A 60,948-nucleotide genomic window follows, 5' to 3' on the forward strand; every position below is an offset into this window, starting at 1 on the left:
TCTACAACTGAAAACCCAACAACCTCTGGAAAAGAGCAAACTGACAGTTTGGTTTCTTCTTCAAAGTCTGCTACAAAAATAACCCGAGAATCCGAAGTAACAACACAGGCCACAGGACAAAGTGAAGGAGCAGCTGTAACCAACATGCCACATAAGACTACCATGGAAACTGCTTCTTCAGAAACAACATCCCAAACTGAAGAACATCCTACATTACTAACGTTTGCATCTGTGGATTCAGCTTCTTTGCCTAAAGAGGAACTTTCCACCATTCTACAAACCTTAGCTCTGGATCAAAATATGACTACTGTGGAGTCCAAACTGACAAAAGAGCCTGAAAATTTAGGAACACCAAGCTCCATTGCTATCACAAAATCTGCTGACCAAAATCCAAGTCCTTCTTCACATACATCACTCACAAGTCAATCTGTGCCCAGTGCAGATACAAACACATCCATTGTGTCACGTTATGGTTCTGACAGTACAACTTTAGCATCAGAAAAACCAACATTGAATGTAAATGCATTTGATTATTATTCGACACAAAGGCAACCCCAACAGGACACCAAAACCTTTACGCAAAATTCACCAAGAACAGAACAGACCCCTTCTCTCCTACAAGAGTCCCACACAGCATCAGATACCTCTGCTCTGATAGAACCTCAAAATTCCACCATCCATTTAGCAACAAAAGCTATGGATGCTACTTCAGGGCAAAATCCATCTCAAGGGATTACAACAGACAATCAGTTAATTGGGTCAGCTCTAACTGTCACACCAACCCAACTGAAAGCAACTAACTCAAACCAAACATCAGATTCATTGAGTTCCTCCATGGCCGTTGCTTCTACAGAGGTACAAGGAGTTTCAAAAGTCATTACTACCAGTCGTAGTTCATCTACAACTGAAAACCCAACAACCTCTGGAAAAGAGCAAACTAACAGTTTGGTTTCTTCTTCAAAGTCTATTACAAAAGTGACCCGAGAATCCGAAGTAACAACACAGGCCACAGGACAAAGTGAAGGAGCAGCTGTAACCAACATGCCATATAAGACTACCATGGAAACTGCTTCTTCAGAAACAACATCCCAAACTGAAGAACATCCTACATTACTAACGTTTGCATCTGTGGATTCAGCTTCTTTGCCTAAAGAGGAACTTTCCACCATTCTACAAACCTTAGCTCTGGATCAAAATATGACTACTGTGGAGTCCAAACTGACAAAAGAGCCTGAAAATTTAGGAACACCAAGCTCCATTGCTATCACAAAATCTGCTGACCAAAATCCAAGTCCTTCTTCACATGCATCACTCACAAGTCAATCTGTGCCCAGTGCAGATACAAACACATCCATTGTGTCACGTTATGGTTCTGACAGTACAACTTTAGCATCAGAAAAACCAACATTGAATGTAAATGCATTTGATTATTATTCGACACAAAGGCAACCCCAACAGGACACCAAAACCTTTACGCAAAATTCACCAAGAACAGAACAGACCCCTTCTCTCCTACAAGAGTCCCACACAGCATCAGATACCTCTGCTCTGATAGAACCTCAAAATTCCACCATCTATTTAGCTACAAAAGCTATGGATGCTACTTCAGGGAAAAAACCGTCTCAAGGGATTACAACAGACAATCAGTTACTTGGGTCAGCTCTAACTGTCACACCAACCCAACTGAAAGCATCTAACTCAAACCAAACATCGGATTCATCAACTTCCTCCATGGCCGTTGCTTCTACAGAGGTGCAAGGAGTTTCAAAAGTCATTACTACCAGTCGTAGTTCATCTACAACTGAAAACCCAACAACCTCTGGAAAAGAGCAAACTGACAGTTTGGTTTCTTCTTCAAAGTCTGCTACAAAAATAACCCGAGAATCCGAAGTAACAACACAGGCCACAGGACAAAGTGAAGGAGCAGCTGTAACCAACATGCCACATAAGACTACCATGGAAACTGCTTCTTCAGAAACAACATCCCAAACTGAAGAACATCCTACATTACTAACGTTTGCATCTGTGGATTCAGCTTCTTTGCCTAAAGAGGAACTTTCCACCATTCTACAAACCTTAGCTCTGGATCAAAATATGACTACTGTGGAGTCCAAACTGACAAAAGAGCCTGAAAATTTAGGAACACCAAGCTCCATTGCTATCACAAAATCTGCTGACCAAAATCCAAGTCCTTCTTCACATACATCACTCACAAGTCAATCTGTGCCCAGTGCAGATACAAACACATCCATTGTGTCACGTTATGGTTCTGACAGTACAACTTTAGCATCAGAAAAACCAACATTGAATGTAAATGCATTTGATTATTATTCGACACAAAGGCAACCCCAACAGGACACCAAAACCTTTACGCAAAATTCACCAAGAACAGAACAGACCCCTTCTCTCCTACAAGAGTCCAACACAGCATCAGATACCTCTGCTCTGATAGAACCTCAAAATTCCACCATCCATTTAGCAACAAAATCTATGGATGCTACTTCAGGGCAAAATCCATCTCAAGGGATTACAACAGACAATCAGTTACTTGGGTCAGCTCTAACTGTCACACCAACCCAACTGAAAGCAACTAACTCAAACCAAACATCAGATTCATTGAGTTCCTCCATGGCCGTTGCTTCTACAGAGGTACAAGGAGTTTCAAAAGTCATTACTACCAGTCGTAGTTCATCTACAACTGAAAACCCAACAACCTCTGGAAAAGAGCAAACTAACAGTTTGGTTTCTTCTTCAAAGTCTATTACAAAAGTGACCCGAGAATCCGAAGTAACAACACAGGCCACAGGACAAAGTGAAGGAGCAGCTGTAACCAACATGCCATATAAGACTACCATGGAAACTGCTTCTTCAGAAACAACATCCCAAACTGAAGAACATCCTACATTACTAACGTTTGCATCTGTGGATTCAGCTTCTTTGCCTAAAGAGGAACTTTCCACCATTCTACAAACCTTAGCTCTGGATCAAAATATGACTACTGTGGAGTCCAAACTGACAAAAGAGCCTGAAAATTTAGGAACACCAAGCTCCATTGCTATCACAAAATCTGCTGACCAAAATCCAAGTCCTTCTTCACGTGCGTCACTCACAACTCAATCTGTGCTAAACGTAGATACAAACACATCCATCGTGTCACGTTTTGGTTCTGACAGTACAACTTTACCATCAGAAAAACCAACATTGAATGTCAATGCATTTGATTATTATTCGACACAAAGGCAAACCCTACAGGACACCAAAACTTTTACGCAAAATTCACCAAGAACAGAACAGACCCCTTCTCTCCTACAAGAGTCCCACACAGCATCAGATACCTCTGCTCTGATAGAACCTCAAAATTCCACCATCTATTTAGCAACAAAAGCTATGGATGCTACTTCAGGGCAAAATCCGTCTCAAGGGATTACAACAGACAATCAGTTACTTGGGTCAGCTCTAACTGTCACACCAACCCAACTGAAAGCAACTAACTCAAACCAAACATCAGATTCATCAACTTCCTCCATGGCTGTTGCTTTTACAGAGGTGCAAGGAGTTTCAAAAGTCATTACTACCAGTCGTAGTTCATCTACAACTGAAAACCCAACAACCTCAGGAAAAGAGCAAACTAACAGTTTGGTTTCTTCTTCAAAGTCTGCTACAACAACGACCCGAGACTCAGAAGTAACAACACAGGCCACAGGACAAAGTGAAGGAGCAGCTGTAACCAACATGCCACATAAGACTACCATGCAAACTGCTTCTTCAGAAACAACATCCCAAACTGAAGAACATCCTACATTAGTAACATTTTCATCTGTGGATTCAGTTTCTTTGCCTAAAGAGGAACTTTCCACCATTCTACAAACTTTAGTTCTGGATCAAAATATGACTACTGTGGAGTCCAAACTGACAAAAGAGCCTGAAACTTTAGGAACACCAAGCTCCATTGCTATCACAAAATCTGCTGACCAAAATCCAAGTCCTTCTTCACGTACATCACTCACAAGTCAATCTGTGCTCAATGCAGATACAAACACATCCATTGTGTCACGTTTTGGCTCTGACAGTACAACTTTAGCATCAGAAAAACCAACATTGAATGTAAATGCGTTTGATAAACATCATAAACGAAAAATTGAAGGAACAGCTGCAACTAACATGCAAAATATCCTAAATGACACATTTGTACTAAGTGATTTATATATAAGAAACACAAATCTGTCTTTTATAGAATGTTTTGCGATCAGTAAAAAATACTTTAATTTTACAAGCCGTATCATCGCACATGTTACCACAACATCTTATGAAGCTGACCTAAGTTCTATGTCATTTAGCAACACCACAATATTTTTTCAACATCGGCCAAAAATTGCTGTTGTTAAACGCCTTATGTTTGACCATCCAATCATCTCCAAGACCATTATTAAGCCATCAAACAAAACATCTGACAAAGGTTAAAGGATTCTATTGAGATTACCTAAAATTATTTTTTTGTTACCTTTTTTTTACATTTTGATTTTTTTCCTTCCTTCAGTTTTTAGCAGTCCTTTTTACCACTTTTGTATAAAATAAGGCTTAAAAATCCCCATTTTTTCAGTCAAGGGATTGACTAAGAAGAAACAATTAGTTTATTAACACAATTAATTAGAAATGTATCAAGTATATTTCACTAAAATTAACACAAGCTCACATTTTCAAGATGTACTAGCAACACAAAAATGATCGAAATTCATTTTTGTTTCATTACACTCTATTCCTTTTTTTGTTGTTGAAAAAAGTCTAAATTTTACACCGTTCATCTTTTAAATCAATTTTTATTTTACTGTGATGTAAGATGACACCAAAAGCAGACAAATCACACCAACTGGAGTCTCAAGATTTCATTAAATTCCCATTAGAATTTTACTACATTCAATTTTTACTGAAGTCATTTTTTTTTTCATACTACCTGAAATAAAACCAACCAAAAATTAATTCCTATTAAAGTTTCTGGAACTTGGTGTCTCTTTAAGGTGAGTCTTTATTTAGGATTTCAGGAAATACTACTGTTTTTAGTTATGAATATAAGTAAAAGGAAGTTCACATGCTTACACTAAGCCAACAGTTTTTTCATACACTTGCTGTAAATTCAGTTAGGCAATATATGTGGTGAGGTGACACACTATTTTCTAGTCTTTTTCAGCCAAATTAAATTCAGTGCTACAGCTAATCATATGAATGTTGGCAGAAAATGACACCCAGGATCTATGGCCTTTTTTTTAAATAGGAGAGCTTGACAGTTGTAGGAACACAAGCATAGATGCCAGAGTCTACATTCTATTTCTAATCTGATGTTTTTTTTTTGTTTTTTTTAAGTTGTAACAATTGGCAGTGACGTGTATCAGGAATGCCTTAACTTTGAGGAAAATTTAAAACAAAATTGTTTTATTGATGAAATGCTCTGGGGCCTCATTTATAAACGTTGCGTACGCACAAAAGTAGGCGTACGCCACTCTGTACGCAATAATTGATATTTATAAAAAGCAAAATTTGACGGGAAAATGTGCGGTCCTTCACGCAAGCTCTGATCCAGGCGTACGCACAAAAACGGGTGAAATGAGAAATGGTGACACCGTCGGCAGATGGAAGAAACACGTGAAAGTGAAATTGAAAATGACAATACTGCCTCTCATAAAAAACATGATGACTTCACAAAGCAAGTCTTACAATTAACAGCCTACATGAACACCTGTTTGATCGATCAGCAGTGAAACAAACAAAAAAATCAAACGAAAATTACAACAGAAATTCAAATGAACACATTTGCAAAAAGAAAAGTGAAATATGTTCTGCAACATTGGCATGTTGTGCAATGAATGAAATAATGTACAAAACTTATATTCTCGTCAATGTGTCCGTCTGACGGAGCAAATATAGGTGCAATTAGACAGACAGACAGACAGACAGACAGACAGACAGACAGACAGACAGACAGACAGACAGACAGACAGACAGACAGACAGACAGACAGACAGACAGACAGACAGACAGACAGTCAGACAGACAGATAGATAGATAGATAGATAGATAAATTGTCCACTGGGGAAAGTTGTTTTCATAGTAAAACATTTCTTCATAAGCTACAGAATTATGGTATTCATGCATATGTCTTTAGTTTGTTTTATTTTTGATAAAACAATGTATGGCGTATGTCTCAACCATTCAGAAAGCAACAAGAAATTACATTTGCGCTGATCAATTTCCCATTTCCACGTCGATTATTACCGACATCTGTAGCTTGTCAGATGCAATTAAATGGATGGAAATAAAATGCGTAATGACGCACAATAGCTGATCTTGCGCTCTTAGGAGATGTGGCAAATGGAATAATTGCTGGCAAACGAGGACGAATGGCTTATGAGCTGGTTCCGACTTCCTCGAGCCGTCCTGTTGGACCTCTGCGGGCTTTTGGGCTTACCCAGAGTAAGGCTCACACAGACCAAGTTAGTTCTGTTTTAGAAATCTTCAGTCGTAATAGTTTCACATTGCTTTTTTAGGAGTTACTGCACCATCTGCTGGTTGGAGTCCCACATGGAGAATGAGCCCAACAACATCTATACTTAGCAGGTTAATATAAACCTTACAAGAATCCTTGGTTCTACCTAAAGAATCAGGGTGATTGATCTTCATCAATTTCTAAGAGTAATTTCACTTTATTTTTATTTATTTTTTTGCTCTTTCTTTTATTGACAGTGCATTAGACAGTTTCTGGGGTAGTGGTGGGCCTGTAGTGAAGCTTTGGCGTAAATTCTATGAGAAAGATCTGCCTCTCTTCCAGGTAAGCTGGGTTCTTACGTCACTCACTCTGCACGCCACTCAATCAAACCCTCACTCTGAACCAACCCTGTTCCTTGTGGGCTACTGCTCGTTTTGCAGGCAATCTTGCTTCAGTAGATGTTGATTAGCTGGATTGAATCAGCCCAGTTTCTGATTGACTGAACACACCTGATCCAGGTGAGCAGCAATTACTGAAGCAGGGTTCGCTGGAAATCAAGCAGGGCAGGAGGCCTAAGGAGAACAGGGTTGTTGACCTCTGAACCAATGGCTATATTCCCCACTTTTTCTTCTCAGACAATCACAATCATATTTTTGCTTTTATATTAATGGACATTTATCTCTCAACATTCCAGATGGTTTTACCGGCTCTCTTCGACCCTGTCATCCACCTGGACAAATGCTTTACTGTTTCTTCCTCTATGGTCCAGGTTTATCCTACCAGCCTGCAGGATGTCACAGTCGAACCGTCAAAGACTATGGACTTGTTTTATGCACATCTTTTTTATCACAGCTATTTTTTTTTTATTTGCATTCCTAAGACCTCTCCTTATTGAAATGCAGATAAAGACTTCACTTATGTAAAACCACTATAAATAATTAATAAATAAAGCTAACAGAAAAAAAACGTTTGCACCATATTTATTTCTGCATGTTTTTTCTTTGTTTGTGAGAGGTTTATTGACAGAATTTCTTTATATTTATTTTTATTTAAATTTTTATTTCCGGTGCTTCCTCAGCTGGAACCTCTCCCTCTGGGTCGGCTGCTGTTTAGCTGCTGCAGCTCTAGATGGAAACCTGCATCGCCGCTTAACTGTGGTGCAGTTTTCCCAGAGAGAAAGGTCCAAGTTATTAGCGTTTCCAACATCTTGTTTTCATGCTCAGCCTGTTCTCATTGTCTTTCCCCATCAGATAGGGGGTGGGAGTTGTGAAAGGAATGGGGGGTTGTGTGTAGGTAGTTTTTTTTTCCCGTGCTTGTTTATTTTAATTTTCATGCTTGTTTTTATATTACTCGTGCTGGTTTGTGATGCCTTCCGTCTGTGAAACCAGGGTTCGAATCCGGGCTGCTCCCTATTCCCTTCTCTGCTGCTGTGCCTGTCCCAAGCCCGGTTGGATTGAGAGGGTTGCGTCAGGAAGGGCATCCGGCGTAGAAACATTTTCAAGTTCACCATGCGACTCATTTATGTGTTTCGCTGTGGCGACCCCTGATGGGAGAAGCCGAAAGTCAAAGAAGATCTTTGTTTTAATCTAAAGAATTTTGTGTGTCATGCTTTTATATGAAAGTGATTTACAAATAAAGTTTGATTGATGTTTGATTTGAGAAAAAGTCAGTTTCTTTCTTATTTTCAGCTTCCCACAGTGACTGCCTTCAGTGAACATCCAACTCATGGTCACCTCTTCAACCACAAACCTTATGGGGGGGAGAATGATGTGCGTTAGTAATGCTGTTCTGCTCAAAGACAATTCTGAAAGCAAACCACCACAAATGAACAACTAAATGTTGCTTTCATATTTTTTATTTTTTTGGTTGGGGTGGTTGGGCCAGTTGTTCAGTGTGTCACCCAGGATGGATTATCTATTCTAGAATATTTTAAATGTCAAATTTGAAGATGAATGTCACAGAACACCTGAAAATATGTTTAGTGTTTGGGGATTTCTCGTTTTGACTTCCTTGTAAGAAAGACTTTAGGCACAGGTAACTCAAAGTTTGGAAATGCAAACCTGAATGGATTAGTAAAATAAAAAATAAATGAATGTGAAACATATTTTTTTTAACAGACACCAGAATTTGCAATTGCTAAATTCTAAAAAGACTGGCCAATTTTTTTATTTTATTTTTTCCCTGAGGACATTTGGGACAAAAGAAATCTAGAGTGGCTTTGAAATATTTTACAATAAGCTTCCTCAAAATATTCAATTTTTTCCCTGTACAAATAAAAGAAAATCCTAAAACTTTTTTTTTTTTTACCTTGTTGGATCGGCACAATAATTCAGCTGTCATTTAATAAAATAGTAAATTTAACTAAACTAAAAACTACAACTATAAAGCAATTTTATTCAATTGTTATAAAAACATAAACTTTAAGCAGGTGTGGTTCTTGATCAGTACATATTATAAAGTTAAAAGCCAAATGAAATAGTGTTTATACCATGTATTTTGCAAAAATAACACTGTTTGAAAAATGCAAGGAATCACTCAAAAGTGTCAAACCTTTACCTGTCAGAGATCAAAGAAGAAAATGCTGTTCTTATGAGTGGAATGAAGAAAAATAGCACTCTGGAAAACGTCATTGCCTTAAGCATAAGGCTTACTTAATTTCTAAATATTCACTGTCTTCCTCCCCCTGTTCCCACGAACAGCATCAGTTTCAAAAAAACGTCACGACACACCTAATATTTCTCAAATATGCAGAAACCATAACAGGTGCATAAGAAGAAGCAAGGAGGTTGATCTTACTAGTTTTTTCCCACTTCTCAGAGAGAAGCAGAAAAGATTTGAACAGGCTTATTAATAAGGCAGTTCTTGAAGGACATTTCAGAATCTTCAGCTCATATGGAAGTAAGTGTACCTTTTAAATGTGCCTTTCCTAACTGGCTACTTTGAAATATTTTTTAGGGATTTGCAAAATTTAAAATTGATATATGGACTGTCTAAAAAAAAAAGTGAAAACTTTTTAACACATAATTTCAAAATAAAAGAAGAACCGTAAAGAGAAAAGCACAAAATAGAATGAGTATAGTTACATTTTAGTTGTTCTGTGTGAGCTTATTAAACATAAACGAGAGTGTAAGGAGATTTCGTTAAATTCAATATTTTGAGAAGTATCTGCAGTCATTGCAGATGTTTAAATATCTCATTCATTCAATAAGTGATTTGAAATAAATAAAAGCGATTTTCGGTTTTTACATAAGAAAGGTATTTTTTACTTGATTCTTGCTTAAAGGATTGAAAGTTTTGACTTAAACTTGTTTGTACAAGATAGTTTTTCTTTTCTTAAAAATTACTAACAATTCATATCCTCATACAATAGCACGTTCAGTTGAATAGGAAACATTTCAACTACAGATGCTGGAGGGTGCCGCTTGTTAAAAGGCATTTTATGCTCATCTGATCACACAACGTAGTTCGAGGCTCATAAATACATACCAAAAATAGCCAAATAAGCAATGAAGTTTAATTTTGTTGCAGTTAAAAAAACATCTAAACATTTAAGTATTTTTTTAGGTTAGAATCTTAAAAACAAGAGTAAATGCTTCTGATAAAATGCAGATTATCTGGCACGTCTACCCGATTTCTAGTCCGTTAGGGAAATTCATATTTACTGAAACTTTTAAAATATATGAGTGTATATATTTGATTATACTGTTGATTTGTAAGTAATTAAATATTTCTTTTTGCACATTTATTGTTATGAGTATATTACAACACATGTTTTTATGTAAACAGCAAAAACTTATTTTAATAATATGTATGGTGTATTTCAAAGCTTTTTTTATCTCAAATATACTTCACAGAAAACTTTACACACAACACAATCAAAAACTGAGCCAATCATTATTTTTTAAACAATTCTGACCATTTTTAGTAACAACAATAAAAGGGTATTTTACGCAAATGTTTTTCTGGGCACGTGCACATTTCAGTTCACCTTTTACATGCATTTTTGATGCAACTTCTAAGCAAAAAGTACATACTTAAAGGGGAACAAAAGGTTGGTGTTAGTTCAAACATTGACCTAGAGCAGTAAAACAAGTAGCACAAGATAATTAAGTAGTTGGAGAGCTGTTTGAGTCAGTTGCTGTATTTTAAACAAGGGAAATGATTTTTAAAATATGCACCATTGTCGCTACTCAAATATTAGTTTTATTCTTGTTTTCATTTTGTTGTTCCTTTGATATATTTGCATGATTTATGTTTTGTTGAGTAAAAAATGAAAGTGTTTAAATCATAATATGTTTCCCACATGAAAAAGCTGTGAAGAAACTGAATAAAAGCAACAGTAAGTTGGTAGGGGTTCGCTGTTCTAATTCACACTAAACTGTTTCAGTCGTTTTATATTGCCACAAGGGGGCAGTGTTTAGCGAAAGGTCTGATATAAAAGGCCTAAGGCTGTTCATACATGTTTTGTTGCTTATATATACCTTTACTTATCCACACATTACACCGGTTTTAAAATCGCTGCATTGGCTCCCTGTGCGTTTCAGGATTGATTTTAAAATTCTTTTAATGGTTTATAAATGTTTTAATGGTCTTGGGCCTTCTTATTTAAATGATATTATTTTAAAATATGAGCCCCTCGCGGACCCTGAGGTCCTCCGGTGCTGGCCTCTTAGTTGTTCCGAAGGTGAGGACCAAAACTTATGGTGAGGCTTCATTATGCCATTACGGTCCTCGCCTGTGGAACAGCCTGCTGGAGAACCTCAGGGCCCCAGAGACTGTAGAGGTTTTTAAAAAGAGGCTCAAGACCCACCTTTTTTAGCTGTTAGTTGATTTTAACTGATAATTTATTCTATTAGATATAGTACAGGCTATTTTATGTATTTGCTTGCTGGGGCAGCTGGGGTCTAATTGTGCAGCTTCACGGCAGTGAAGTGGACCCCAGTGTTGTCCCAGTCTGGGTGGGCGCTGTGGCGATGTTCCAATGGCCGGGCTGGCTCCTGATATGAAAGGATTCCCAAATACTGTTTCCTCACAGCAGAGCCAAGCCTTACTTGTTTGTTTGCCTATTTATTTATTTAAAGTTACACGTGGGGGCCATGGGTCATGTGTTTTAACGGAGGGGAGTGGGAAGGGTGAAGGGTGGGTTGGGTTTTTACTGTAATATTGTGTGTCTTCTGTGTTTAATGTTAAAGCGCTTCGAGCTGCACAAAATGCATGAGAAGCGCTATTTTATAAATAAAGTTTGATTTGATTTGACAAAACACACTGAGGAAAAAAAAAATCGACTTAATCCCATGGCATAGAAACTATTTCATAAATAATTGTCAAAAAAATGTTTGTTTTCTTCTGAGTTATTTAAGATTGAAGATAAGTGAAAGGTGTGTTTAAACCTCGTAGAATTTTTCAAATGTAAAAGATAAACCGTTCGAAAAGATACTTAACTGAAGTGAGAACTGAGAGCAAAAAAAAAAACCTTGAGAATTTTTTTTTTTACAGTAGGAGGTAGAGAACGAAGAAAGCACAAGAAATTTTAAAGAAAACAGGAGGCAAAGTCAAAAAGTACATGCCAACAATTCAAGAAAATAAACTTTCAGGCTGCAAAATCAACTATTTTCTTCTACACTTACAAGCAAAAATACAAAAAAAGATTTACTCTACCTCATTTGTACATATATCACTTTGGGTATTAGTATCTTCTAAATTACTTAATGAAAATCCAAGCAAAGCAGTTTTGTTTGTGAAGCATAGATACCTTTTTTTCTTTTACAGCTCTATTCCCATGAAAGACTTGCTGTCATTAAAACCGCAATTATTAATTTCTCCTTCATGATACATTTTTAAACTGTTAGCACATCCATACGTCACTACCAAATCCAAGTCCCTGGTCAAAGTTCAACTGATTTTTTCAATATGTGTTCAGTGGCCCCATGTTTTTTACATAGAGCCCCAAAAAGGTCTTAAAATCATGCATGAAAACGCGAATTTTGAACCTGTAAACCTGAATGCACATATACCTACATTTGCGTAAACTTTGGATTGGAACGTGTGTGCCAAAACCAGTGTGAATGTACCATAAGGATTTGTGGCTTAAGTGAAAACACCTTTGTGACAGTTTAGGTATAAGAAATAAATCATCAACTTTTCAGGACCTAAAGTTTTTATTTAGAATTGTTGCATTTCACTAATTCAGAAAGGGCAGTTAAACCAATGAGTACATTTGAACAACAGTTAAGTAGTGAAAACATTTTACCCATGTTGAAGCCAAACCACTTTGCAAGATGAGACAACACAACACAAGATGATTGAAATAACATCTAAAAAAACGTTTTTCTGAAGTAGTAGTTATTAAACATACATTTTAAAATGGTACATTGAAAATATATAGTTTAGGATATTTGACGTTTTTTTGTTTTTATGTTTCAGGAAAAAGAAAAAACAACAATGGGGTTTGAACAAAAGCTACTGTTACTAATGCTACTAATAGGTAAGTTCATCTGTATAAATAATTGAGCACATAATCAGTGTTGCCACATTGGGGAGTTTCCTGCCAATTTGGGCAATTTTGATTCACAATTTGCGGGTAAAAATGGCTTTGGGTGGTTGGGCATAATTTTCAGCAGTTTTATTTACTAATTAAAATATATGTAGTAGATTTAGTTAGGCTGGGTAGCTGTTGGAGTTCCGCTATTGTTCTATGTTCTCTATGTTCAGTAAACGCACCAGGTAGAGACGCTTAAAGGCCCTAGGTTCTTTCATTGAACCTGATGTTGGGGTTTTGGGGTAAGGTCCAAGCTGAATTTGGTGTTGGGGGGGTGCTTGAAAAAAGGATTTAATACATTTAGGGAGGAACATTTTTCTTTTTCTGTGGTTGACACTTGTTGGTTCAAACTGTACAGCATTGACTTTGACTTACAGTAACCACAAATTAAAGAACCCTAAAACCAGTGATGTGTGGTGAGGTTCACGGCTAGTGAGGCACTGACGTCATCAGTCAGATTTACAAACACATGAACCCTACAAAGTAACTTATTCAGCAGTTGATTGGCAACAGTTAAAATTTGTTGTTTAACCCTTGTGCGATCCTAGGCACTTTAACATTGGGAGTTGGGTCATCTAGACCCCACTAGACAGTGCTCTGAACCTTTTTTCTTCAATGATTTGTGATCTTCACTGGTGTCCATGAATTACATGAAATCCTCTCCACCTTTATCCACCTTTGTCATGGTAGGGAGAACACGTCAATGGTCATCTTGACCCCATAGGATAGCACAAGCGTTGAAATGTCATTTCAATATTTTTCTTCTGTTTGTAAACTCTACCATAGAAAAAAAGAATCACCAAAATTGTTATTGACTTAATTTGACTTATAAAAATGAAATCTGTTTGCCGCTTCCTCTGAAGAAACACATGGATAACCTGTTTGTAGAAGTTTTCCTCTTCTCTCTTCAGTTTTAAAAGTCTCGGTCTCAATGGAGATCTCTGACAGTGACGTCTCTCCACAAATTCCTGAATTTAGACACGTAATCGTCCATTTAGAAAGTAATGCTAAACAATATTAAAGAATGGCTGCACTTGACTTTCTACCATTATTTTTTTATTACTCCTTAGCCCCCGTGTCAGATTCTCTTGCACACACAAGTGCCCTCTGACTTGAGACACTAGTACTGCATGTCTAATGTGTCTAATGTGAACTTTAATCTATTTATCCATCCAACACTTACAACTGCTTTAACATCAAACACAGCTTAACAAGCTATGGCTAAACTTCCAACAACAGGATATATGCCTGAAATTAATACAGCCATATTTTTTTAAAACAACTAAACGTACAAATGCAGTTGAAACAGTAACACAAGTATCTGAATTAAGTTGGGCTGAGTTCAAAACAGAAAATGTTATCAGTTTTGTCACATCTAATGTAGCAACTACAGCTGGAGACAGGGGAATAACAGACAAAACAAAACCACAACTGCTCCAATAATCTCAATTACAATAGGTTCCACCAGCACCATGCCCAACAACAGAAAACCATTCCAATGAACTTACCAAAACAACAACACCACAAACTAACAACTACAACTGCACAAACATCAAATACACCAATTAAGACAACAGCTACATTTGCAACAGCGTGATCTGCATTAAAAACAGCCACAGCAATAGAAACAATTGGACCTACAGAATTAGTTGCAAAAGTAACAAAAACATATACAATAATTATCATCCACCACTAAAAACTACATCTGAGCCAACAGTTACCAGCTGAACCCACAGCAATATCTGATCTGTCAACAATCACACATGAACCTAAAGCCAGCACAGTTAGGCGGCAGTTTAGATCAGGCGGTAGAGCAGGTCGTTGGTGGATCGATCCCCACTCTACCCAGCAAGCTGTTGCCCACCACAGTAATTTTTGAACCACTTACATAACAACTCCATAACAACAAATGGACCTATAAACTCAACAAGTGCCATCACAAATCCCACATTATTTCCAACAACATCTATAACCAAAAGAACAGAGCTGTCTTCAATTACCACAATGACTCAAGCAACACTTCCACCCGCAGGAGCAAATGTATTCCAACAAACCACAGCAACAGTATCATCACCAGAAACTGGGCAAAAAACGACAACAGATGGCTCAACATTGGATACATCTACCTTAACAGCATCTTCAACACAGAGCACAGCTAATGCAACCCTAACAAGAAGAATGACATTTAGATCTGTTGGAGAAATATTCACAGTTGACTTGAAAAATCCATCATCTGCAGCATTTACAAATCGGTCAGGGCTGCTAAAATTGACTGTAAGTTTTTTTTGTTTTTGCTTTTTATTTAATGTTCCAAATTTATGCATTACTACATACACAATATGATACTTTCATTGCATTCTCACCATAATTAAAACAAGTTTTTTGTTGGTATTTCTTTAGCTTGAGCCATACTATCAAGAAAAGTTTTTGTCATTCCAGTCTTTGGCAGTGGTTTCATTCAGGTACTTTTGTTTTTGTATCATAAGAAATACTTTAAAAAGTATGTTTTTGTACAATATAGGTAATGTTTTCTTACCTTTACAGCAACGGATCAATAATCAACAACATGGACCTAGAATTCACAACATCAGCTGTTCCAAATGACACAGAAATAGTTAATCTTTTGGTTAATGCAGCTTCAAACATTACAGCATTTGAGATTGACATCAACTCCATCACTGTAGATGACCCAAGTAAGAAACATAACACCTATTGAGAATTCCAAAAATATAAAATATTTAATTAAAGATGAATTAATGTCTATTAATTAATGTCTATTAATGTCTATTAATTGATCTCTATTTACCAATAGTTGCTAAAGAAGACCCAGCAACATCAGTTACTTCTATAAATACCACTACGGCTCCAGCAACAAACAACTCAACAAAAACAGCTTCTAACACCACAAACACATCAGAGATAGTGCAAACTGCACCTAAAAAAGCAACAAGCACAGCTAAATTGACTTCAACTGCTCAAACAACAAATGGTGTTGCCACAACAGCCGCTGTTGAAACAACCACATTTGGACCTGCGGAGACTCCCACAATTGTTGACGAAACAACAGTTGAAGTTATTTCTCCAACAGAAGGTGAAGCTTCCATAACAACAGCACCAACAGTGCAAACTACACCTAACAAAGTAAGAAGCACAGCTAGATGGTCTTCAACTGCACAAGGAAAAAAAGGTGTTGCCACATCAGCCACTGCTGACACAATAACATTTGAACCTGCGGAGATTACCGCCATTGTTGACAAAACAAGAGTTGAAGCCACTTCTCCAACGAAGGGCAAAGATTCCATAACTACAGCACCAACAGCGCAAACCACACCAAACACAGTAACAAGCACAGCTAAATTGACTTCAATTCCTCAAAACACAACTGGTGTTCCCACATCAGTCATTGTTGAAACAACAACATTTGAACCTGCGGAGACAATTGCAATGTTTGTCAAAAAAACAGTTGAAGTCACTTCTCCAACAGAAGGCAAAGCTTCCATGACTATAGAATCAAAAGTGCAAACAAAACCTAACAAAGTAAAAAGCACAGCTAAATTGACTTCAATTCCTCAAAACACAACTGGTGTTCCCACATCAGCCATTGTTGAAACAACAACATTTGAACCTGCGGAGACGATTGCAATGTTTGACAAAACAACAGTTGAAGTCACTTCTCCAACAGAAGGCAAAGCTTCCATGACTATAGAACCAAAAGTGCAAACAAAACCTAACAAAATAACAAGCACAGCTAAATTGACTTCAACTGGTCAAACAACAAAAGGTGTTGCCACATCAGCCCCTGCTGAAACAAAAATAACTTCATCTGCTCAAACCTCAGACATTGTCACCAAAGCTAACATGCCGGCATCAACCACATTTGAACCTGTGGCATCAACACTGGTAACATTTGACCAAACAGCTATAGGGACATTAGGGTATACCACACACAATACACAAACAGTCACAGATAATTTAGGCACATCTCCTTCAACAATGGACAATGATGCTAAAACCACCACTGCTGCATCCACTACAACTACACTAAAGGGGCAATCCACAGCATCAGTCACTTCTTCAACAATGGCTGAACCTACAACCACTACAGAAACAACAGAGATGACCACACCTTATAAACCACAGAGCACAGCAACAAGAACTTCATCTTCTCTGACAACTGCATATGTTGCAATAACAACCACTTCTTCATCAACCGCATTTAAACCTTCAACTGAAACATATGACCAAACAACAGTTGCAGTCATATCCCCAAGATCCACTGAAGTTACCATTACTAGGGAAACAACACAGACTGCTACACCTAATACACCCACAACCACAGCTCCATTAAATTTGTCTGCTCCAACAACAGAAAATGTTGCCACGACATCCATTGCAGCATCAACTACATTAGAACCTGTAGAAACAACACCTGCAGTATCTGACCAAACAACAGTTTTAGTCACTTCACCAACAACAGCAAAAGGTACTCAAACTTCAGGTACATTAAGGATTACAATACCAAATTCACGAACAACAACAGCTAAATTAGACACAATAGTTTCAACAACGGAAAATGTTGCTATGTCGTCCACTGCTGGATCAACTACATATAGGCCTGTAGAACCAACAACGGAAATGTTCGGCCAATCAACACTTGAACTCAGTGCTAGAACAACAGCTGAAGATACCTCAGCTACAGTCAATGCAAAGATTACTACACCAAATTTACCAACAGACACAGCTATGTTGGAGTCATTCACAACAGTAACAGAAAGTGTTGCCACATCAACCACTGCTGCATCAACAACATTTGAAACTGTGGAAACAACCCCTGCATTGTTTGACCAAACAACAGTAGTAGTCACTTCTCCAACTACAGTAAAGGCTAAGATACCAACAACCACATCTAGAATAGACACATCCACTACAACTGAGGAAAATATTGCTACATCAACAACTGCATTATCATCCCCTAATAATCTTAATAGCAGATCTACAACAGCTTCACCTGCTGTAACATCAAAAAATGTTGCAACAATCACTGCTGCATCAACTACAATCAAACCTGTAGAAATAACATCTACTGTTTTTGACCAAACAACAAATGCTAGGTTAGATCAAACAACAGTGTTATTTACCTCACCAACAACAACTGAAGGTACTCTAACTACAAGGACATCAACAACAAACATCCCTTTTACACCAGGAACCGCAGCTAAATTAGACACATCCACTGCAACAAAAAACAATGTCTCTACCTCAACTATTGCTGCATCCACTATATTTAAGGCTGTAGAAACAACAGCTGAATTTTTTGGCCAATCAACAATTGTAGCTGAAAATACAACAGCTGAAAAAACCTTAACCAAAGTAACATCAGAAAACACCACAATGTATGCACCAAAGAGTGCAGCTTCATCTGATTTATCTTCTTCAACAACAGAAATTGGTGCCACATCAAACTTTGAAGCATCAACCACATTCAGACCCCCCGAACAAACAACAACATTATTAGACCAAAATACAGCTGTAGGCACTTCAACAACAACAGCGGAAGCTACCTCAAGTAAGGCAACATCAGTGACAACCGCAGCCAATGTACCATCACCAGCAACAGAGAATTTCGTGACACTGAGCACCCCTGCATCAACAACATATAAACACACAAAAACATCAACTGCAATGTTTGACCAAATAACATCAGTGGTCACTTTCCCAGCAACAACTAAGGGTACCTTTGTCACATTAGCATCTCAAGGAAGCACAGCAGAACCAGCACCTGAAGCAACAAAAGCTACATCCAGTTCCACAACTGAAACTCAACGTTTAACAAGCACTGTTGTGGCAACTTTGACAAAAGCTACACCATCTACTGCATCAACAACTCTGGTGACCGCCACCACCACATCTAAAACAACAACTTCTACAACCGAAGTGAATAAAACAAAAAAGAGATTAACCTTCAGATCTGATGGAGAGACATTCACAACTGCTTTGCAGAACCAATCATCACCAGCCTTTAAAGAGCGGGCTAACTTGATCAAGTCTAAAGTAAGTTCATTTTGTCTTATTCATAAAGAAAAATAAATCGCAAGTAATTTCAATAAACTATCACATTTTTTGTGTTATTCAACTATACGTCAATTGCATGGCATGCTGATTGGCCATTTGACCATTCTCAAATTCATACATAAGTCACTGCTCGTGCATGTTAATATTAAAAAAAAAAAGGTGTGAGCACCCCTGGTGCAGAAAATACATTTCACATTTCTAAATAAACTAATTTTAAAAGGAAAAGTTGAAGGAGAAGAGCTTTTAGGGTAACAGAAATAAGGACTTAATCTGTTCAAAGTCATTAACTGAAAAGATGTTAAAAAAATGTACATCAATTTGTTTTTCTACAGCTTGATCCATTCTACAGACGGACCTTTCCCTCATTCCTCTACTTAACAGTGCTCTTCTTCAGGTATTGTATTCCTTATTTTTTAGGTCCCTGAACAAAACCTCACTTTTTAAATTGCAATAGTTTTTGCCTATAACTTAATGTGTATTAATTTTGCAGCAAGGGGTCCATTGTCAACACCATGGAAGTGGGATTTATTTCAACATCTGTTCCAAACAACAAAGACATCACATATGTCCTAATTGATGCTGCATCAAATATAACTGAATTCAACATTGCTTATGATTCCATCACTGTGGAGGACGAATGTAAGAAAACTATGACATTTTCTAATAACATGAAAATCTTTACAGCTTCATTTGTGGATTGCATCTTTTTCTTTAGATGAGACATCTTTAACTAAATCAACTCAAGCTGAAACAGCACGAATAATGCCGACCACCATACCTGTAACAACATTACAAGAAAAGACTACATTTGACCAAACATCAGGTGTGATAAAATCTCCAACAACAGCACACGGCATCTTTACTACGAGCACATCAAAGAATACTACACTTCATTTAAAAACAAGACCTGCTACAATAGGGTCAACCACAATAACAACAGAAAATGTTGTCAGATCAACCACTTATCCATCGAAAACATTTGAACCTGTAGAAACAACATCTGCAATATTTGACCAAAACACGGTAGTGGGCATTTCTCCGACAACAGCTGAAGCTACATTAGATACAACAACAACAGAGAGGATCACACGTTATAAACCAGAAAGCACAGCAACAATAGCTTCATCTGTTTTAACAACCGAATATGTTGCAACAGCAACCACTTATTCATCTCCCACATTTAAACCTTCAGAAAGATCAACTGCAGTATATAAACAAACAACGGTTGCAGTCAGTTCCCCAAGGATCACTGAAGTTACCCTTACTAGGGAAACATTAAAGACTACTACACCTAATACATCCTTAGCTCCATTGACTTTGTCTGCTCCAAAAACAGAAAATGTTATCACAACAGCCACTGCAGCATCAACTACATTTCAACCCGTAGAAACAACACCTGAAGTATCTGACCAAACAAAAGTTTTAGTCACTTCACCAACAACAGCAAAAGGTACTCTAACTTCAGGTACATTAAGGATTACAACACCCAATGAGGCATCAACTACATTCAGACCCACAGAAACAACAACTACATTACTAGACAAAACCACAGCTGTAGTTCCGTCTCCAACAACAGCTGACCATACTTTTACAACAGAAACTTTTAAAACTTCCACACCTAATACATCAACAACCAGAACTACAATAACTTCATCTGCTCAAACCTCAGACATTGTCACAAAAACCAACACGCCGGCATCAACCACATTTGAACCTGTGGCATCAACACTGGTAACATTTGACCAAACAGTTATGGGGACATTAGGGTATACCACACCCAGTACACCAACAGTCACAGATAATTTAGGCACATCTCCTTCAACAATGGACAATGATGCTAAATCCACCACTGCTGCATCCACTACACTTAAGCCTGTAGAAACAACAACTACACTAAAGGGGCAATCCATAGCATCAATCACTTCTTCAACAATGGCTGAACCAACAACAACTACAGAAACAACAGAGATGACCACACCTTATAAACCACAGAGTACAGCAACAATAACTTCATCTTCTCTGACAACTGCATATGTTGCAATAACAACCACTTCTTCATCAACCGCATTTAAACCCTCAACTGAAACATATGACCAAACAACGGTTGCGGTCAAATCCCCAAGATCCACTGAAGTTACCATTACTAGGAAAACAACACAGACTGCTACACCTAATACACCCACAACCACAGCTCCATTCAATTTGTCTGCTCCAACAATAGAAAATGTTGCCACAACATCCATTGCAGCATCAACTACATTTGAACCTGTAGAAACAACACCTGCAGTATCTGACCAAACAACAGTTTTAGTCACTTCACCAACAACAGCAAAAGGTACTCTAACTTCAGGTACATTAAGGATTACAACACCCAATTCACGAACAACAACAGCTAAATTAGACACAATAGTTTCAACAACGGAAAATGTTGCTATGTCGTCCACTGCTGGATCAACTACATATAGGCCTGTAGAATCAACAACGGAAGTGTTCGGCCAATCAACACTTGAACTCAGTGCTAGAACAACAGCTGAAGATACCTCAGCTACAGTCAATGCAAAGATTACTACACCAAATTTACCAACAGACACAGCTATGTTGGAGTCATTCATTACGGGAAAAGAAAGCGTTGCCACATCAACCACTGCTGCATCAACAACATTTGAAACTGTGGAAACAACCCCTGCATTGTTTGACCAAACAACAGTAGTAGTCACTTCTCCAACTACAGTTATGGCTGAGATACCAACAACCACATCTAGAATAGGCACATCCACTACAACGATGGACAATGTTGCCACATCAACCACTGCTCCATCAACCACTGCTCCATCAACCACTGCTCCATCAACCACTGCTCCATCAACCACATTTGAAACTGTAGAAACTACCCCTGCATTGTGTGACCAAACAACAGTAGTAGTCACTTCTCCAACTACAGTAAAGACTAAGATACCAACAACCACATCTAGATTAGGCACATCCACTACAACGATGGACAATGTTGTTACATCAACCACTGCCAAAGCTACTACATTTAAGACCATAGAAACAACAACTGAAATTCATGACCAATCAACGCTTGTAGTCAGTTCTAAAACGGCTGAAGGTACTTCTACAAAAGTAACATCCAATATCACCACAAACTACAAACCAACAAGTGCTGCCTCATCTGTTTTATCTTCTTCAACATCAGAATATGGTGCCACACCAACCTATGAGGCATCAACTACATTCAGACCCACAGAAACAACAACTACATTACTAGACAAAACCACAGCTGTAGTTCCGTCTCCAACAACAGCTGACCATACTTTTACAACAGAAACGTTTAAAACTTCCACACCTAATACATCAACAACCAGAACTAAAATAACTTCATCTGCTCAAACATCAGACATTGTCACAAAAACCAACACGCCGGCATCAACCACATTTGAAACTGTGGAAACAACAAATGCTAGGATCGATCAAACAACACTGTCATTTACCTCATTATCAGCAACTAAAGATACTTTAAATACAAAGACATCAAAAACAAACAAACCTATTACACCAGAAACCACAGCTAAATTAGACACATCCACTGCAACAAAAGACAATGTCTCTACCTCAACTATTGCTGCATCCACTACATTAAAGGCTGTAGAAACAACAGCTGAATTTTTTGGCCAATCAACAATTGTAGCTGAAAATACAACAGCTGAACAAACCTTAACCAAAGTAACATCAGAAAACACCACAATGTATGCACCAAAGAGTGCAGCTTCATCTGATTTATCTTCTTCAACAACAGAAATTGGTGCCACATCAAGCTTTGAAGCATCAACCACATTCAGACCCCCCGAACAAACAACAACATTATTAGACCAAAATACAGCTGTAGGCACTTCAACAACAACAGCGGAAGCTACCTCAAGTAAGGGAACATCAGTGACAACCGCAGCCTATGTACCATCCCTAGCAACAGAGAATTTCGTAACACTGAGCACCCCTGCATCAACAACATATAAACACACAAAAACATCAACTGCAATGTTTGACCAAATAACACCAGTGGTCACTTTCCCAGTAACAACTAAGGGTACCTTTGTCACATTAGCATCTCAAGCAAGCACAGCAGAACCAGCACCTGAAGCAACAAAAGCTATATCCAGTTCCACAACTGAAACTCAACGTTTAACAAGCACTGTTGTGGCAACTTTGACAAAAGCTACACCATCTACTGCATCAACAACTCTGGTGACCGCCACCACCACATCTAAAACAACAACTTCCACAACAGCAGTGAATAAAACGAAGAAGAGATTAACCTTCAGATCTGATGGAGAGACATTCACAACTGATTTGCAGAATCAATCATCACCAGCCTTTAAAGAGCGGGCTGACCTGATCAAGTCTAAAGTAAGTTTCTACTGTTTTCATTTTATTTAAAAATTCTTAACAAGAAATTGTATTTACAACAGCATTACTTCCACTGATGTTAAGCTATGAAAAGATTTATGCTGAAATACTTATTTTGAACTAGAAAAATATTGAAAAAATGTATGGTGAGCTGTCAAACAATATTAATGCAAAATGGAAAATTACACAAGAAATCCTTCCGAAACAGTTTTTCTCAAAAAAGTTGTCATGTTAAAGTATTTCATTTTTATTTCTTAGTAAATACATTTAAAACCTTATTGCTAGAGAAACATCTTTGTGGGATCTAAAAGTGATCTTTCAATAAAAGATTCCTGTTTTGCAATTTTACATCATTCTTTAATTTAAAAGTTCTTCAGAAGATTCCCTTTTGAGTTTCATCGTTGCCATGAATTGAAAAACTGCAAAGACAACTGAGCGGTGTTTTTCAAAAAAATGAGTCAGTGAACCTTACAGTCGCGCAGGCGCAATTCTAACTGAGCGACCCCGCATTTTACAAGTGTAGGCTTGTAATCCTAACTGGTTTATAAACCGGATTGCAGGCGTGCAGTCGTAAATTGCGGGGGTGCTCAGTTAGAATTGCGCCTGCGCGGTTGTAAGGTTCGCTCACTCAGTTCCTGAAGACACCCGCTCAGATGTTTTTGCGCTAATTCAATTGATGACAGCAGTGAAACGCCATAATACCCCTTGATTTACTAAATTCATCTACATTTCCTGGATCAAAAGGAACATTGATTTTTTTTAAATAGCTTTTTATGCATAGAAGATCTGACTGGATGGAGAAAAAATATGACAGGCATAATTTCTGTTCAATAAAAAAACACTGCTTACTTGAAAGGCAAGCCATGATTTTGCAAATCATACATGTTTAAGTTGTAAAAGATGCATGTCACACCACCAAATAAATAAAAAAATAAAATAAAAAGTTTAACAGTTTGGAGTAAAAGAAGTGATGAGTCAAACTCTTTAAAGATTTTAAGTTAAAACGCAAGTGTCTTAAATTTATGGATAATTACATGTTATTTTCTTTCAACAGTTTGAGCCATTCTTTAGACGGGCTTTTACCTCGTTCATCGACATAATAGTTATATTCTTCAGGTATATGCACAATTTTTTGTTTTGTCTCTAAAACAAAACCTTCGTTTTTAAAATTTGAACGCTTTTCCTCATAACTTTATTTGTATTACTTTTGCAGCAAGGGGTCGATTGTCAACACCATGGAAGTGGCATTTATTTCAACATCTGTTCCAAAAAACACAGATATCATTAATGTTCTAATTGATGCTGCATCAAATATAACAGAATTCAACATTTCCATTGACTCCATCACTGTGGATAATGAATGTAAGATATGTCATTTTTTGTTACTGTAAAATTATTTTGGGCTTTATATATAAAAAAAATATTAATATTTTTTTCTTTAGATGACATATCTTCCACTACACCATCTACAGCAACGACAGAGATGACCGCACCTTATAAACAAGAAACCACAGAAACAATAAATCTATCTGCTCCAACAACAGAAAATGTTGCATCAGTCACCAATATTTCATCAACCACATTTGAACTGGTAGAAACAACACCTGCAATATTTGAACAATCAACACAATTAGTCACTTCTTCAACTACAGCTGAAGCTACATCATCTACAGCAACAACGGGTAGGATGTCACCTTATAAAACAGAAAGCACAGAAAAAATACTTTCAACTACTTCAACAACAGAAAATGTTGCAACGGTAAACACTACTTCGACCACCATATTTGAAACTGTAAAAACAAAACCTACAATATATGATCAAACAACATCTACATCATCTACATTAGCAAAAGAGATAACCACACATTATAAACCAAAAAGCACAGAAACAATTCTTTCATCTACTACAACTACAGAAAAGGTTGCAACAGCAACCAGTTCTTCATCAACCCCATTTGAACCTGTAGAGACAACACCTACAATATATGACCAAACAATAGTTTTACTCACTTCTTCAACTACAGCTAAAGCTACATCGTCTACAGCAACAACAGAGAAAAGCACATCTTATAAACCAAAAAGCACAGAAACAATAATTTCATCTACTACAACTACAGAAAATATTGAAACAGCAACCACTTCTTCATTAACCCCATTTAAACCTGAAGAAACAACACCTACAATATATGACCAAACAACGATTTTAGTCACTTCATCAACTACAGCTGAAGCCACATCAACTACAGCAACAACAGAGATGACCACACCTTATAAACAAGAAAGCACAGAAAATTTACTTTCATCTACCTTAACATCAGAAAATGTTGCAACAATAACCAGTTCTTCATCAACAATTTTTGTACCTGTAGAAACAACACCTTCAACATTTGACCAAACACTAGTAGTCACTTCTTCAAAAACAGTTGAAGCTACATCATCTACAGCAACAACAGAGATGACCACACCTTATAAACCAGAACGCACAGAAACATTGGTTTCATCTACTCCAAGAACAGAAAATGTTGCAGCAGCAACCTCTACTTCATCCACCACATTCAAAGTGGTAGAAACAACACCTGCAATATTTGAACAAACAACAATTTTAATCAATTCTTCAACTACAGCTGAAGCTTTATCAACTACAGCAACAGAGAAGACCACACCTTATGAACAAGAAAGCACAGAAAAATTACTTTCATCTACTTCAACTACAGAAAATGTTGCAACAATAACCACTACTTCATCAACTGCATTTGAACCTTTAGAAACAACACCTACAATATTTGACCAAACAACAGTTTTAGTCACTTCTTCAACTATAGCTGAAGCTACATCATCTACAGCAACAACAGAAATGACCACACTTTATAAACCAGAAAGCACAGAAGCAAAACTTTCATCTACCTTAACACCAGAAAATGTTGCAACAGCAACCACTTCTAAAACAACTATAGTTGAACCTTTAGAAACAACACCTACAATATATGACCAAGCAACAGTTTTAGTCAATTCTTCAACTGCAGCTGAAGCTACATCATCTACAGCAACAACAGAGATTACCAAACCTTATAAACCAGAAAGCACAGAGACAATTCTTTCATCTACCTTAGCACCACAAAATGTTGCTACAGCAACCACTTCTAAATCAACCATAGTTGAACCTTTAAAAACAACACCTAAAATTTTTTACCAAACAACAGTTTTTGTCATTTCTTCAAATACAGCTGAAAATACATCATCTACAGCAACAACAGAGATGACCACACCTTATAAATCAGAAGGCACAGTAACAATACTTTCATTTCCTTCAACAACAGAAAATGTTACAACTCCAACCACTACTTCATCAACCGCATTTGAACTGGTAGAAACAACATCTACAAGATTTGAACAATCAACACATTTAGTAACTTCTTCAATTAAAGCTGAAGCTACATCATCTACAGCAACAACAGAGATGACCACACCTTTTAAACCAGAAAGCACAGATACAATACTTTCATCTACTTCAATACCAGAAAAGGTTGCTACAGCAACCACTTCTAAACCAACCACATATGAACCTTTAGAAACAACTCCTACAATATTTGAACAAACAACACATTTAGTAACTACTTCAACTACAGCTGAAGCTACATCGTCTACAGCAACTACAGAGATGACCACACTGTTTAAACCAGAAGGCACAGAACCAATACTTTCATCTACTCCAACTACAGAAAATGTTGCAACGGTAACCACTTCTTCATCAACCATATTTTTTCCTGTAGAAACAACACCTTCAGGATTTGACCAAACAACGTATTTAGTCACTTTTTACACTAAAGCTGAAACTACATCATCTTCAGCAACAACAGATATGACCACACCCTATAAAACAGAAAGCACGGAAACAATACTTTCATCTACTCCAACTACAGAAAATGTTGCAACAGCAACCACTACTTCATCAACCGCATTTGAACCATTAGAAACAACTCCTGCAAAATTTGAACAAACAACATTTTTAATCAATTCTTCAACTACAGCTGAAGCTTTATCAACTACAGCAACAGAGAAGACCACACCTTATGAACAAGAAAGCACAGAAAAATTACTTTCATCTACTTCAACTACAGAAAATGTTGCAACAATAACCACTACTTCATCAAGTGCATTTGAACTGGTAGAAACAACACCTACAAGATTTAAACAATCAACACATTTAGTAACTACCTCAACTGTAGCTGAACCTACATCATCTACAGCAACAACAGATAGGACCACACCCTATGAACCAGAAACCACGGAGACCATACTTTTATCTACTCCATTTACAAAAAATGTTGCAACAGCAACCACTTCTTCATTAACCCCATTTAAACCTGTAGAAACAACACCTACAATATATGACCAAACAACGGTTTTAGCCACTTCTTCAACTACAGCTGCATCTTCATCAACTACAGCAATAACAGACATGACCACACCTTATAAACAAGAAATTACAGAAACAATTTCTGCATCTCCTCCAACAGCAGAAAATGTTGCAACAGCAACCACTTCTTCATCAACCATTTTATTACCAGTAGAAACAACTCCTTCAATGTTTAAACAAACATCACTAGTAGTCACTTCTTCAAACACAGTTGAAGCTACATCATCTACAGCAACACCAGAAATGACCACACCTTATAAACAAGAAAGCACGGAAACAATACTTTCATCTACTCCAAGAACAGAAAAGGTTGCAGCAGCAACCACTTCTTCATTAACCCCATTTAAACCTGTAGAAACAACACCTACGATATATGACCAAACAACAGTTTTAGCCACTTCTTCAACTACAGCTGAAGCTACATCAACTACAGCAACAACAGAGATGACCACACCTTATAAACAAGAAAGTACAGAAAAATTACTTTCATCTACCTTAACACCAGAAAATGTTGCAACAATAACCAGTTCTTCGTCAACAATTTTTGTACCTATAGAAACAACACCTTCAACATATAACCAAACAACACTAGTAGTCACTTCTTCAAAAACAGTAGAAGCTACATCATCTACAGCAACAACAGAGATGACCACACCTTATAAACAAGAAAGCACAGAGACAATTCTTTCATCTACCTTAACACCAGAAAATGTTGCTACAGCAACCACTTATAAATCAACCACAGTTGAACCTTTAAAAACAACACCTACAATATTTGAACAAGCAGTTTTTGTCATTTCTTTAACTACAGCTGAAAATACATCATCTACAGCAACAACAGAGATGACCACACCTTATAAATCAGAAGGCACAGAAACAATACTTTCATTTCCTTCAACAACAGAAATTGTTGCAACTGCAACCACTACTTCATCAACCGCATTTGAACTGGTAGAAACAACACCTACAAGATTTGAACAATCAACACATTTAGTAACTACTTCAACTACAGCTGAAGCTACATCGTCTTCAGCAACTACAGAGATGACCACACTGTTTAAACCAGAAAGCACAGAACCAATACTTTCATCTACTCCAACTACAGAAAATGTTGCAACGGTAACTACTTTTTCATCAACCATATTTTTTCCTGTAGAAACAACACCTTCAGGATTTGACCAAACAACGTATTTAGTCACTACATCATCTACAGCAAAAACAGATATGACCACACCCTATAAAACAGAAAGCACAGAAACAATACTTTCATCTACTCCAACTGCAGAAAATGTTGCAACAGCAATCACTTCTTCATCAACCACATTTGAACCATTAGAAACAACTCCTAAAAAATTTGAACAAACAACATTTTTAGTCACTTCTTCATCTACAGCTGAAGCTTTATCAACTACAGCAACAACAGAGAAGACCACACTTTATAAACAAGAAAGCACAGAAAAATTACTTTCATCTACTTCAACTACAGAAAATGTTGCAACAATAACCACTACTTCATCAACTGCATTTGAACTGGTAGAAACAACACCTACAAGATTTAAACAATCAACACATTTAGTAACTTCCTCAACTGTAGCTGAAGCTACATCATCTACAGCAACAACAGATAGGACCACACCCTATAAACAAGAAAGTACAGAAACAATACTTTCATCTACTCCATTTACAAAAAATGTAGCAACAGCAACCACTTCTTCATCAACCATATTTTTATCTTTAGAAACAACTGCTGCAATATTTGAACAAACAACAAATTTAGTGAATTCTTCAACTACAGCTGAAGCTACATCATCTACATCATCTACAGCAACCACAGAGATGACCACACCTTATAAACCAGAAAGCACAGAGACAATACTTTCATCCACCTTAACACCAGAAAATGTTCCTACAGCAACCACTTCTAAATCAACCATAGTTGAACCTTTAGAAACAACACCTAAAATATTTGACCAAACAACAGTTTTAGACACTTCTTCAACTACAGCTGCATCTTCATCAACTACAGCAATAACAGACATTACCACACCTTTTAAACCCGAAAGCACAGGAACAATAACTTCGTCTAGTCCAACTACAGAAAATCTTGTAACAAAAAACACTTCTTCATCAACCAAAGTTAAATCTTCAGAAAGACCCACTGGATCATTTGAGCAAACAACGCTTACACTCAGTTCATCAACAACTACTGAAATTAACGTTACCAGGGAAAAATCAACGGCTACAACGGCTCTTACACCAACAAGCGAATCTACATTTACTTCGTCTGCTTCAAGAACAGAAAATGTTGCTACAATTACCACTGATGCAACAACTACATTTAGGACTGCAGAACCAGCAACTGAAATATTCGGCAAATCAACATTTGGAGTCAGTTCAAAAACAACAGCTGAAGGTACCTCACCTAAAGTTACAACAAGGATTAATACACCAAATACAACAACAATTAAAGCTATGTTTGAATCCTCAGCCACAACTACAGAAAATGCTGCCACATTAACAACTGCTGCATCAACCTCATTTTTACCCGTTGAATCTTCACCTGAAATATTTGACAAAACAACTGTTTTACTCACTTCACCAACAACAACTGCAGCCACTCAAACTTCAGGAACATTAGGAATTGCCACACCCAATATCCAAACAACAGCAGCAATAGGTACTTTATCTGTTGCAACAGAAAATGTTGCTACATTGACCACTGCGGCAAGAACTGCATTTAAGACTGTAGAACCAACAACTAAAATATTGGGCCAATCAACACTTGGATTCAGTTCAAGAATAACAGCTGAAGGTACCTCACCTATAGTAACAACAAGGATTAATACACCAACAAGTACAGGTATAATGGAGTCACCCATCACAACAGCAGAAAATGTTGCCACATCAACCACTGCATCAACCTATATTGAACCGGTAGAAACAACACCTGAAATATTTGAACAAACTACATTTGAAGTCAGTTCAACAACAGCTGAAGTTACTGTTACTCAGGAATCCTTAACGGCTTTAACACCTAATACAACAACAAGCAGAGCAACAATAACTTCGTCTGCTTCAAGAACAGAAAATCTTGCTACATTAATTACAGCTGCATCAACCACATTTGAACCTGTAGATACATCAACAGTTGTAAACAGTTCGACAATAAAAGGTGAAAGTACCCCAACTACTGTTATAACAGATATTTCCACAATCTATACAAGAACAAGAACAGCTTCATCTGTTTTATATTCTTCAACAGCAGAAGTTGTCACCACACCAACAACTTCTGCATCAACCACATCCAGACCAATACAAACAAAAATTGTATTTGACCAAACCACAGGTGCAGTCACTTCTCTAACAACAGCTGAAGCTACCTCAAATACGGCTACATTAGTGACAACCACCCCTTATGAACCATCAAGGACAGCTACATCCGCTTCATCGACAACAACAGACAATGTTGCTACATTAAACACTCCTTTATCAACAATTCTTCCACGCACAAAAAAATCAACTGCATTTTTTGACCAAACAACTGTCGTTAGTTCTCCAACAACAGTTCTAACTACCTTTGTTACAGCAACATCAAGTCCAAGCACAACAAAACCCTCGACTGATGCAACAAAAGCTACATCCAGTTCCACAACTGAAGCACAACATTTAACAAGCACTGTTGTGACAACCTTGACAAAATTGACATCATCAACTGCATCAACAACTCCACTGACCTTCACGACCACATCAGTAACAACAACAACAACAGTGAATAAAAATAAAAAGAGAGTAACCTTCAGATCAGATGGAGAGACATTCACAACTGATTTGCGGACTCCATCATCAAGAGCCTTTAAAGAGCGGGCTGACCTGATCACATCTAAAGTAAGTTTCCACTGTTTTCATTTTATTTAAAAATGCTTAACAAGGATTGGTATTTGTAATACAACAGCATGTTTTCCACTGATATTAAACTATGAAAAGATTTATGCTGAAATACTACTTTTGAACTAGAAAAATGTTTTATGGTGAGCTGTCAAACATTATTAATGCAAAACGGAAAATTACAAGAGAAATCATTTTGAAACAGTTTTTCTCAAGAACATTGTCATGTTTAATATGAGTATTCCATTTTTTTCAAAAGTACATACATTTAAAATCTGATTGCTAGATAAAACATCTTTTTGCGGTCTAAAACGGAGATTTCATTAAAAGGCTTGTGTTGCAATTGTACATTATTCTATAAGTTGAAAGTTCTTTATAAGATTCCCCTTGATTTACTAAATTCATCTACATTTCCTGAATCATAGGAACATTGATCTTTTTTTAAATCACTTTAATGCATATAAGATCTGACTGCATGGAGGATACAATGACAGGCATAATTTCTGCTCAATAAAAAAACACTGCTCACTTGAAAGGCAAGCCCTGATTTTGCAAATCAGACATTTTGAAGGTGTAGAGCAGGGGTCGGGAACCTATGGCTCGCGAGCCAAATATGGCTCTTTTGATGGTCACATCTGGCTCGCAGACAAATCTTTAATTATAAAATCTTTTTTTCATTAGACCAGTCCTTCTCAGGCGCGATGCGATGCCAGAGGGGCGCGCAGTAGTATCGGTGCTTGCAGAAAAAAATTCTGCACCAGCACTATCAGTCTACTATTATCGATTATTTCACAAAGTTTGTACCAACCGGAAACCTGTCAATTGCCGTGCCTGCAACTGCGCGCTCCCGTCTCTGAAAAAGAGTGCACATTTGCAGGCACGGGATATGTGAGGAAGAAGGTGGGGGGGGGGGGGGTAGTGGGCAAGTTGTCATAACTTAAAACGCACAACCCGTCACTCACTGCAGCGTGAGTGTGTGTTTGGCTCCACCTATGCATGTGAGCAGTCTTTCTCACATCTAAAGAACATTAAGACCAACCTAACATCACGTTTATTGGATGGAAGTCACAACGCCTGCATGGAGCTTAAACTCACCACATATCAACCAGACTAGAGCATCAGCAGAACCACCACGCAGCACCTGAAGTAAAATTTATGCTAAGAAATACTCATCCTTTATTAGCAACAGCATAACAATCTTATTAAAAAGAATCCACAGACTTATTGTACTTTAAAAGTATTAAATTAAATCAAATGCACACAGTCACTTGTATATTTAGTTTCAAACTTATTGTAGCGGACTGAGTTCAACTGGGTGGCTGTTGGGTCGCATTATATGTTTCGGAGTTCATTGAACGAATAATACAGAGATCTGATTGGCCTCAGTTCTGTCGCTCGGCCTGTCATTAGAGAGTTTGGACCAATGGGGTTCAGCTATGGGCCGAATAAGGGAAATAGGAGGGCTGATGCAGGAGGAGGGAATATTAAGTTGCGCAAAGCGCTCTCTCTCGGCGGGAGAGATTCAAGAGTTGCTGAATCAATTGTACGGCGTTTGTTGCGGTCTACAGTAACCAGAATAAAGAACCCTGAAAGGGGTTAAGTCTCCGTGCCTCAGTGTTGGAAAGGGACACTACAGTATTGTATGGCTATATTGAAATCACATTTATAAATATGTGGCGTTTATGGCTCTCTCGGCCAAAAAGGTTCCCGACCCCTGGTGTAGAGGATGCATGTCACACCACTAAATACATAAAACATAAAACAAAAAGTTTAACAAGTTGGAGAAAAAGTATGGAGGAGTCAAACTCTTCAAAGACGATCAAGTTAAAACTCAAGTGTTTTTAATTTATGGATAATTACATGTTATTTTCTTTCAACAGTTTGAGCCATTCTTTAGACGGGCTTTTACCTCGTTCATCGACATAATAGTGATATTCTTCAGGTATATGCACAATTTTTTGTTTTGTCTCTAAAACAAAACCTTCGTTTTTAAACTTTAAAAGCTTTTCCTCATAACTTTATTTGTATTACTTTTGCAGCAAGGGGTCGATTGTCAACACCATGGAAGTGGCATTTATTTCAACATCTGTTCCAAACAACACAGATATAATTAATGTCCTAGTTGATGCTGCATCAAATATAACAGAATTCAACATTTCCATTGACTCCATCACTGTGGATGATAAATGTGAGATATGTCATTTTTTGTTAATGTAAAATTAAATTGGGCTTTATATTTATAAAATAATATTAATATTTTTTTCTTTAGATGACATATCTACCACTGCACCATCTAAAGCAACGACAGAGATGACCACACCTTATAAACAAGAAAGCAAAGAAACAATAAATCCATCTGCTCCAAGAACAGAAAATGTTGCATCAGTAACCACTACTTCATCCAACACATTTGAACTGGTACAAACAACTCCTGCAATATTTGAGCAATCAACACATTTAGTCACTTCTTCAACTACAGCTGAAAGTACATCATCTACAGCAACAACAGGTAGGATGTCACCTTATAAAACAGAAAGCACAGAAACAATACTTTCAACTACTCCAACAACAGAAAATGTTGCAACAGTAAACACTACTTCATCAACCAAATTATTCCCTGTAGAAACAACTTCTTCAATGATTGAACAAACAACGCATTTAGTCACTTCTTCAACTACAGCTGAAGCTACACCATCTACAGCAATCATAGAGAATACCACCGCTTATAAACCAGAAAGCACAGAAACAATTATTTCATCTTTTCCAATTACAGAAAATGTTGCAACAGCAACCACTTCTTCATCAACCATATTTGAACCTTTAGAAACAACACCTGCAAAATTTGATCTAACAACACATTTAGTCACTTCTTCAACTACAGCTGAAGCCACATCAACTACAGCAACAACAGAGATGACCACACTTTATATACCAGAAAGCACAGAAACAATACTTTCATCTACTCCAGCAAAAGAAAATGTTGCAAAAGCTACCACTTCTTCATCAACCATATTGGATCCTTTAGAAACAAAGCCTGCAATATTTGAACAAACAACATTCTTAGTAGCTTCTTCAACTTCACCTTATATACGAGAAAGCACAGAAGCAATACTTTCATCTACTCCAACTACAGCAAATGTTGCGGCGGTATCCACTACTTCATCAACCTTATTTGAACTGGTAGAAACAACTCCTGCATTATTTGAAAAAACAACACATTTAATCACTTCTTCAACTACAGCCGAAGCTACACCATCTACAGCAACAACAGAGATTACCACACCTTATAAACCAGAAAGCACAGAAGAAATACTTTCATCTACTCCAACTACAGATAATGTTGCAACAGCAACCACTTCTTCATCGACCATATTTGTACCTGTAGACACAACTACTGCAAAATTTAAACAATCAACACAATTAGTCACTTCTTCAACTACAGCTGAAGCCACATCATCCACAGCAAAAACAGAGATGACCAAACCTTCTAAACCAGAAAGCACAGAAACAATACTTTCATCTACTTCAACTACAGCAAATGTTGCAACAGTATCCACTTTTTCATCAACCAATTTGGAATCTTTAGAAACAACGCCTGCAATATTTGTACAACCAACATTCTTCGTCACTTCTTCAACTACAGCTGAAGCTACATCATCTACAGCAACCAAAGAGAAGACCACACCTTATATACCAGAAAGCACAGAAACAATACTTTCATCTACTCCAACTACAGAAAATGTTGCATCAGAAACCACTTCTTCATCAACAAATTTGGAATCTTTAGAAACAACACCTGCAATATTTGAACAAACAACATTCTTCGTCACTTCTTCAAATACAGCTGAAGCTACATCATCTACAGCAACAACAGAGAAGACCCCACCTTATATACCAGAAAGCACAGAAACAATATTTTCATCTACTCCAACTACAGCCAATGCTGTAACAGCAACCACTTCTTCATCAACCCCATTTGAACCTGTAGAAACAACACCTACAATATATGACCAAACAACAGTTTTAGTCGCTTCTTCAACTACAGCTGTAGCTACATCATCTACACCAACAACAGAGAAGACCACACCTTATAAATCAGAAGGCACAGAAACAATACTTTCATCTACTTCAACAACAGAAATTTTTGCAACTGTAACCACTACTTCATCAACCGCATTTGAACTGGTAGAAACAACACCTACAAAATTTGAACAATCAACACATTTAGTCACTTCTTCAACTACACCTGAAGCTACATCATCTACAGCAACAACAAAGATGACCACACCATTTAAACCAAAAAGCACAGAAACAATACTTTCATCTACTCCAACTACAGAAAATGTTGCAACAGTAACCACTTCTTCATTAACCCCATTTGAACCTGTAGAAACAACACCTACAATATATGACCAAACAACAGTTTTAGCCAATTCTTCAACCACAGCTGAAGCTACATCATCTACAGCAACTACAGAGATGACCACACCTTATAAACCAGAAAGCACAGAAACAATAACTTCATTTACTCAAACTACAAAAAATGTTGCAACAGCAACCACTTCTTCATCAACCAAATTATTCCCTGTAGAGACAACTTCTTCAATAATCGAACAAACAACACATTTAGTCACATCTCCAACTACAGCTGCAGCTACATCATCCACAGCAACAACAGGGAAGACCACACCTTATGAACCAAAAAGCACAGAAACAATAACTTCATCTACTACAACTATAGAAAATGTTGCAACAGCAACCACTTCTTCATCAACCCCATTTGAACCTTTAGAAACAACACCTACATTATATGACCAAACAAGAGTTTTAGCCACTTCTTCATCTACAGCTGAAGCTACATCAACTACAGCAACAACAGAGATGACCACACCTTATAAACAAGAGAACACAGAAACAATTTTTGAATCTACTCCAACAACAAAAAATGTTGCAACAGAAACCACTTCTTCATCAACAATATTTTTACCTGTAGAAACAACTCCTTCAATGTTTAAACAAACAACACATTTAGTAACTTCTTCAACAACAGCTGAATCTACATCATCTACACCAACAACAGAGAAGACCACACCTTATAAATCAGAAGGCACAGAAACAATACTTTCATTTCCTTCAACAACAGAAATTGTTGCAACTGCAACCACTACTTCATCAACCGCATTTGAACTGGTAGAAACAACACCTACAAGATTTGAACAATCAACACATTTAATCACTTCTTCAACTACAGCCGAAGCTACACCATCTACAGCAACAACAGAGATTACCACACCTTATAAACCAGAAACCACAGAAGAAAAACTTTCATCTACTCCAACTACAGATAATGTTGCAACAGCAACCACTTCTTCATCGACCATATTTGTACCTGTAGACACAACTACTGCAAAATTTAAACAATCAACACAATTAGTCACTTCTTCAACTACAGCTGAAGCCACATTATCCACAGCAAAAACAGAGATGACCAAACCTTCTAAACCAGAAAGCACAGAAACAATACTTTCATCTACTTCAACTACAGCAAATGATGCAACAGTATCCACTTTTTCATCAACCAATTTGGAATCTTTAGAAACAACGCCTGCAATATTTGTACAACCAACATTCTTCGTCACTTCTTCAAATACAGCTGAAGCTACATCATCTACAGCAACCACAGAGAAGACCACACCTTATATACCAGAAAGCACAGAGACAATACTTTCATCTACTCCAACTACAGAAAATGTTGCATCAGAAACCACTTCTTCATCAACAAATTTGGAATCTTTAGAAACAACACCTGCAATATTTGAACAAATAACATTCTTCGTCACTTCTACAAATACAGCTGAAGCTACATCATCTACAGCAACAACAGAGAAGACCCCACCTTATATACCAGAAAGCACAGAAACAATATTTTCATCTACTCCAACTACAGCCAATGCTGTAACAGCAACCACTTCTTCATCAACCCCATTTGAACCTGTAGAAACAACACCTACAATATATGACCAAACAACAGTTTTAGTCACTTCTTCAACTACAGCTGTAGCTACATCATCTACACCAACAACAGAGAAGACCACACCTTATAAATCAGAAGGCACAGAAACAATACTTTCATCTACTTCAACAACAGAAATTGTTGCAACTGTAACCACTACTTCATCAACCGCATTTGAACTGGTAGAAACATCACCTACAAGATTTGAACAATCAACACATTTAGTCACTTCTTTAACTACACCTGAAGCTACATCATCTACAGCAACAACAGAGAAGACCCAACCATTTAAACCAGAAAGCACAGAAACAATACTTTCATCTACTCCAACTACAGAAAATGTTGCAACAGCAACCAATTCTTCATCAACCATATTTCTACCTGTAGAAACAACACCTACAAGATTTGACCAATCAACACATTTAGTCACCTCTTCAACTACAGCTGAAACTACATCATCTACAGCAACAACAGAGATGACCATACCTTATAAACCAGTAAGCACAGAAACAATACTTTCATCTACTCCAACTACAGAAAATGTTGCAACAGTAACCACTTCTTCATTAACCCCATTTGAACCTGTAGAAACAACACCTACAATATGTGACCAAACAACAGTTTTAGCCAATTTTTCAACTACAGCTGAAGCTACATCATCTACAGCAACTACAGAGATGACCATACCTTATAAACCAGAAAGCACAGAAACAATAACTTCATTTACTCAAACTACAAAAAATGTTGCTACAGCAACCACTGCTTCATCAACCAAATTATTCCCTGTAGAGACAACTTCTTCAATAATCGAACAAACAACACATTTAGTCACATCTCCAACTACAGCTGCAGCTACATCATCCACAGCAACAACAGGGATGACCACATCTTATGAACCAAAAAGCACAGAAACAATAAATTCATCTACTACAACTATAGAAAATGTTGCAACAGCAACCACTTCTTCATCAACCCCATTTGAACCTTTAGAAACAACACCTACAATATATGACCAAACGACAGTTTTAGCCACTTCGCCAACTACAGCTGAAGCTACATCAACTACAGCAACAACAGAGATGACCACACCTTATAAGCAAGAGAACACAGAACTAATTTTTGAATCTACTCCAACAACAAAAAATGTTGCAACAGAAACCACTTCTTCATCAACAATATTTTTACCTGTAGAAACAACTCCTTCAATGTTTAAACAAACAACATATTTAGTAACTTCTTCAACAACAGCTGAATCTTCATCAACTACACCAACAACAGAGAAGACCACACCTTATAAATCAGAAGGCACAGAAACAATACTTTCATCTACTTCAACAACAGAAATTGTTGCAACTGTAACCACTACTTCATCAACCGCATTTGAACTGGTAGAAACATCACCTACAAGATTTGAACAATCAACACATTTAGTCACTTCTTTAACTACACCTGAAGCTACATCATCTACAGCAACAACAGAGAAGACCCAACCATTTAAACCAAAAAGCACAGAAACATTGCTTTCATCTACTCCAACTACAGAAAATGTTGCAACAGTAACCACTTCTTCATCAACCATATTTTTACCTGTAGAAACAACACCTACAAGATTTGACCAAACAACACATTTAGTCACTTCTTCAACTACAGCTGAAGCTACATCAACTACAGCAACAACAGAGAAGACCACACCTTATAAACCAGAAAGCACAGAGACAATACTTTCATCTACCTTAACACCAGAAAATGTTGCTACTGTAACCACTTCTTCATCAACCGCATTTGAACTTGTAGAAACAACACCTACAAGATTTGAACAAACAGCACATTTAGTAACTTCTTCAACTACAGCTGAAGCTACATCATCTACAGCAACAACAGAGATTACCACACCTTATAAACCAGAAAGCACAGAAACAATAACTTCATCTTCTCCAGCAACAGAAAATGTTGCATCAGCAATCACTTCTTCATTAACCCCATTTGAACCTGTAGAAACAACTCCTTCAATGTTTAAACAAAAAACACATTTAGTCACTTCTTCAACTACAGCTGAAGCTACATCAACTACAGCAACAACAGAGATGACCACACCTTATAAACAAGAAAGCACAGAAAAATTACTCTCATTTACCATAACACCAGAAAATGTTGCACCAACAACCAGTTCTTCATTAACAATTTTTGTACCAGTAGAAACAACACCTTCAACATTTGAACAAACAACACTAGTAGTCACTTCTTCAAAAACAGCTGAAGCTACATCATCTACAGCAACCAAAGAGAAGACAACACCTTATAAACCAGAAAGCACAGAAATAATTCTTTCATCTACTCCAAGACCAGAAAATGTTGCAGCAGCAACCTCTACTTCATCAACCACATTCAAACTGGTAGAAACAACACCTACAACGTTTGACCAAATGACACTAGTAGTCACTTCTTCAAAAATAGCTGAAGCTACATCATCTACAGCAACCAAAGTGAAGACCACACCTTCTAAACCAGAAAGCACAGAAACAATACTTTCATCTACTTCAACAACAGAAAATGTTGCTACAGCAACAACTTCTTCATCAACCACATTTTTACCTGTAGAAACAACACCAACAATATATGACCAAACAACAGTTTTAGCCACTTCTTCAACTACAGCTAAAGCTACATCAACTACAGCAACAACAGAAATGACCACACCTTATAAACAAGAAAGCACAGAAACAATTTTTGCATCTACTCCAACAACAGAAAATGTTGCAACAGCAACCACTTCTTCATCAACAATATTTTTACCTGTAGAAACAACTTCTTCAATGTTTAAACAAACAACACATTTAGTCACATCTTCAACTACACCTGAAGCAACATCAACTACAGCAACAACAGGGATGACCACATCTTATAAACCTAAAAGCACAGAAAACATAACTTCCTCTACTACAACTCCAGAAAATGTTGCAACAGCAACCTCTTCTTCATTAACCCCATTTGAACCTGTAGAAACAACACCTACAATATATGACCAAACAACAGTTTTAGACACTTCTTCAACTACAGCTGAAGCTACATTATCTACACAAACAACAGGGAAGACCACACCTTATAAATCAGAAGGCACAGAAACAATACTTTCATCTACTTCAACAACAGACATTGTTGCAACTGTAACCACTACTTCATCAACCGCATTTGAACTGGTAGAAACAACACCTACAATATTTGAACAATTAACACATTTAGTCACTTCTTCAACTACACCTGAAGCTACATCATCTACAGCAACAACAGAGAAGACCCAACCGTTTAAACCAAAAAGCACAGACACAATTTTTGCATCTACTCCAACAACAGAAAATGTTGCAACAGCAACCACTTCTTCATCAACCATATTATTACCTGTAGAAACAACTCCTTCAATGTTTAAACAAACAACACATTTAGTAACTTCTTCAACTACAGCTGAAGCTACATCAACTACAGCAACAACAGAGATTACCACACCTTATGAACAAGAAAGCACAGAAAATGTACTTTCATCTACCTTAACACCAGAAAATGTTGCAACAATAACCAGTTCTTCATCAACAATTTTTGTACCTGTAGAAACAACACCTTCAACATTTGACCAAACAACACTAGTAGTCACTTCTTCAAAAACAGCTGAAGCTACATCATCTACAGCAACCAAAGGGAAGACCATACCTTATAAACCAGAAAGCACAGAGACAGTACTTTCATCTACCTTAACACCAGAAAATGTTGCTACTGTAACCACTTCTTCATCAACCGCATTTGAACTTGTAGAAACAACACCTACAAGATTTGAACAAACAGCACATTTAGTAACTTCTTCAACTACAGCTGAAGCTACATCATCTACAGCAACAACAGAGATTACCACACCTTATAAACCAGAAAGCACAGAAACAATAACTTCATCTTCTCCAGCAACAGAAAATGTTGCATCAGCAATCACTTCTTCATTAACCCCATTTGAACCTGTAGAAACAACTCCTTCAATGTTTAAACAAAAAACACATTTAGTCACTTCTTCAACTACAGCTGAAGCTACATCAACTACAGCAACAACAGAGATGACCACACCTTATAAACAAGAAAGCACAGAAAAATTACTCTCATTTACCATAACACCAGAAAATGTTGCACCAACAACCAGTTCTTCATTAACAATTTTTGTACCAGTAGAAACAACACCTTCAACATTTGAACAAACAACACTAGTAGTCACTTCTTCAAAAACAGCTGAAGCTACATCATCTACAGCAACCAAAGAGAAGACAACACCTTATAAACCAGAAAGCACAGAAATAATTCTTTCATCTACTCCAAGACCAGAAAATGTTGCAGCAGCAACCTCTACTTCATCAACCACATTCAAACTGGTAGAAACAACACCTACAACGTTTGACCAAATGACACTAGTAGTCACTTCTTCAAAAATAGCTGAAGCTACATCATCTACAGCAACCAAAGTGAAGACCACACCTTCTAAACCAGAAAGCACAGAAACAATACTTTCATCTACTTCAACAACAGAAAATGTTGCTACAGCAACAACTTCTTCATCAACCACATTTTTACCTGTAGAAACAACACCTACAATATATGACCAAACAACAGTTTTAGACACTTCTTCAACTACAGCTGAAGCTACATTATCTACACCAACAACAGGGAAGACCACACCTTATAAATCAGAAGGCACAGAAACAATACTTTCATCTACTTCAACAACAGACATTGTTGCAACTGTAACCACTACTTCATCAACCGCATTTGAACTGGTAGAAACAACACCTACAATATTTGAACAATTAACACATTTAGTCACTTCTTCAACTACACCTGAAGCTACATCATCTACAGCAACAACAGAGAAGACCCAACCGTTTAAACCAGAAAGCACAGAAACAATAACTTCATCTTCTCCAGCAACAGAAAATGTTGCATCAGCAATCACTTCTTCATTAACCCCATTTGAACCTGTAGAAACAACTCCTTCAATGTTTAAACAAAAAACACATTTAGTCACTTCTTCAACTACAGCTGAAGCTACATCAACTACAGCAACAACAGAGATGACCACACCTTATAAACAAGAAAGCACAGAAAAATTACTCTCATTTACCATAACACCAGAAAATGTTGCACCAACAACCAGTTCTTCATTAACAATTTTTGTACCAGTAGAAACAACACCTTCAACATTTGAACAAACAACACTAGTAGTCACTTCTTCAAAAACAGCTGAAGCTACATCATCTACAGCAACCAAAGAGAAGACAACACCTTATAAACCAGAAAGCACAGAAATAATTCTTTCATCTACTCCAAGACCAGAAAATGTTGCAGCAGCAACCTCTACTTCATCAACCACATTCAAACTGGTAGAAACAACACCTACAACGTTTGACCAAATGACACTAGTAGTCACTTCTTCAAAAATAGCTGAAGCTACATCATCTACAGCAACCAAAGTGAAGACCACACCTTCTAAACCAGAAAGCACAGAAACAATACTTTCATCTACTTCAACAACAGAAAATGTTGCTACAGCAACAACTTCTTCATCAACCACATTTTTACCTGTAGAAACAACACCAACAATATATGACCAAACAACAGTTTTAGCCACTTCTTCAACTACAGCTAAAGCTACATCAACTACAGCAACAACAGAAATGACCACACCTTATAAACAAGAAAGCACAGAAACAATTTTTGCATCTACTCCAACAACAGAAAATGTTGCAACAGCAACCACTTCTTCATCAACAATATTTTTACCTGTAGAAACAACTTCTTCAATGTTTAAACAAACAACACATTTAGTCACATCTTCAACTACACCTGAAGCAACATCAACTACAGCAACAACAGGGATGACCACATCTTATAAACCTAAAAGCACAGAAAACATAACTTCCTCTACTACAACTCCAGAAAATGTTGCAACAGCAACCTCTTCTTCATTAACCCCATTTGAACCTGTAGAAACAACACCTACAATATATGACCAAACAACAGTTTTAGACACTTCTTCAACTACAGCTGAAGCTACATTATCTACACCAACAACAGGGAAGACCACACCTTATAAATCAGAAGGCACAGAAACAATACTTTCATCTACTTCAACAACAGACATTGTTGCAACTGTAACCACTACTTCATCAACCGCATTTGAACTGGTAGAAACAACACCTACAATATTTGAACAATTAACACATTTAGTCACTTCTTCAACTACACCTGAAGCTACATCATCTACAGCAACAACAGAGAAGACCCAACCGTTTAAACCAAAAAGCACAGACACAATTTTTGCATCTACTCCAACAACAGAAAATGTTGCAACAGCAACCACTTCTTCATCAACCATATTATTACCTGTAGAAACAACTCCTTCAATGTTTAAAAAAACAACACATTTAGTAACTTCTTCAACTACAGCTGAAGCTACATCAACTACAGCAACAACAGAGATTACCACACCTTATGAACAAGAAAGCACAGAAAATGTACTTTCATCTACCTTAACACCAGAAAATGTTGCAACAATAACCAGTTCTTCATCAACAATTTTTGTACCTGTAGAAACAACACCTTCAACATTTGACCAAACAACACTAGTAGTCACTTCTTCAAAAACAGCTGAAGCTACATCATCTACAGCAACCAAAGGGAAGACCATACCTTATAAACCAGAAAGCACAGAGACAGTACTTTCATCTACCTTAACACCAGAAAATGTTGCTACTGTAACCACTTCTTCATCAACCGCATTTGAACTTGTAGAAACAACACCTACAAGATTTGAACAAACAGCACATTTAGTAACTTCTTCAACTACAGCTGAAGCTACATCATCTACAGCAACAACAGAGATTACCACACCTTATAAACCAGAAAGCACAGAAACAATAACTTCATCTTCTCCAGCAACAGAAAATGTTGCATCAGCAATCACTTCTTCATTAACCCCATTTGAACCTGTAGAAACAACTCCTTCAATGTTTAAACAAAAAACACATTTAGTCACTTCTTCAACTACAGCTGAAGCTACATCAACTACAGCAACAACAGAGATGACCACACCTTATAAACATGAAAGCACAGAAAAATTACTCTCATTTACCATAACACCAGAAAATGTTGCACCAACAACCAGTTCTTCATTAACAATTTTTGTACCAGTAGAAACAACACCTTCAACATTTGAACAAACAACACTAGTAGTCACTTCTTCAAAAACAGCTGAAGCTACATCATCTACAGCAACCAAAGAGAAGACAACACCTTATAAACCAGAAAGCACAGAAATAATTCTTTCATCTACTCCAAGACCAGAAAATGTTGCAGCAGCAACCTCTACTTCATCAACCACATTCAAACTGGTAGAAACAACACCTACAACGTTTGACCAAATGACACTAGTAGTCACTTCTTCAAAAATAGCTGAAGCTACATCATCTACAGCAACCAAAGTGAAGACCACACCTTCTAAACCAGAAAGCACAGAAACAATACTTTCATCTACTTCAACAACAGAAAATGTTGCTACAGCAACAACTTCTTCATCAACCACATTTTTACCTGTAGAAACAACACCTACAATATATGACCAAACAACAGTTTTAGACACTTCTTCAACTACAGCTGAAGCTACATTATCTACACCAACAACAGGGAAGACCACACCTTATAAATCAGAAGGCACAGAAACAATACTTTCATCTACTTCAAAAACAGACATTGTTGCAACTGTAACCACTACTTCATCAACCGCATTTGAACTGGTAGAAACAACACCTACAATATTTGAACAATTAACACATTTAGTCACTTCTTCAACTACACCTGAAGCTACATCATCTACAGCAACAACAGAGAAGACCCAACCGTTTAAACCAAAAAGCACAGAAACAATACTTTCATCTACTCCAACTACAGAAAATGTTGCAACAGTAACCACTTCTTCATCAACCATATTTTTACCTGTAGAAACAACACCTACAAGATTTGACCAAACAGCACATTTAGTCACTTCTTCAACTACAGCTGAAACTACATCATCTACAGCAACAACAGAGATGACCATACCTTATAAACCAGAAAGCACAGAAACAATTTTTGTATCTACTACAACTACAGAAAATGTTGCAACAGCAACCACTTTTTCATTAACCCCATTTAAACCTGTAGAAACAACACCTACAATATATGGCCAAACAACAGTTTTAGCCACTTCTTCAACTAAAGCTGAAGCTACATCATCTACAGCAACAACAGAGATGACCACACCTTATAAACCAGAAAGCACAGAAACAATATTTTCATATACTCCAACTACAAAAAATGCTGCAACAGCAACCACTTCTTCATCAACCAAATTATTCCCTGTAGAGACAACTTCTTCAATATTTGAACAAACAACACATTTAGTCACATCTCCAACTACAGCTGAAGCTACATCATCCACAGCAACAACAGGGATGACCACACCTTATAAACAAGAAATCACAGAAACAATACTTTCATCTACTACAGCTACAGAAAATGTTGCAACAGCAACCACTTCTTCATTAACCCCATTTGAACCTGTAGAAACAACACCTACAATATATGACGAAACAACAGTTTTAGCCATTTCTTCAACTACAGATGAAGCTAAATCAACTACAGCAACAACAGAGATGACCACACCTTATAAATCACAAGGCACAGAAATAATACTGTTATCTACTTCAACAACAGAAAATGTTGCAACAGCAACCACTTCTTCATCAACCACATTTTTACCTGTAGAAACAACTCTTGCAATATTTTACCAAACAACAGATTTAGTCAATTCTTCAAGTACAGCTGAATCTACATCAACTATAGCAACAACAGAGATGACCTCACCTTATAAACAAGAAAGCACAGAAACAATGACTTCATCTACTCCAAAAACAGAAAATGTTGCAACAGCAACCACTTTTTCATCAACCATATTTTTACCTTTAGAAACAACTCCTTCAATGTTTAAACAAACAACACATTTAGTAACTTCTTCAACAACAGCTGAATCTACATCAACTACACCAACAACAGAGAAGACCACACCTTATAAATCAGAAGGCACAGAAACAATACTTTCATCTACCTTAACACCAGAAAATGTTGCTACAGCAACCACTTCTAAATCAACCATAGTTGAACCTTTAGAAACAACACCTACAATATTTGACCAAACAACCGTTTTACTCACTTCTTCAACTACAGCTAGATCTTCATCAACTACAGCAATAACAGACATGACCACACCTTTTAAACCCGAAAGCACAGAAACAATAACTTCGTCTACTCCAACTACAGAAAATCTAGCAACAAAAACCACTTCTTCATCAACCACAGTTAAACCTTCAGAAAGACCCACTGGATTATTTGAGCAAACAACGCCTACACTCAGTTCATCAACAACTACTGAAGTAAACGTTACCAGGGAGAAATCAACGGCTACAACGGCTATTACACCAACAAGCAAATCTACATTTACTTTGTCTGCTTCAAGAACAGAAAATGTTGCTACAATTACCACTGATGCAACAACTACATTTAGGACTGCAGAACCAACAACTGGAATATTCGGCAAATCAACATTTGGAGTCAGTTCAAAAACAACAGCTGAAGGTACCTCACCTAAGGTTACAACAAGGATTAATACACCAAATACAACAACAATTAAAGCTATGTTTGAATCCTCAGCCACAACTACAGAAAATGCTGCCACATTAACAACTGCTGCATCAACCTCATTTTTACCCGTTGAATCTTCACCTGAAATATTTGACAAAACAACTGTTTTACTCACTTCACCAACAACAACTGCAGCCACTCAAACTTCAGGAACATTAGGAATTGCCACACCCAATATCCAAACAACAGCAGCAATAGGTACTTTATCTGTTGCAACAGAAAATGTTGCTACATTGACCACTGCGGCAAGAACTGCATTTAAGACTGTAGAACCAACAACTAAAATATTGGGCCAATCAACACTTGGATTCAGTTCAAGAATAACAGCTGAAGGTACCTCACCTATAGTAACAACAAGGATTAATACACCAACAAGTACAGGTATAATGGAGTCATCCATCACAACAGCAGAAAATGTTGCCACATCAACCACTGCATCAACCTATATTGAACCGGTAGAAACAACACCTGAAATATTTGAACAAACTACATTTGAAGTCAGTTCAACAACAGCTGAAGTTACTGTTACTCAGGAATCCTTAACGGCTTTAACACCTAATACAACAACAAGCAGAGCAACAATAACTTCGTCTGCTTCAAGAACAGAAAATCTTGCTACATTAATTACAGCTGCATCAACCACATTTGAACCTGTAGATACATCAACAGTTGTAAACAGTTCGAAAATAAAAGGTGAAAGTACCCCAACTACTGTTATAACAGATATTTCCACAATCTATACAAGAACAAGAACAGCTTCATCTGTTTTATATTCTTCAACAGCAGAAGTTGTCACCACACCAACAACTTCTGCATCAACCACATCCAGACCAATACAAACAAAAATTGTATTTGACCAAACCACAGGTGCAGTCACTTCTCTAACAACAGCTGAAGCTACCTCAAATACGGCTACATTAGTGACAACCACCCCTTATGAACCATCAAGGACAGCTACATCCGCTTCATCGACAACAACAGACAATGTTGCTACATTAAACACTCCTTTATCAACAATTCTTCCACGCACAAAAAAATCAACTGCATTTTTTGACCAAACAACTGTCGTTAGTTCTCCAACAACAGTTCTAACTACCTTTGTTACAGCAACATCAAGTCCAAGCACAACAAAACCCTCGACTGATGCAACAAAAGCTACATCCAGTTCCACAACTGAAGCGCAACATTTAACAAGCACTGTTGTGACAACCTTGACAAAATTGACATCATCAACTGCATCAACAACTCCACTGACCTTCACGACCACATCAGTAACAACAACAACAAGAGTAAATAAAAATAAAAAGAGAGTAACCTTCAGATCAGATGGAGAGACATTCACAACTGATTTGCGGACTCCATCATCAAGAGCCTTTAAAGAGCGGGCTGACCTGATCACATCTAAAGTAAGTTTCCACTGTTTTCATTTTATTTAAAAATGCTTAACAAGGATTGGTATTTGTAATACAACAGCATGTTTTCCACTGATATTAAACTATGAAAAGATTTATGCTGAAATACTACTTTTGAACTAGAAAAATGTTTTATGGTGAGCTGTCAAACATTATTAATGCAAAACGGAAAATTACAAGAGAAATCATTTTGAAACAGTTTTTCTCAAGAAAATTGTCATGTTTAATATGAGTATTCCATTTTTTTTCAAAAGTACATACATTTAAAATCTGATTGCTAGATAAAACATCTTTTTGCGGTCTAAAACGGAGATTTCATTAAAAGGCTTGTGTTGCAATTGTACATTATTCTATAAGTTGAAAGTTCTTTATAAGATTCCCCTTGATTTACTAAATTCATCTACATTTCCTGAATCATAGGAACATTGATCTTTTTTTAAATCACTTTAATGCATATAAGATCTGACTGCATGGAGGATACAATGACAGGCATAATTTCTGCTCAATAAAAAAACACTGCTCACTTGAAAGGCAAGCCCTGATTTTGCAAATCAGACATTTTGAAGGTGTAGAGCAGGGGTCGGGAACCTATGGCTCGCGAGCCAAATATGGCTCTTTTGATGGTCACATCTGGCTCGCAGACAAATCTTTAATTATAAAATCTTTTTTTCATTAGACCAGTCCTTCTCAGGCGCGATGCGATGCCAGAGGGGCGCGCAGTAGTATCGGTGCTTGCAGAAAAAAATTCTGCACCAGCACTATCAGTCTACTATTATCGATTATTTCACAAAGTTTGTACCAACCGGAAACCTGTCAATTGCCGTGCCTGCAACTGCGCGCTCCCGTCTCTGAAAAAGAGTGCACATTTGCAGGCACGGGATATGTGAGGAAGAAGGTGGGGGGGGGGGGGTAGTGGGCAAGTTGTCATAACTTAAAACGCACAACCCGTCACTCACTGCAGCGTGAGTGTGTGTTTGGCTCCACCTATGCATGTGAGCAGTCTTTCTCACATCTAAAGAACATTAAGACCAACCTAACATCACGTTTATTGGATGGAAGTCACAACGCCTGCATGAAGCTTAAACTCACCACATATCAACCAGACTAGAGCATCAGCAGAACCACCACGCAGCACCTGAAGTAAAATTTATGCTAAGAAATACTCATCCTTTATTAGCAACAGCATAACAATCTTATTAAAAAGAATCCACAGACTTATTGTACTTTAAAAGTATTAAATTAAATCAAATGCACACAGTCACTTGTATATTTAGTTTCAAACTTATTGTAGTGGACTGAGTTCAACTGGGTGGCTGTTGGGTCGCATTATATGTTTCGGAGTTCATGGAACGAATAATACAGAGATCTGATTGGCCTCAGTTCTGTCGCTCGGCCTGTCATTAGAGAGTTTGGACCAGTGGGGTTCAGCTATGGGCCGAATAAGGGAAATAGGAGGGCTGATGCAGGAGGAGGGAATATTAAGTTGCGCAAAGCGCTCTCTCTCGGCGGGAGAGATTCAAGAGTTGCTGAATCAATTGTACGGCGTTTGTTGCGGTCTACAGTAACCAGAATAAAGAACCCTCAAAGGGGTTAATTCTCCGTGCCTCAGTGTGGGAAAGGGACACTACAGTATTGTATGGCTATATTGAAATCACATTTATAAATATGTGGCGTTTATGGCTCTCTCGGCCAAAAAGGTTCCCGACCCCTGGTGTAGAGGATGCATGTCACACCACTAAATACATAAAACATAAAACAAAAAGTTTAACAAGTTGGAGAAAAAGTATGGTGGAGTCAAACTCTTCAAAGACGATCAAGTTAAAACTCAAGTGTTTTTAATTTATGGATAATTACATGTTATTTTCTTTCAACAGTTTGAGCCATTCTTTAGACGGGCTTTTACCTCGTTCATCGACATAATAGTGATATTCTTCAGGTATATGCACAATTTTTTGTTTTTTCTCTAAAACAAAACCTTCGTTTTTAAACTTTAAAAGCTTTTCCTCATAACTTTATTTGTATTACTTTTGCAGCAAGGGGTCGATTGTCAACACCATGGAAGTGGCATTTATTTCAACATCTGTTCCAAACAACACAGATATAATTAATGTCCTAATTGATGCTGCATCAAATATAACAGAATTCAACATTTCCATTGACTCCATCACTGTGGATGATAAATGTAAGATATGTCATTTTTTGTTAATGTAAAATTAAATTGGGCTTTATATTTATAAAATAATATTAATATTTTTTTCTTTAGATGACATATCTGCCACTGCACCATCTACAGCAATGACAGAGATGACCACACCTTATAAACAAGAAAGCAAAGAAACAATAAATCCATCTGCTCCAAGAACAGAAAATGTTGCATCAGTAACCACTACTTCATCCAACACATTTGAACTGGTACAAACAACTCCTGCAATATTTGAGCAATCAACACATTTAGTCACTTCTTCAACTACAGCTGAAGGTACATCATCTACAGCAACAACAGGTAGGATGTCACCTTATAAAACAGAAAGCACAGAAGCAATACTTTCATCTACTCCAACTACAGCAAATGTTGCGACAGTATCCACTACTTCATCAACCACATTTGAACTGGTTGAAACAACACCTGCAAGATTTGAGCAATCAACACATTTAGTCACTTCTTCAACTACAGCAGAAGCTACACCATCTACAGCAACAACAGAGATGACCACACCTTATAAACAAGAAAGTACAGAAACAATACTTTCATCTACTTCAACAACAGAAAATGTTGCTACAACGACCACACCTTATATACCAGAAAGCACAGAACCAATACTTTCATTTATTCCAACAACAGAAAATGTTCCTACAGCAACCACTTCTTTATCAACCATATTTGTACCTTTAGAAACAAAGCCTGCAATATTTGAACAAACAACATTCTTAGTCACGTCGTCAACTACAGCTGAAGCTACACCATCTACAGCAACAACAGAGATTACCACACCTTATAAACCAGAAAGCACAGAAGAAATACTTTCATCTACTCCAACTACAGCAAATGTTGCAACAGCAACCACTTCTTCATCGACCATATTTGTACCTGTAGACACAACTACTGCAAAATTTAAACAATCAACACATTTAGTCACTTCTTCAACTACAGCTGAAGCCACATCATCCACAGCAAAAACAGAGATGACCACACCTTCTAAACCAGAAAGCACAGAAACAATACTTTCATCTACTCCAACTACAGCAAATGTTGCAACAGTATCCACTTTTTCATCAACCAATTTGGAATATTTAGAAACAACGCCTGCAATATTTGTACAACCAACATTCTTCGTCACTTCTTCAAATACAGCTGAAGCTACATCATCTACAGCAACCACAGAGAAGACCACACCTTATATACCAGAAAGCACAGAGACAATACTTTCATCTACTCCAACTACAGAAAATGTTGCATCAGAAACCACTTCTTCATCAACAAATTTGGAATCTTTAGAAACAACGCCTGCATTATTTGAACAAACAACATTCTTCGTCACTTCTTCAAATACAGCTAAAGCTACATCATCTACAGCCACCACAGAGAAGACCACAGCTTATATACCAGAAAGCACAGAAACAATACTTTCATCTACTCCAACTACAGCAAATGTTGCGACAGTATCCACTACTTCATCAACCACATTTGAACTGGTAGAAACAACTCCTGCAATATTTGAACAAACAACACATTTAATCACTTCTTCAACTACAGCTGAAGCCACATCATCTACAGCAAAAACAGAGATGACCACACCTTCTAAACCAGAAAGCACAGAAACAATACTTTCATCTACTTCAACTACAGCAAATGTTGCAACAGTATCCACTTTTTCATCAACCAATTTGGAACCTTTAGAAACAACGCATGCAATATTTGTACAACCAACATTCTTCGTCACTTCTTCAAATACAGCTGAAGCTACATCATCTACAGCAACAACAGAGAAGACCCCACCTTATATTCCAGAAAGCACAGAAACAATATTTTCATCTACTCCAACTACAGCCAATGCTGCAACAGCAACCACTTCTTCATCAACCATATTTGTACCTGTAGAAACAACTACTGCAAGATTTAAACAATCAACACATTTAGTCACTTCTTCAACTACAGCTGAAGCTACATCATCTACAGCAACAACAGAGAAGACCACACCTTATAAACCAGAAAGCACAGAAGCAATACTTTCATCTACTCCAACTACAGCAAATGTTGCGACAGTATCCACTACTTCATCAACCACATTTGAACTGGTAGAAACAACTCCTGCAAGATTTGAGCAATCAACACATTTAGTCACTTCTTCAACTACAGCAGAAGCTACACCATCTTCAACAACCACAGAGAAGACCACACCTTATATACCAGAAAGCACAGAAACAATGCTTTCAACTACTCAAACAACAGCAAATGTTGCTTCAGCAAGCACTTCTTCATCAACCAATTTGGAATCTTTAGAAACAACGCCTGCAAAATTTAAACAAACAACATTCTTTGCCACTTCTTCAAATACAGCTGAAGCTACATCATCTACAGCAACCACAGAGAAGACCACACCTTATATACCAGAAAGCACAGAAACAATGCTTTCAACCACTCCAACAACAGAAAATGTTGCATCAGAAACTCCTTCTTCATCAACCAATTTAGAATCTTTAGAAACAAGACCTCCAATATTTGAGCAAACAACATATTTAGTCACTTCTTCAACTACAGCTGAAGCTACATCATCTACAGCAACGAAAGAGAAGACCACACCTTATAAGCCAGAAAGTACAGAAACAATACTTTCATCTACTCCAGCAACAGAAAATGTTGCATCAGAAACCACTTCTTCATCAACCAATTTGGAATCTTTAAAAACAACGCCTGCAATATTTGAACAAACAACATTATTCGTCACTTCTTCAACTAGAGCTGAAGCAACATCATCTACAGCAACAACAAAAAAGACCACACCTTATATACCGGATAGCACAGAGACAATACTTTCATCTACAGCAACAACAGAGATGACCACACTTTATAAACCAGAAAGCACAGAAATAATACTTTCATCTACTCCAACAACAGAAAATGTTGCGACAGCAACCACTACTTCATCAACCACATTTGAACCTTTAGAAACAACTCCAGCATTATTTGAACAAACAACAAACTTAGTCACTTCTTCAACTACAGCCGAAGCCACATCATCAACAGCAACAACAGAGAACACCACACCTTCTAAACCAGAAAGCACAGAAACAATACTTTCATTTATTCCAACTACAGAAAATGTTGTATCAGCAACCACTTCTTCATCAACCAATTTGGAATCTTTAGAAACAACGCCTGCAATATTTAAACAAACAACATTCTTCGTCACTTCTTCAAATACAGCTGAAGCTACATCGTCTACAGCAGCGAAAGAGAAGACTACACGTTATAAGACAGAAAGTACAGAAACAATACTTTCATCTAATCCAGCAACAGAAAATGTTGCATCAGCAACCACTTCTTCATCAACCAATTTGGAATCTTTAAAAACAACGCCTGCAATATTTGAACAAACAACATTATTCGTCACTTCTTCAACTAGAGCTGAAGCAACATCATCTACAGCAACAACAAAAAAGACCACACCTTATATACCGGATAGCACAGAGACAAAACTTTCACATACTTCAACAACAGAAGATGTTGCAACAGCAACCACTAATTCATCAACCACATTTGAACCTTTAGAAACAACTCCTTCAATATTTGAACAAACAACATTCTTAGTCACTTCTTCAACTACACCTGAAGCTACATCAACTACAGCAACAACAGAGATGACCACACCTTATAAACAAGAAAGCACAGAAGCAATACTTTCAACTACTCCAACTACAGAAAATGTTACAACAGCAACGACATCTTCATCAACCAGATTTGTACCTGTAGAAACAACTAATGCAATATTTGAACAAACAACACATTTAGTCACTTCTTCTACTACAGCTGAAGCTACATCATCTACATCAACAACAGGGAAGACCACAACTTATATACCAGAAAGCACAGAGACAATACTTTCATCTACTCCAACTACAGAAAATGTTGCAACAGCAACCACTTCTTCATCAACCAAAGTCAAACTGGTAGAAACAACGCCTGCAATATTTGAACAAACAACATTCTTCGTCACTTCTTCAAATACAGCTGAAGCTACATCATCTACAGAAACCACAGAGAAGACCACACCTTATATATCAGAAAGCACAGAAACAATATTTTCATCTACTCCAATTACAGAAAATGTTGCAACAGCAGCCACTTCTTTATCAACCATATTTGTACCTGTAGAAACAACTAATGCAATATTTGAACAAACAACACATTTAGTCACTTCTTCTACTACAGCTGAAGCTACATCATCTACAGCAACCACAGAGAATACCACACCTTATATACCAGAAAGCACAGAAACAATGCTTTCAACTACTCAAACAACAGCAAATGTTGCAACAATATCCACTTTTTCATCAACCAATTTGGAATCTTTAGAAACAACGCCTGCAATATTTGAACAAACAACATTCTTCGTCACTTCTTCAAATACAGCTGAAGCTACATTATCTACAGAAACCACAGAGACGACCACACCTTATAAACAAGAAAGCACAGAGTCAATACTTTCATCCACTCCAATTACAGAAAATGTTGCAACAGCAGCCACTTCTTCATCAACCATATTTGTACCTGTAGAAACAACTACTGTAAGATTTGAACAAACAACACATTTAGTCACTTCTTCAACTACAGCTGAAGCTACATCATCTACAGCAACAACAAAAAAGACCACACCTTATATACCGGATAGCACAGAGACAATACTTTCATCTACTTCAACAACAGAAGATGTTGCAACAGCAACCACTACTTCATCAACCACATTTGAACCTTTAGAAACAACTCCTTCAATATTTGAACAAACAACATTCTTAGTCACTTCTTCAACTACACCTGAAGCTACATCAACTACAGCAACAACAGAGATGACCACACCTTATAAACAAGAAAGCACAGAAGCAATACTTTCAACTACTCCAACTACAGAAAATGTTGCAACAGTAACCACTTCTTCATCAACCAAAGTCAAACTGGTAGAAACAACGCCTGCAATATTTGAACAAACAACATTCTTCGTCACTTCTTCAAATACAGCTGAAGCTACATCATCTACAGAAACCACAGAGAAGACCACACCTTATATATCAGAAAGCACAGAAACAATATTTTCATCTACTCCAACTACACCCAATGTTGAAACAGCAACCACGTCTTCATCAACCATATTTGTACCTGTAGAAACAACTACTGCAAGATTTAAACAATCAACACATTTAGTCACTTCTTCAACTACAGCTGAAGCTACATCATCTACAGCAACAACAGGGAAGACCACACCTTATATACCAGAAAGCACAGAAACAATACTTACATCTACTCCAACAACAGAAAATGTTGCGAAAGCAACCACTACTTCATCAACCATATTTGTACATGCAGAGACATCTCCTGCAATATTTGAGCAATCAACACATTTAGTCACTTCTTTAACTACAGCTGAAGCTACATCATCTACAGAAACCACAGAGAATACCACACCTTATATACCAGAAAGCACAGAAACAATATTTTCATCTATTTCAACTACAGCAAATGTTGCAACAATATCCACTTTTTCATCAACCAATTTGGAATCTTTCGAAACAACGCCTGCAATATTTGAACAAACAACATTCTTCGTCACTTCTTCAAATACAGCTGAAGCTACATTATCTACAGAAACCACAGAGACGACCACACCTTATAAACAAGAAAGCACAGAGTCAATACTTTCATCCACTCCAATTACAGAAAATGTTGCAACAGCAACCACTTCTTCATCAACCATATTTGTACCTGTAGACACAACTACTGCAAAATTTAAACAATCAACACATTTAGTCACTTCTTCAACTACAGCTGAAGCCACATCATCCACAGCAAAAACAGAGATGACCACACCTTCTAAACCAGAAAGCACAGAAACAATACTTTCATCTACTCCAACTACAGCAAATGTTGCAACAGTATCCACTTTTTCATCAACCAATTTGGAATATTTAGAAACAACGCCTGCAATATTTGTACAACCAACATTCTTCGTCACTTCTTCAAATACAGCTGAAGCTACATCATCTACAGCAACCACAGAGAAGACCACACCTTATATACCAGAAAGCACAGAGACAATACTTTCATCTACTCCAACTACAGAAAATGTTGCATCAGAAACCACTTCTTCATCAACAAATTTGGAATCTTTAGAAACAACGCCTGCATTATTTGAACAAACAACATTCTTCGTCACTTCTTCAAATACAGCTAAAGCTACATCATCTACAGCCACCACAGAGAAGACCACAGCTTATATACCAGAAAGCACAGAAACAATACTTTCATCTACTCCAACTACAGCAAATGTTGCGACAGTATCCACTACTTCATCAACCACATTTGAACTGGTTGAAACAACACCTGCAAGATTTGAGCAATCAACACATTTAGTCACTTCTTCGACTACAGCAGAAGCTACAGCAACAACAGAGATGACCACACCTTATAAACAAGAAAGTACAGAAACAATACTTTCATCTACTTCAACAACAGAAAATGTTGCTACAACGACCACACCTTATATACCAGAAAGCACAGAACCAATACTTTCATTTACTCCAACAACAGAAAATCTTCCTACAGCAACCACTTCTTTATCAACCATATTTGTACCTTTAGAAACAAAGCCTGAAATATTTGAACAAACAACATTCTTAGTCACTTCGTTAACTACAGCTGAAGCTACACCATCTACAGCAACCACAGAGAAGACCACACCTTATATACCAGAAAGCACAGAAGAAATACTTTCATCTACTCCAACTACAGCAAATGTTGCGACAGTATCCACTACTTCATCAACCACATTTGAACTGGTAGAAACAACTCCTGCATTATTTGAACAAACAACACATTTAATCACTTCTTCAACTACAGCTGAAGCCACATCATCTACAGCAAAAACAGAGATGACCACACCTTCTAAACCAGAAAGCACAGAAACAATACTTTCATCTACTTCAACTACAGCAAATGTTGCAACAGTATCCACTTTTTCATCAACCAATTTGGAACCTTTAGAAACAACGCATGCAATATTTGTACAACCAACATTCTTCGTCACTTCTTCAAATACAGCTGAAGCTACATCATCTACAGCAACAACAGAGAAGACCCCACCTTATATTCCAGAAAGCACAGAAACAATATTTTCATCTACTCCAACTAAAGCCAATGCTGCAACAGCAACCACTTCTTCATCAACCATATTTGTACCTGTAGAAACAACTACTGCAAGATTTAAACAATCAACACATTTAGTCACTTCTTCAACTACAGCTGAAGCTACATCATCTACAGCAACAACAGAGAAGACCACACCTTATAAACCAGAAAGCACAGAAGCAATACTTTCATCTACTCCAACTACAGCAAATGTTGCGACAGTATCCACTACTTCATCAACCACATTTGAACTGGTAGAAACAACTCCTGCAAGATTTGAGCAATCAACACATTTAGTCACTTCTTCAACTACACCAGAAGCTACACCATCTTCAACAACCACAGAGAAGACCACACCTTATATACCAGAAAGCACAGAAACAATGCTTTCAACTACTCAAACAACAGCAAATGTTGCTTCAGCAAGCACTTCTTCATCAACCAATTTGGAATCTTTAGAAACAACGCCTGCAAAATTTAAACAAACAACATTCTTAGTCACTTCTTCAACTACACCTGAAGCTACATCAACTACAGCAACAACAGAGATGACCACACCTTATAAACAAGAAAGCACAGAAGCAATACTTTCAACTACTCCAACTACAGAAAATGTTGCAACAGTAACCACTTCTTCATCAACCAAAGTCAAACTGGTAGAAACAACGCCTGCAATATTTGAACAAACAACATTCTTCGTCACTTCTTCAAATACAGCTGAAGCTACATCATCTACAGAAACCACAGAGAAGACCACACCTTATATATCAGAAAGCACAGAAACAATATTTTCATCTACTCCAACTACACCCAATGTTGAAACAGCAACCACGTCTTCATCAACCATATTTGTACCTGTAGAAACAACTACTGCAAGATTTAAACAATCAACACATTTAGTCACTTCTTCAACTACAGCTGAAGCTACATCATCTACAGCAACAACAGGGAAGACCACACCTTATATACCAGAAAGCACAGAAACAATACTTACATCTACTCCAACAACAGAAAATGTTGCGAAAGCAACCACTACTTCATCAACCATATTTGTACATGCAGAGACATCTCCTGCAATATTTGAGCAATCAACACATTTAGTCACTTCTTTAACTACAGCTGAAGCTACATCATCTACAGAAACCACAGAGAATACCACACCTTATATACCAGAAAGCACAGAAACAATATTTTCATCTATTTCAACTACAGCAAATGTTGCAACAATATCCACTTTTTCATCAACCAATTTGGAATCTTTCGAAACAACGCCTGCAATATTTGAACAAACAACATTCTTCGTCACTTCTTCAAATACAGCTGAAGCTACATTATCTACAGAAACCACAGAGACGACCACACCTTATAAACAAGAAAGCACAGAGTCAATACTTTCATCCACTCCAATTACAGAAAATGTTGCAACAGCAACCACTTCTTCATCAACCATATTTGTACCTGTAGACACAACTACTGCAAAATTTAAACAATCAACACATTTAGTCACTTCTTCAACTACAGCTGAAGCCACATCATCCACAGCAAAAACAGAGATGACCACACCTTCTAAACCAGAAAGCACAGAAACAATACTTTCATCTACTCCAACTACAGCAAATGTTGCAACAGTATCCACTTTTTCATCAACCAATTTGGAATATTTAGAAACAACGCCTGCAATATTTGTACAACCAACATTCTTCGTCACTTCTTCAAATACAGCTGAAGCTACATCATCTACAGCAACCACAGAGAAGACCACACCTTATATACCAGAAAGCACAGAGACAATACTTTCATCTACTCCAACTACAGAAAATGTTGCATCAGAAACCACTTCTTCATCAACAAATTTGGAATCTTTAGAAACAACGCCTGCATTATTTGAACAAACAACATTCTTCGTCACTTCTTCAAATACAGCTAAAGCTACATCATCTACAGCCACCACAGAGAAGACCACAGCTTATATACCAGAAAGCACAGAAACAATACTTTCATCTACTCCAACTACAGCAAATGTTGCGACAGTATCCACTACTTCATCAACCACATTTGAACTGGTTGAAACAACACCTGCAAGATTTGAGCAATCAACACATTTAGTCACTTCTTCGACTACAGCAGAAGCTACAGCAACAACAGAGATGACCACACCTTATAAACAAGAAAGTACAGAAACAATACTTTCATCTACTTCAACAACAGAAAATGTTGCTACAACGACCACACCTTATATACCAGAAAGCACAGAACCAATACTTTCATTTACTCCAACAACAGAAAATCTTCCTACAGCAACCACTTCTTTATCAACCATATTTGTACCTTTAGAAACAAAGCCTGCAATATTTGAACAAACAACATTCTTAGTCACTTCGTTAACTACAGCTGAAGCTACACCATCTACAGCAACCACAGAGAAGACCACACCTTATATACCAGAAAGCACAGAAGAAATACTTTCATCTACTCCAACTACAGCAAATGTTGCGACAGTATCCACTACTTCATCAACCACATTTGAACTGGTAGAAACAACTCCTGCATTATTTGAACAAACAACACAT

At 37.2% G+C, this 60,948-nt stretch overlaps 5 protein-coding genes and 1 long non-coding RNA gene across 6 annotated transcripts; all 6 read left to right on the forward strand.

Annotated features, from left to right (window-relative positions):
* The first annotated feature begins 6,525 nt into the window (after positions 1-6,525).
* Positions 6,526-7,479, forward strand: LOC110013807. The gene is made up of 3 exons (XR_002875289.1): positions 6,526-6,609; positions 6,736-6,820; positions 7,173-7,479. It is a non-coding gene; the product is annotated as an uncharacterized LOC110013807 (long non-coding RNA).
* A 9,404-nt stretch (positions 7,480-16,883) lies between these two features.
* On the forward strand, positions 16,884-19,226 carry LOC110013808 (mucin-5AC-like). The gene has a single exon (XM_023966121.1). It carries the CDS (start codon positions 17,010-17,012, stop codon positions 19,101-19,103), a length of 2,094 nt encoding a protein of 697 aa, XP_023821889.1. The 5' UTR covers positions 16,884-17,009; the 3' UTR covers positions 19,104-19,226.
* A 110-nt stretch (positions 19,227-19,336) lies between these two features.
* LOC110013810 (mucin-5AC-like) lies at positions 19,337-30,233 on the forward strand. The gene is made up of 5 exons (XM_023948999.1): positions 19,337-23,007; positions 26,516-26,646; positions 27,263-27,293; positions 27,341-28,455; positions 30,135-30,233. The coding sequence occupies exons 1-5, from the start codon at positions 19,851-19,853 to the stop codon at positions 30,231-30,233; spliced, it is 4,533 nt and encodes a 1,510-aa protein (XP_023804767.1). The 5' UTR covers positions 19,337-19,850.
* A 1,694-nt stretch (positions 30,234-31,927) lies between these two features.
* LOC105357853 (mucin-5AC-like) lies at positions 31,928-45,251 on the forward strand. The gene is made up of 6 exons (XM_023949000.1): positions 31,928-31,937; positions 35,639-35,778; positions 36,274-37,185; positions 42,159-42,210; positions 42,695-44,019; positions 45,174-45,251. Exons 1-6 carry the CDS (start codon positions 31,928-31,930, stop codon positions 45,249-45,251), a joined length of 2,517 nt encoding a protein of 838 aa, XP_023804768.1.
* Positions 45,252-46,918: 1,667 nt separating this feature from the next.
* LOC111946345 (mucin-5AC-like) lies at positions 46,919-48,713 on the forward strand. The gene is made up of 2 exons (XM_023949001.1): positions 46,919-48,240; positions 48,642-48,713. The coding sequence occupies exons 1-2, from the start codon at positions 47,128-47,130 to the stop codon at positions 48,711-48,713; spliced, it is 1,185 nt and encodes a 394-aa protein (XP_023804769.1). The 5' UTR covers positions 46,919-47,127.
* A 3,451-nt stretch (positions 48,714-52,164) lies between these two features.
* LOC111946346 (cell wall protein DAN4-like) lies at positions 52,165-58,457 on the forward strand. The gene is made up of 5 exons (XM_023949002.1): positions 52,165-52,674; positions 52,794-52,842; positions 53,594-53,797; positions 57,890-58,241; positions 58,436-58,457. Exons 1-5 carry the CDS (start codon positions 52,165-52,167, stop codon positions 58,455-58,457), a joined length of 1,137 nt encoding a protein of 378 aa, XP_023804770.1.
* The last annotated feature ends 2,491 nt before the right edge of the window (positions 58,458-60,948 follow it).

This window comes from Oryzias latipes, chromosome 18, assembly GCF_002234675.1.
Source record: "Oryzias latipes chromosome 18, ASM223467v1".
In the NCBI taxonomy this organism is placed as follows: Eukaryota; Metazoa; Chordata; class Actinopteri; order Beloniformes; family Adrianichthyidae; genus Oryzias; species Oryzias latipes.

Excerpts from the sequence above, each read along its gene's own strand:
- LOC110013808 (XM_023966121.1), top strand. The coding sequence starts at position 17,010 with ATGGACAATGATGCTAAAACCACCACTGCTGCATCCACTACAACTACA.
- LOC110013810 (XM_023948999.1), top strand. The coding sequence starts at position 19,851 with ATGCCGACCACCATACCTGTAACAACATTACAAGAAAAGACTACATTT. Across the intron at positions 23,008-26,515 it reads AACAGCGGAAGCTACCTCAA|CTGAAGCTACATCATCTACA; the intron begins GTAAGGGAACAT and ends CTTCAACTGCAG. Across the intron at positions 27,294-27,340 it reads TCAGGATTTGACCAAACAAC|CAACAACAGATATGACCACA; the intron begins GTATTTAGTCAC and ends CATCATCTTCAG.
- LOC105357853 (XM_023949000.1), top strand. Across the intron at positions 35,779-36,273 it reads CATCAACCCCATTTGAACCT|ATGACCACACCTTATAAACC; the intron begins GTAGAAACAACA and ends GCAACTACAGAG. Across the intron at positions 42,211-42,694 it reads CATCAACCACATTCAAACTG|CAACAACAGAGAAGACCCAA; the intron begins GTAGAAACAACA and ends CATCATCTACAG.
- LOC111946345 (XM_023949001.1), top strand. The coding sequence starts at position 47,128 with ATGACCACACCTTTTAAACCCGAAAGCACAGAAACAATAACTTCGTCT. Across the intron at positions 48,241-48,641 it reads CTGTAGATACATCAACAGTT|TTCTCCAACAACAGTTCTAA; the intron begins GTAAACAGTTCG and ends AACTGTCGTTAG.
- LOC111946346 (XM_023949002.1), top strand. The coding sequence starts at position 52,165 with ATGACCACACCTTCTAAACCAGAAAGCACAGAAACAATACTTTCATCT. Across the intron at positions 52,675-52,793 it reads CATCAACCACATTTGAACTG|CACAGAAACAATACTTTCAT; the intron begins GTAGAAACAACT and ends TAAACCAGAAAG. Across the intron at positions 58,242-58,435 it reads TTGGAACCTTTAGAAACAAC|AAACAACTACTGCAAGATTT; the intron begins GCATGCAATATT and ends TTGTACCTGTAG.